At 32.5% G+C, this 60,948-nt stretch overlaps 6 protein-coding genes across 8 annotated transcripts; all 6 read right to left on the bottom strand.

Moving 5' to 3' along the window:
* Positions 1-14,233: 14,233 nt before the first annotated feature.
* Positions 14,234-16,791, bottom strand: LOC114715196 (putative disease resistance RPP13-like protein 1). Its single transcript, XM_028899992.1, has 4 exons — positions 16,619-16,791; positions 15,981-16,510; positions 15,374-15,728; positions 14,234-14,360 (listed from the first exon to the last, which is right to left on the bottom strand). The coding sequence occupies exons 1-4, from the start codon at positions 16,789-16,791 to the stop codon at positions 14,234-14,236; spliced, it is 1,185 nt and encodes a 394-aa protein (XP_028755825.1).
* Positions 16,792-22,474: 5,683 nt separating this feature from the next.
* LOC114715197 (putative disease resistance RPP13-like protein 1) lies at positions 22,475-27,273 on the bottom strand. Its single transcript, XM_028899993.1, has 2 exons — positions 23,601-27,273; positions 22,475-22,555 (listed from the first exon to the last, which is right to left on the bottom strand). Exon 1 carries the CDS (start codon positions 27,271-27,273, stop codon positions 23,623-23,625), a length of 3,651 nt encoding a protein of 1,216 aa, XP_028755826.1. The 3' UTR covers positions 22,475-22,555; positions 23,601-23,622.
* An 11,196-nt stretch (positions 27,274-38,469) lies between these two features.
* Positions 38,470-42,202, bottom strand: LOC114715179 (putative disease resistance RPP13-like protein 1). The gene has a single exon (XM_028899975.1). It carries the CDS (start codon positions 42,122-42,124, stop codon positions 38,639-38,641), a length of 3,486 nt encoding a protein of 1,161 aa, XP_028755808.1. The 5' UTR covers positions 42,125-42,202; the 3' UTR covers positions 38,470-38,638.
* A 2,140-nt stretch (positions 42,203-44,342) lies between these two features.
* Positions 44,343-46,579, bottom strand: LOC114715180 (putative disease resistance protein At3g14460). Of its 3 annotated transcripts, XR_003737532.1 has the most exons (4): positions 45,208-46,579; positions 44,843-44,963; positions 44,617-44,728; positions 44,343-44,409 (listed from the first exon to the last, which is right to left on the bottom strand). XR_003737532.1 is itself a non-coding variant. In XM_028899976.1 (2 exons), exon 1 carries the CDS (start codon positions 46,440-46,442, stop codon positions 45,231-45,233), a length of 1,212 nt encoding a protein of 403 aa, XP_028755809.1. In that variant the 5' UTR covers positions 46,443-46,579; the 3' UTR covers positions 44,816-44,963; positions 45,208-45,230. The 3 variants fall into 3 exon arrangements, 1 of the variants encoding a protein (XP_028755809.1); XR_003737531.1 differs by having other exon boundaries at positions 44,350-44,728; XM_028899976.1 differs by lacking the exons at positions 44,343-44,409; positions 44,617-44,728 and having other exon boundaries at positions 44,816-44,963.
* A 284-nt stretch (positions 46,580-46,863) lies between these two features.
* On the bottom strand, positions 46,864-48,929 carry LOC114715198 (putative disease resistance protein RGA3). Its single transcript, XM_028899994.1, has 3 exons — positions 47,718-48,929; positions 47,097-47,246; positions 46,864-46,956 (listed from the first exon to the last, which is right to left on the bottom strand). The coding sequence occupies exons 1-3, from the start codon at positions 48,927-48,929 to the stop codon at positions 46,864-46,866; spliced, it is 1,455 nt and encodes a 484-aa protein (XP_028755827.1).
* A 4,825-nt stretch (positions 48,930-53,754) lies between these two features.
* On the bottom strand, positions 53,755-57,255 carry LOC114715199 (putative disease resistance RPP13-like protein 1). The gene has a single exon (XM_028899995.1). The coding sequence runs from the start codon at positions 57,253-57,255 to the stop codon at positions 53,755-53,757; it is 3,501 nt and encodes a 1,166-aa protein (XP_028755828.1).
* Positions 57,256-60,948: the final 3,693 nt, after the last annotated feature.

Genomic DNA, 60,948 nt, shown 5'->3' on the forward strand with positions numbered 1-60,948 from the left:
AATTAAGATGTAAATTAATTTATATAATATATCAATAAAAAACATAAACTAATATGTAAGGGTAAAATGGTAAATTGATTATTACTATCCCTCCCCTCCCTCCTTAAACCAAACAAAGGATCATTAAATGCTCTCCCCTCCCCTCCTTTTTAATCAAATCAAATAAGGAGAGGATAAAACCTTCCCTCCTCTCCCCTCAAATCAAACAGGCCCTCAAGGACTTAAACGAACTGGTTGGTCCTAGTACCACCTATGTCCGTACTAGGAATTACAGACAACGGACCACCCCTTGTCATTAAACATCATCTTAATTCTCTTTTGTCCTTCCATGCACTTCAGGGAGACAGTGACTTCTACATGAGATGTAACGGGCGATAAAACCTATACCATAAAATATTTTTATGAGCTGACAAAATATACTCATCTTTTAATTTTATATAAACTTTCAGTCTGATCCCTTATTTTTTAACTCGAATTAATTAAAATTTAATTGTTGTGAAAAAATCAGTAAAAGTGAAGAGATATTTTGATGAAGACATTGGCGCGCAGAGGAAGGGAAGGACAATAATTAACCCGCCCAAGTTTGCCGCAGGCTATTCAATGACCTCCCGGTTTTCTCAGCAAAGGGGCACCAACAAAGAAGTGCTCCCGTCTACAATATGCCACAAGTCGTTTATATCAAAATAATTTGATTTAAAATATAAATCATTCTTATACTTAAAAAATAATTAATGCTTATTGATCAATTTTATTCCTATAATTAATGCTTAAAATATAAATAATTGTATTTTTCTCTTTTCTTTACAATCTCGTTGAAAAAAAATTAAATTTAAAACAGACTCAATGAGTTAATTATCATTTATTAGTTTTAATAAATTATTTAAAATGACTTATATTATGTAGGCAAGAAGTAATTGCACGTTTAAAGAATTTTCTTTTCCGAGTGAAAACTTAAATTCATTCATTAAACAGAGATCTACAAAAGATTAATACATCCAGTAGTTTTCTTTGTTACTAAATGAAAGTGTTGGGGAAGATATAAAAATACTTTTAAAAAGTATTTTTTTATAAAACGAAATAAATTTTTTTATATATTTATTTTGTATACCACAAAAATATTTTTAATTAAGGATAAGAAAAATTACTTTTCAAGAGCCAGGGAAAGATGTTGCTGTGTACCTTTCGTCATTTAGCAATTATGCAAGGATTCATTATTCAATAATGGTACCAGAAAAATGGTCAAAAAACTAACAGTAGAAGAAGCGGAGGGCCGCGCAACCGACAAGAGTTGTGGTTTTTCCTCCGATAATATAAATCACGAAGGGACTGAGAAGATTTCGGTGGATTTTTTATGCGTGAACTTTATTTTTATTTTTAAAAAAAAGAGGAAATAGTTCATGCAAATATAATGATGCACCTCCCTGGCCCTTATCTTCTCCGACCTCCGGTCTTAAAAAAAGAAGTTAAGTTAGTTATTTGTAATAAATAAATGTGGTCTTTTCTAAAATATTCTTACTAATCAAGCGTATTGGGTAGAACTATTATTGTTAGAAAGACTATTTTTAAAAAAATACATAAATATGAGAGACAGAGTGGATTGGGACATTATATTTAGGATCAAAATAAAAATCAAATAAGATCTTATATTAATGATCGGTGGTAGTATTTGATACAAGGGTATTGGAAGAAATAGGAAGACCAATTTTAATGAGTTCTATTTAAAAAATTAGAAAAATGAGATTATATAAGATTTTGACAAAGAAAAAAATATAAGATAAAAGAGTAAACAAAATTAATTTGAAGTGGAATTATAAGATTTTGACAAAAAAAAAGAGTAAACAAAATTAATTTAAAATTTTTAGCTCCACTTCTCTGATTTTTCAAATCAAGTTTATTAAAATTCTTCTTCCTCTCTCCTTCTCTCAATCATACCAAAGGAACCGCGCATGCTATATGTGAAAACAACGTATGGAAAAGCAAATACAGAATAAATAGAGAAAGAAGATTCTAATTGTATTAAAAAAAAATTGAGTGCTATATAATGTAATAAAATGATTTTTTAAGAAAATAAAAGATGAATAATGTTGGAATCTTTTTCTTTTAACGCAAGAAATTTAAGATTTCATCATTTTATCACTATGAGATACTACTAAAATAGGGATAATTAATTTGCTAATTCTTATAGGTTTAAATAACTTGTAATCAAGTCCTTCTAGCTTTTTTATCAAGTTCTTATACTATTACTTGTTTTTATTTAGATCAGTGTAAGCTTTTTTTTTTTTAAAATTAGATTCTTATAGTTTTACCTTATTTTTAATCACGCCTTTGTATTTTCTAATTTAACTTAGGAAAAATTAATCTTTTGATATTTATAGTTTTGACATGTTTGTAACTCAATCTCTAAACTTTGATTTGATGTAACTCAGTCATTATAATTTTGACTCGGTTGTAACTTAGTCCTTAAAATTTGACTTGTTGCAGCTCAGTCCATATATTTTTAACAATTTTATAATTTAGTCCATCTTTTTATTAGATATATAATTTTATTTTTAAAAATACAAAGACTAAATTATAAAATGGATAAAAGTATAGGGACTGACTTGCAGTGAGTCAAATTTCAGCGACTGAGTTATAATCAAGTCAAAACCATAGGAATTCAGTTACACCGAATCAAAGTATAAGGATTGAGTTACAAATTAGTGAAAACTACATAGACCCAAAGATTAATTTTTCCTTTAATTTATAATTTAACTTAAATTAATTACATAAATAATATTGAAATATAAAATCTTAATAGTAAATTTAGATTAATTTTTTATATAATTAAAAAATTAAATAATTAAAAGTTAATATTTAATTCAAATAATTAACTATAAATTCATTTGAATTATATTACGTTTTTAGGAAATTTTATTCTTTTAATTCGGATTTTATAATTATAAAATAAATATGAATTTATTATTATAATATAGATATAAATACTGAATTTTACTTGTTCATTCACACTTAAACCCTTACATTTACGGTTATGAACTCTCTTATGTTTCTTATTAATTGTCAAATTTGAATTGTAAATCCATGAATTTTTGTTGTAAATTTTTGAATTTTACTTGCTCATTCATACCTAGATACTTGCATTTAGAGTTATGAATTCTATTATATTACTTGTAAATTACCGAATTTTTGTTATACATTATTAAATTTCACTTGTAAATTGTTTCACTTGTTCATTTACACTTGGATATTTACAATTATTTTGTTATGCATTTTTTTTTTTTGCATCACATGATTAAAAGGCTTGGTTGATTTGGTGGTCACGTCACTTTTGATCTACCGAAGGGTCATGGGTTCAAATTCTTCCTTGACTATTTTATTTTTTAAAAAAATCCTCTTGCCACCGGAGATCTCAAAACCGGCCATTAATATTTAGGTTTTGCAAAAATAAAAATAAGCAGTATTATTGTAATTTTACGTTAAAATTTTAATTTTATTTGGTTCAAGGGAGTTTACTAAAATTTTAAAATATTTTAAATATTAACTGATATTAATTGGCTATAATAGTCCTAAAATAACATTTCCCCAAGAAATAAACAAAAGACCCGCCGGGGGGGGGGGAAGCTTTTTATTTTTGTTTAAAAAACCAATGCCATCAAATACTTTTTACAAGTTTATCACTCTGGTCAAGTCATAACTTGACCTTCCAAAATAAATAAAAAAATGTTATTTTACATTATTAGGGAGAGGAGGGGGAGGAGGACAATAATTGATCCGCATGGAGCTGCTGGGTTTTTGGAATTAAATGACCTTTGAATTTTCCTAGTAAAATGACACCAAGAAGGAAGGACAACCTAATTGCATGTGAAGAGAATCCTAGGAGGCTAAACAAGAAAGAAAATATCATATTGTTCAGTTCTAATAAAAGTTATGAGTTTTATCCTACTACTCCCTCCAATCATATTTATAAATTTTCAATTTAAGGAGTGTGATAGTTTTAATTTATATTTGTCTCAATATTTAATAAATTTTTTTAATTTTGGTTTTGATTATGATTATGTCTCCCTTGCCACACATCTCTCTTGTTACATTTTTTTACACATTATCTTTTATCATTTTTTATTTATTATAAGGACATATTTGGTTTCTTATTTATTTCGTATTTATTAAAAAAATTAGAAAAATGACAAATAAAGACTTCCGAATTATCAAAATTAAACAGAGGTTACCTAAATAAACAAAATTATCATGAAGGACCCAATCCTATATTATAAATATGAAATCTTAGCGAAATATCTGAAATGCCTCTCAGTCAAGTTGTGATTTGGTTTACTGAAGTTGTCATTCGCTAAAGTAAACTTGTTATTTGGCATATCTTTAACTAATTTGTGATTTGATCTACTAAAATTGTCATTCGATAAAGTGAACTTGTCATTTTCTATTATCAATTTGTCATTTGACTGAGGAGCATTTTAGACATTTCACCAAGATTTCATATTTGCAATATGGAATTGGGTCCCTCATAGTAATTTTGCTTATTCAGGTAACCTCTGCATAATTTTGGTAATTCGGGAATCTTTATTTGTGATTTTTTCAAAAAAAATTTCTCTATCCATAGACAGTATTTTGTTGAGACATTTTTTTAAATGTATTCCTCTCATCTTGTTTGTAAGACAGGGAGAGGAAAAATTTTTTATTCCTATTTATAGAGTCGAGAGAGAAACTCTTGATATGAATGTACAATTTTACCTTTCATTTATTGTTGTGTTGACTTGGTTCTCATGAGATATAATGTGTATTATATAGAAATAAAATTAAAAAGTTATTAAATTTTAAAGAAAAATTAATATAAAATATATTAAAAGTAATTTATAAATAAGATTAAAAGAAGTACGAGTAGTGTTCAAGAGTTAATTAAAACTTAATTGTTGGGAAACAAATTGTAAAGGAGAGGAGATATTTTGATGAAGACGCTTGAGGACTACTGGAGGGGGAGGACAATAATTGATCCGTGTGGGGACAACGGAAAAGATCAAAGACACGTGGAAAAGTGATTGAAGAAGAAACATTGAAATTAATTTAAGAATTTATTGAAAACTGCCAGAACAAAAAGGTCAGTAATATCTTTTTAAAGTAAATTATTCTAAAGTGACGTTTATTTTAGTGGTGAAGGTGGTAGTGATACGATGGAAATGCAGGTGGGCTCCATATATTTGACTTTGAAAGCGATAAATATAAAGCCAAAGGACGCAACGTGTGAGTCGCGGAGAAGTAAATAAAGGGGAAAAATCATTTAAGAATTTGAAAACTCAAAAGTTTTTTTTCCTTTTAAAACTGGAAGAAGAAAAATTTAATATAAAATCTAATTAATTAATTTAAATAGATTAAAAATATCAAGTAAATTAGTTATCATAATATACTTTTTTAAAACATTCTAATTTTTTTTTTAATTTCCTCCTTTCCTTTTTTACCTAATTATTGTTGAGAGAATATCAATAGAGTTAATTTAAAAAAATTTAATAAATATATGAAATGCGTTTTGCATGTAGGACTAATATCAACTCTTAAATTAGGTCCTTCATTAAAGATTGAAGGAGTAAAAAAAATACTTAGGTCAAGTGTTTTAATCATATATGGTCATGTGTGTCTTTTTTATAAGAATTTCTAATAAAAAAATAATATTTTTAAAATAATATATATCATCGTATGTTATTAGAAGACTTGACATATTTTTTTTTTTTGGTAGAGTAGAAGACTTGACATATTGACATAACGGATATAATAAAACTTGAGGTAAATATTGTCAAGTAAATCATTAATATCAGCGGCCGGCGAAGGTAATGAGAAGGTATTTTGACGAAAAAGGTCAGGTGATTTTTCAAATAAAAGGATTACATTGTATGTGGAAAAAAAATAAACATTTAAAAAATTCTATTATTTAGAATTATTGAAATTTGAATAACCAATTTGTCATTTTTAAATTTGAAATTATTTTTTTAGAATTTTTCCCACCATCAATACCTAACTCTTCCTTTTAGGCGGTGAAGTATTATTTACAGCTAAAGAAGGTCCCCCCAAATTGAACTCAGAAATTGTGTATCACCTTCTTCGAAAAATCACAGCTTCACAAACACAAAAAATACTACTCTTCCGATCCTTCATATAGAATCTAATTCTTAAGTTAATTTTAGTCTTAAATATAAGACCTATTTCTCATATTTATCATTTTTCTCTAAATTACCCCTATAGATACTCCCTCAACCATAATCAAGTAGAAGAGGGAGGAGGGTATTAAAAAAGATGATTATGTTATTTTAGGAAAAATGTATCACTTTTCTTATAATTAACTAACTTACCTAACTTTTTTAATCTAATCAAATTAGTTAAATAGATATTATATTAAGGACCGGAGGAGTATTATTTATAGACTAAGACAAGATGTTCCCTCCAAATTGAAATTAAACGCGCATTGGAAGACTCACTTTTTGTTTACTAGTCTTCACACGGCTTCACTTTTCTAGCTGCATCTTTATTGCTTATAGGCTCTATATATCATTACTTTTTTTTAATATGAATGTGACTATTTTCTATTGTTATTTTTCCAGAAAGTATCCAAGTGACTTTTCCCATTCATTTATTGAATAGGAGTAAAGGAGTATTTCTCTCATATTTTTTACTTTTTTTTTTCAAGTCACTTGTGATACGTTTCATCCAAATCAAAAGAAAATTTAAATCTGGTATATTAAAATTTAACAATTTTGTGATTTTTTTTCTATATTTAATATCCCCCTCCGATGTTTGATTCAAGACCTAATTAGAGAGTTAATTTTGATCTTATATATAAGACGTATTTTACATATTTATTAATTTTTTTAAATTAAACTTATTGATATTTTCTTAGCAATAATCAAATAGTAAATGAAATAAGGGAATTAAAAAAGATACTTATAGTGTTTTAGAAAAAATAAGTCAAGTTAACTAATTTAACTAATATCCTTAATGCACTCAAATTATTTAATTAAATCTTATATTGAGGTCAGAAAAAATATATACCTTCTAAGGAAACAATGGTCTATATGATAATAATCTAACTATGACAAAAGAATCATTAAAAAAATTAACATGATTAGTCTTTGTTTACTTACCTTCGGTCGTTTCAGCTTTTCTTCTTTGAAACTTCCTTAAATTATCGTTAGGAAACAAACCAGCTTGGCTGATTATATTTTAATATTTGGTCAATACTGGCAAAGATTCATTATCCTATAAGTCTGTAAATATGGCAAAAGATTTATTATTTAAATATAAAAAATAATAGATTAGTGACTAGCATGTGGACCGACCAAATCAAAATAATTATAGCAGGTATTCTAAAAGAGATATTTGGGTAGAAACAACATCATGATTTTAAAAATAGTTTTACAATATACGAATTAAATATACAGAGGAATTTGTTTCGATTTATAAAAAAGTGCTTTTGAAAATCACTTTTTCCCAAATCCAAACACCCCCTAAATATGACAAAAGAAAAATGTTAATGTGAATGCATATTTGGTGTTTTAGAATATCCTCCTCTAAGTTGAAATTTATTATAAAAAAAAGTGTCCATTTGATATAAAAATAAGTGTCATTAAAATAAGAGATTAAGAATTTTAATTATTTTCATGCGTCAAATAGAGATATTTATATATTATATCTTAGTTCAGATGGAACAGCTGATCATTTTAGAGTTCTATACAACTCTAAATTAACCATAATTTCACTTTGCACTCTTTATTCCTCTAAATGAAATACTAATGAAAAATTATTATGACTATTATAAATAATAATAATTATTGTTGTTATTGATAAAACAAAGGAAAAATCATCAAACAGCGCGAAAAATTTCTCGATCAAAGAAATAAAAAAAGAACAAACATACGGAAAGCTTCAACCTTGTGGCCCTTCATAATGGAGGTAGAATTGCTTGTTTTCAAAGAACGACCCCACGAAGTTTGGCATTTCGACATCCTCGTAAGTGGTAAAAGTAACTCAATCTATTTAAGAAAAAGTTAACGTGACGTAGTATATCAAAGTATTTTTTAAAAATATATTTAGTATTAAAGTAAAAAGAATATTTCAGAATGCTAAACGTACATAAAAAATATTTTAAGATATTGAACGTATTTAGAATATATTTTGAAATACTGAATACATTTGAAAAAATATTTTAAGATATTAGATATATCTGAAAAAAATATTTCCAATGTAAAAATACATCTTAACCTTTTAAAAAATTGTAACCTGTAAACAGATTTGGAATAAGCATATCTTTAAAAAGTTTTCTACTTTTCCATAGTTGCTGCAGGGAGAAGTTTTTTATTTTGTCCTTATTAAATGTATCCTTAAAAAATTTTATGCTTTGCCGCCTCAATATTAAACGGGGAGAAAAAGGAAAAGGTGGATAAATAATTAATAAAATGATCAATTAACCCTTCCTCCACATGCCTCACAAGAGGAAGCCAGGGAATACAAATCAAATAGTAAGCTCTTCAAAGTAAACAAAAACTTAGGCCCCATCTGGCAGTGCGTTGGAAATTCTTTATAAGCTAATTTCACGTAATCCGAGATAAAATTCTTTTTATATGTTTATTTCGTATTTTGTAAATCACTATTAAAAAACAACTTATAAGCTACCTATAAGCTGTTTCAAATGAGCAATTAATGACCAATAAGCATTAAACATCTCTAGCATACTAAACAATTATACACACACATCTTTACTGATTCTGGCCCAAAAAAAAAAAAAGAATAATCGCCATTAAATTTTCAACCTTTTCAATCTTGACTTTACATAGTCAATGAACCTAGAGGACTGTTTGGTATAAGGGATATAGTGGGGAGGAGAGAAAAATTTTGATGAGTTTTATTTAAAAAATTGAAAAAAAAAAGAGGTTTTAGAATTTTAATAAAAAAGTAATCAAATTAATTAAAAAATTTTAATCCTATTTTTTCATTTTTTTAAATCGAATTTTTAAAATTTTTTTCCCTCCCCTCTTTTTATTTTCTCTCATAATAAACTAAACGCATTCCAAATGTTATTTTCATCAGAAAAAAAATTATCATTTTCCTAAACTTAATATATTTTATTATTGTGTAGCCACTTGTTTGGTGTACAAGTCTTCGTTAATCATGAGCATGGCCATGTGAATGCGACAAATAAGAAAATGACGTGTCAAAGAATCATTGACAAACAAAAAGCGAGACAAAATGCCCGCTCCAAATTGAAATTAAACGCGCATTGGAAGACTTACTTTTTGTTCGCTAGTCTTCACACGGTTTCACTTTTCCAGCTGTATCTTTATTACTGATAAGCACTCACTATTTTCTGTTGTTATTTTTCCCAAGAAGCATCCAACTCACTTTTCTCATTCATTTACTGAATAGGACTAAAAGAATATTTCTCTCTTTTTTTCCAAATCACTTGTGATATGCTTCGTCCGAATTAAAAAAAATACATCAAATTAACTAATTTAACTAATATCCTTAATCCACTTAAATTATTTAATTAAATATTAAAGAATATATACTTTTTAAAAAACAAAAATTTATATGATAATAAATAAAAAAGTAAAATAATATATTCGTGTTAAAAATTTAATAAAATTATCTATCAAACATTCACTTCCCCTCACTACGGAGTACTTTAGTAGCCGAGCACCGAGCGAGCAGCAGCGGCTCAAGTGGGCATAAGGCGTCCTTATGATACAGACATCGAGGACTGGAACTGTGCTTGCAAACGTCTCTGCGTTTGCCTCCTCGATAAAAGTAGGACTAAGTTGGTGACAGTAATGATGAAATGAAATTAATGGCGCCAAACACTTATATGTTTATATCGTCTTGCATTTGTCTTTAATTTTTTTTGTTATTTTGTTGTGTTCACTTCCTGTGATCCAAATGAATTTTGGAGTTGAAACGATCTTGAGACCTAAAAATCATCTTATAAGGCATGATACGCTTACAGTAGTTATGTGACTGCTTACTATCCCAACTATCAGTTTATTGGTTTATATATCCTATTTTAACTATATGTTCTTTACACATTTTCGTAGTTCCCAATTCAACATGTGAATTGATTCGTCATCCTTAATTTTGCTGTTTGGATTGAACTCAAAATTACCTGGTTCTTTGCGTTCATTGCGGAGATAATGTCATGTTTGGCTTCTAAATTTTTGAGCTTAAATGATACTCCCTCCGTTTCTTATTATAAGAGACATTTGATGCTTATGGCATGTTCCTATATATAAGAGACACTTAAAAGTTGTCTCTACTTTTTTGTGTTGATTTTCTATTTTACCCATATTTATTGTCTCCAACTCACACTCTCTCTCCCTCCCACTTCTCTTTCTTTTAATAATTTAATTGTTCTCTCTCATGCTCTCTCTCCTTATTAATGAGTGCATTTTTGGAAAAAAAATTATACTTTTTACACATTAATTGTTCTTAACTAATTTTAACTATTTTTTTTATCAACGTACTTCGGTTATTTGTCTCTTATAATAAGGAACGGAGAGAGTAATTTGTTTTTCTAGTTACATGTATCATCTTATTGAATGCAATCTTTTTCAAGATATTATTGGGTTCTAAATATGAGTACTTCTTTTGATGAGGATTCAAACTGAGCATATTCTATTAAACACAATTTCTGTTGGATAAAATGACAACTCATAACAAACCAACTACTTTGTTTTTTTATCCCTTTTCTTGTCGCCTGTTCCTTCTATCGCTAAAGCCCACAAAAAAAATCAAAATGAACACTTAGCCACCAATAAAGTCCTCAGTCAAACTTAAACAAACAGCCCAAGGAAATTCAACAAAGGTGGGTCAGTCCAATAAACGAAAAAATGTTTGCCCATCTCAAACAATTAATATAAGCAATTCAAACACTTCCATCTTTCCAGTGAGATGGGCCATAATCTAGTCTGAAGCATCTCAAGGCCAAGAAGGTAAAATTAAACCTTCTTGATTGGAATACTAATGCACATTGCCGTTCTTGTCAATTAGAATCTACATCAAATTGAGAGCATCATGAATACCACTCTAGTCCTTATTATAATTGGTTACTTGTAGAGGAATATTTTTGTCCTTAAATATAAGTAACTTTTAAGGTATATGATGACTGTTTTTTATTTTTTATTTTATCCTTACTTAACTCTCACAGTCATTGGAAAGGAAAAAAGAAGAGAGTGAGACTAAAAGGAATGAATGATTTGTAAAAATAAAAAGAAAAGAAAACCTTAATAAGAGTAAATTTGAAAATTTTGATCAATTCAACGCATTCCTTAGAGTAGTATATAACACCAAGTTTTAAAGTTTTTACTTGGTCTGAGGAATTAATATGACATGTGGTCTTGATTTGAAGATAGTAATCAATGGAAAGGGATTTCTCTTTGTTTAGTTGCCTTGGTCTCCTCTGCAGCCAGAACGTCCAATGTGTTTGTCTGCAGTGGGTGATCTTATACCGCAACCAGTGACCTCGGAAAAGCAACAGCAAGGACATATTGCTTGTGCGTCACATAATACCAGAAATAGTCTGGAAAAGCAATGTTCTATGTAGGATTTAGATATTTATTTGGGAAGTTTTCGAAAAACTAGGTTGCTCTTAGAAAGTGTTTGAAGGACCATCACATGCAGGTGGCTACAAGAATCTAACTCTGAGTGGATAAGGCTAAAGCCTATCTTTTCTCAAGCTTGAAAAGCAATAGCTATCAGTTCAGACAGGAAAGCCTGCGTATTCTTATTCTAATGTCCATTGGAGCTTCTGTTTTCTTCCTGCTATCTGGCTATGCAGTTGCATACAAGAACATATGCAACAATTGTACACATGAAAGTCGATCAATATAATGGAACATCTCCCCGTGCACTATGATTTTGCAGTGAATATGCAGTTATTTTATAGCTTGGTCATTAGATTTGTCAACTAACAGTGCAGAGGAGGTAACATTTAGAAATAACTGCATTGATCATGGGAGAAAAAGGGTCATCTGCAGGTAATTTGGTAATGCTTCAAAAGTGTCAAGAGCAATAATAATCCAATGTTGCATGTTTTGCCATTACTGAGGTTTTGGAGTAGGTAATCAAGAACCTTTCATCCTATTTATCTGTTCCCCTATATATGTGTGTATGTATTGCTGGTTAGTTTTTTTTCCTTCTGTGTTTTGCAAAGGAAATGAATTTTCACCCTAAAAAATTAGAAAAGCTAGTTGTTAAATGCATTGTTCATAAAAAGAAGCTTCTTTACTATTTTAATTTTAAGCAAAAATTGGCGCAACACTCTAATTTTATCCTAATATATTAACAATTTACCCATGACTGAATATTCTACAATACTTGGACCACAATAGAATAAGCATATACTAAATATTAACTCCGTTCCTTAATATAAAAGCTAGTTGACTAATTTGAGTATATTAAAAGAATTAGTTAAATTATTTATAATAAATAGCTATTGTCTTCTCTAAAATATTCTTACTAATCATATGCATTAGCTAGAATTACTATTTGATGAAACCTTTAACATGTACAACTACTACAAGAATTAGCTTAGAAAAAATGAATAAATATGATATACAAAATAGATTAAAGTCTTATATTAGAAGCAAAATGAATATTAAACTACTGCAACGACCTAAGGTAGTAGCACAGAATACTCAGAAGCGAGGAAGGAAAAGAAAGAGGGAAATTGAAATTTTTATTACAAAAGAATTCATATTTATTATGAAAACGAGCTTTTCCGCTTGATTGAAAAAAAAGTGATATACCAAATTACTTTGCAACATATAATTCTTTTGATGCTTTGAAACTTAAAAAAATAAAATGAAATAATTAAGATGACACCATGATATATAGAGGTTCAGATTCAAAAATTGAATCCTACATCCTCTCCCCAACCATGAAGCTTGAGAATTTTATAAGTAATGAATATTCACAAGACAACATACATAATTCATCCTAATAACATTTATACACCCAACAAAGAAAACCATCATATATGTGTGTATATCACACAGATTTTGACCAAAGTATCATTGGAAGGAAAAAATAAAATAAAATAAAATTTAACGCACAGGAGTCACACAAAGAACACTTGCAGAAAATCAGAATCTTTTATCAAGAAGAGGTTGGACTTCATCAGATTTCAATGGGCTTTTCATTTATTTAGTGCAGGTTCAAGTCTGCAAATCCCTTTCTGTCCCTCTTGCTGGTGCTGCATTTTGAACATATGAAAAGAAAGTAAGTCCAGAGATGGCAAACGGATGGGAGAGAAAGGAAAAATAAAAAGAAACGGCAATCCATTACCCCCAACTAGCTTGTTACTATGATGCTAGTTAATCACAATCAAAAGCATTAATTTATAGGATAGAATAATTAAACAAACACTACGAGGGAATCAAAGGCTTTGGTTCAGTTCAAGCCTGTTTAATTAGAATCCATCGGATCTTAATTAGAACATTACACCTTCTGAAGAAGAAGCACTGTGTTGCTTTTATCAGTTAGAACGAACACCATGTTGGACTCCATCTGCAACTTTCCCATAACAAGAAAAAACTCAAAACAGAGAAGATAAAACTTACCAAAAAAAAAAATGGTACTTGTTATGTAAACAGAAAGTTGTCTAGCTGTGTACCTTCACTATGACTTTTTGTGAATAATCAATTCCTCATTGCATGATTAAATCAGAGGATTTGGTGCACAATAATTTCTGTGAAAAAAGCAATTGTTTGAATATCTCTGAAGATAAAAGTCATACTGCTTTCCTCAATGTATAAGTAGTCAATTGAATTGTAAATTACATGAATATGTAGACCGGCCTGGTGAATTTATTAAAAAAACAAAAGAAAAGAAAAGTGAAAGTAACGTAAAGAAAAAACAAGTAAAAAAGTTAAACAAGAAAAAAGAAAATAATTGGGAAAACTGAATTCTGATGCTCTATTTCTTAACATCTCGTAAGTTACCCGAAGGAAAACTGATGTAAGAAATGCTGGTATCATTATAATAAATTTAAAATTGTGAAACACTTACATGGATAAGTGTAACCATGTTAAGTAGCAAATATAGAACTTGAATCTAAATATGTAATTGGAACAAGTGAGTGACAATATGTACATTGTGAATAATTGTACCTTAATGCTTAAACAGATTGATGACTGAGATGTGGGATATTCTGCACAGAATTTGTTCATCCTTGTTGTGGTATTTTTCTTCAAGCAACGGACACTCCCAAATGTGAAGCTTTCTTAAAGAAGCAGGCAGCTTTTCTCCTGACATTTTCTCCAGCTTGGGACAATGCAAGATCTTTAGATGTTGGAGAGCGGTTGGGTGCTGCAGTCCTGTGCAATTCAATGTCTCCAAGCAATGAAAGCCATTGAGTTCTAGGGTGGTAAGAGTGGTAGGAAGAAAACACCCCTCTAGGAAACACGTAACTTCACTACACTGATAGATACGAAGGTAAGTGATATTACTTAGGAGGTGCCACTTTGCTTGATGGGATAGCTTATTACATCTTTCAATATAAAATGTCCTCAAACTTGGCACAAGGATTTCTTCTGGAAATGCCTTCATATGTTGATAACCCCGCATGTGTAGCTTTCTTAAATTTGGGAGAAGGCCTTCCATGTCATCCGACATAAACTTCACAAAATTATAGCCTTCAATGGCAATAGACTGGAGATTTTGAAGAGGAGCATTAGAACCCATCACAAAATTGACATTTTCACACCAGCGTACCTCTAAATGTCGTAATGACTGGGGCAAATGAATCATTGGAGGTGATGTATTGGAGCAACAATCGATGACTAATTGTTGCAGATGCGAGTGTTTAGAGAGTGCCTCCAGCATTGATTCCAACATTTGAGATTCTGTTATTACTAGCTTGCAAAGGGAAGGAGGTAGCTCTTGTTCTTGCCATACCATATTTCCACTTCCACAAGTGTTAAAATTCTGAAGTTTGGGACACCTCGGAATACACGAAGAAAGCATTGGACATTCTAAAATCTCTAGATTTTCTAGAACAAGCAGTTGGCAAGGTAAATTTCCAACTAATTTGTAGCAAGATGATATGCAGAGTTGTCGCAGCTCAGGGAAAGCTTTCATGTCAATGGAATGCCATTGTTGCAATGAAGTCATCAACAAAAACTGGAGATATTCAAGGGATGGAAATGGTATTATGGAAGCACAATCACTACCCTTCAGCAACTCATCTCCAATGCTTACTACACTTTCTAAACGATCAATATATAATTTCTTCAGAGCAGGGAGCTACCCAAGAGGGGATAGCACGCAACAGTTTTTGCAATTACACAATCGCAACCAAGTCATGCTGTGGTAGGAAGGACTTCCTAACCAATCTGGAAATATTGTGCCCCTATAATGATGAATTTCCAATTCTTCTAAATCGCAATAAGGTTGAAGATTGCCCAAAATATCTCTCTCAGTCCTGGTATCTTCCACATCATCATACCATGCACATGATGATGTTAAACTTTTAATGTGCTTCTTCTCCATCATTCTCGCGTCACAGGCTTCATTTCCATTCTTGACATTCTCTAATTTACTAATTTTAATTATACCCTTCAAATTTGAAATTTCTCCCAATTCTCCAATGCTAGCCTCTTGCTCTCTGCCAACAACGAAGTCACTCAGAAACTGCAAATCTTTTATATTACCCAATCCCCTCGGCATTGCTTTCAGAGGAGTGTCTGTAACATCAAGATGTCGCAAGTTTACAAGATCTTGAATATTACTTGGCAGCATCTCCAGAGAGGTACAATGTCACAACCTCAATGTTTGTAGATTGTATAATTTGCACAATGAGTCAGGCAAGCATGCAATCTTGTATGCCCGAGATAGATCCAAATAGTGAAGATTTACAAGATCTTGGATGTCACTTGGCAGAATTATGAGAGAAGCACAATGACACAATTTCAACGTCTGTAAATTATACAACTTACCAATCGAATTAGGCAAACTTTCAACACATGTCTCTGACAAATCCAAATAGTGCAAATGGATGAATTTCCCAATTGACTCAGGAAGTATTTTTAAGGCAGACAAATCCCGAAGTGACAACATCTGCAAGCACTTCAGATTTGATAATAAAATGTGAGAAGAATTTCCAATAGATCTAGGAATGTAGGAAAAATTCAATCCTATAAATGTTCGCAAGCCTTTTGACTTTTGCAAAACATCATGGTCTAAGTATGGATAATTTTGAAAGTTGCAAGATAAATGGCGTGTCTTATGACCAATTTTGTTTCCCTTCTCCCCTAATCTAAGGTAAAAGTCTCCAGCAACATGAGGTGCTAACTCATGAATGAGATCATGCATCACAAAGGGCCCATCTCTAGTTTTGTAACTAAGAAGAAAGTGCAAATCACTTATAGGTAAAGGTTGAAAGAATGATCTCAAAGTTAAATCTTCAAAGTACTCATGACCAGCATCTTCTAAAGCCATGTTCCCCTTTGATGGCTGTAGAAACCTTCTGCCATCCACATCAAGATTAATTCCTCCTTGTTAAATTGATAATCCTCTGGAAATAAAGAACGATAAGCAAAGCATTGTTTTAAATGGGGAGGAAGATAACAATAACCTGAGCACAGCTCTTGCAGCAATCAAGGATGGCTTCAAATGATGAAGTAACTTGTCATCCAGCTTCTTTCCACAAATGAAGTTGATCATGTCAGCCAGTTCTGGCGTTAACCTCTCCAAAAACACATTGAAGACAGCAGAGAGAAGAGCTCCACCTACAAGTGATGCAGCCATGATCTCTTTGGTACTCACTGATTTTGCTGGAAACAGTGAAAATGCTCGCAAACTTGCACAGCGGGGGAGATGAAGTAATACAGGTGGGCTCGTTTTATTTGATTTCATGAATTTAAATTCGATGTGAGCACGGGTTCAACTCCCAGTTCCGTCGAGGTACTAAATTATCAATTTTCCTAAGCTTTTATTCCCCCCCCCCCCCGGATTCAATTTGATCATTATGCAATTTCTGCAACATCGAGTGACGTCCTTGGAGGAACCAAATTAGGGGGGTATTTAGATGAAACCAAACCATGGTTTGGAGAATAGCTTATGGAGAATAGATTATGGAGAGAATAGATTCTGAAAGAATAGATTTTCTGAAAAAGTGATTCTGGTAAAGTGAGAGTATTTGGATAGTTGTTGTCAGAAGTGCTTTTTTATATGTAGAAATTACTAAAAAGGACATAAGTTTAAATGATAATTACATATAAGATATATTTCATAATATATGTTTATTTGAAGTAATAAATTTGTTAATAATATATATTTTGGCAATATAATAAATAAGACATAAATAATATAAATAAAAAAATTAATACGTATATATATTAATAAAATAAGTAAATATGTTTTTTTGTAAAATAATTTTGCCAACAAAAAATATGATTATTTCTTACCAGGAGCTCGGTGAAGAGTGAAGGAGGAAGCAAATAATTGACGCCTGCTCTGTGTAATATTCCCTGGACCCACCACCAACGTTTAATAATTTGAAGCAGAAGTAGCTCCTGGTAGCTTTATCCGAAACCATGGTTTTGAGGGGTAAAACCATGGTTTGAGATTTTTATAGGGTGTTTGGCAAAAAAATTTTCAAACCATGGTTTGGGGAGATAGGCAAACAGCGCCTAAAACAAGCTGATTAGAGTTATTTTATGTTTTGCCTCTTCGTTACCCTACAAGTCTTCCATGATCGTAATGAGGGCCATGTGAATGCAATGAATTAGAAAATTACGTGATTAAAAAATCATTAACAAACAAAACGTAACACAGGATGGTCCCTCCAAATTGAATTTAAGTACACATTTTTGAAGAGTCACTCTGTTTACCGGTCTTCTGTGTCCTTTCAGCATTTTGTGAAACGTCCTTAGAGGAAATTACATTTTTTGACCATGGGGCTAATTATATTTCATACTTTCGATTATTTATAACATACTCGTATATGTTATATTCAAAGACGCAGAGGGAGTAACAGCTTTCGGAATAAAAATGTATGAAATGCTCTTTCAATCATCTCATTTATATTTTAATTAATAAAAATAATAGAAAATATTTTTCCTATGTTTTCATACATCTAAATAAATTGATTTATATATAATATAAATGCATATATATATATATATATATATAGTTTGAAGTAATTTGCAGATACTTTGAGTTATACCAAAAAAAAAAATCCTACTTTCAGTATTCAATGTAAAAGTTAAATAATTAATTTGCAAATATTAAAAAAAGTAATTAAATTAATTATTTGTAATAAATAAATATTGTCTTTCTTAATATATCCTTATTATTCATGTATATTAAAATTACCCTTTGATAAAAAAATCCTTAACATATGCAATCAACATACAAATTAGTTGGGAATAAAATGAATAAATATTAAAGACAAAGTAGATTAAAGTTTTGTATTTATAATGAAATTGATAATCTAATTAATCAGCTCAAACACACGTCATTTCTAAGAAAATAATTGTGTCATGAGTTTCATTACTTAGATTTGTAATGCATCAATGCAAATTGATATGAATTTAAATTACATTTCAGGCCTATAGATGCTTTTTTTTTTTTTTCCAACCATAGCGCACGCCTCTTCTGTACCCAAACAAAACCTAGCAACTGTTTGGCAGGAAAAGGAGGCAGAAGAGAGATTTTAAAAGAGGAAATGGGAGGGAAGGGGAGAGAACACAACACCTAGACATGAGGATGTGAGTGCACTAAAGCAGGGAATTATGTCTCTAAATACTCATTCTACTCTATGATATAAAACGTTAGTTCGGCTTTCTCATATATCAATAAATACTAGCCATTAAATGTGTTTCAAATTGGTGACAGTTACCTGTTTTACTCTTATTAAAAATGTGAGAGGAAAATTCTTTCATCTCTTTTGTATTTAGAACTTTCTTTTCTCCTTATAACAAGGGATAAAAAAAAATTATCATTAACTACTCTGTCAATCTCTTATATTCTAGACCAAAATTTTCCTTTATAAGACTTCTTACATCACAGGAGGGAGTACAACAAAAGAATCATTAAAAAAAAAAAAATTATCAAGCCTAGTCTTTGTATACTAATCCTCTGTCCTTAGCGCATTTTTCTGAAACGTTCCTTGAGGAAACAAAGCAGGCTAATTATATTTTAATATGTGGTCACTAATGCTGGGTTGAATTTTGAAACAAGAGACTGCGATGGAGATTGAAATTAAATTCCATCTAAACACGGTTCCCAACTCCTAGCCCCTTTGAGGTTGTAAAGTAGTAGTATTAATCATTCACAAAGAAAGTACCTCCAAATTGAACTTAAAAATTATGCGGTCACTTTCTTCCATAAATCACAGCTAATCTGTTGAATATAAAATTTAATAGGAGAACTCCTATGAGTTACTGAAAAAAATAATTTAATTACCAAAAAGTCTTAATAATAATAAGTAGGCAGCATAAACCAGTTGTCATTTTTTATACTAGAACTTATCATTGCATGCTACTCCTCCGGTCCTAAATGTAAGACCCTTATACACACTAGTATAAGGGTCTTACATTTAGGACCGGAGGAGTATTAAGTTGTCAACGGTTTAAAGTAATTAAATCCCTTTCTTAAAATCTAATTGCAATTCCCCCAAATTTAATTTGTCTCGGCAATAAAAACATAAATTTAGTTATAAATTACATTTGAGGGAATGGCTTCTTTTTGTTTTTTTTGGTCAAGATAGTGCATGCCTCTAGTGACACAATGTCTCTAGGGGGGTTTTAACTTGTCCCATCCCGATCATCTTGTCCTGGTCTCGATCGAGATCAATTCAAAATAAGTAAGACAAAAAATATTTTGGAACAGGATGACTATAGAATGGGACAAAACAATGACTAGGATGAGATGAGGCCCAATCACAATTTTTTTTAAAAATTACTTACTAATAATTATTATTAGATTATTCAATTTATTTTTAAGAATAATTATTTTTTATAATGAATTTCCTCTCTTAAGTTGCATTATCATTTCAATGAAAATCTCATTCCTTAATAACATAATTCATAAAATTATGATATAATATTTCTTTTATGACAGTTCTTTTTCATAGTATTATTTTTACACTTTTTTAACATTATACGACAAGAGGCTCACATCATCACCCAATAGCCAATAAGATGCAAAAGAAACTACCACCTAAGACCATCATGTGGATCAATCACAAAACCGCTGCAAGGTCTAGAATATATAGATTGAGCTTTCTACATAATTATTTTTTTGAGAAAATTAATCTCTTGGTCCTTCAAGTTTTAACTCACTTATAACTCAATTCTTCAATTATGACTTGGTGCAACTTAGTCCCTGGACTTTTAACTCGTTTATAACTTAGTCCCTAATCTTTTCACATTTAATAATTTAATCCTTATCATATATAATTTATTTTGAGTCAGCAAATAATTATCCTACATGGCAAATAATATTATTTAAAACCACTAAAATTGCAAATGTGTCTTCCAAGTCAGCCCATATGTATGCTCTGCTTTCTTTCTTTTCCAATGAAGACCTCGTCCCATTTATACAAACACTGCAGTTCACAAATTGCAGGCCAGATGAGGGTGAATAAGAAGAAGAAGGAGATGTTGCCGGACGAGTCAGAGAACGTGATATAGGAGTCCGGCTGCATATGAGCAGGGTGGATAGTCAAGAAATTCAGTCCAGAATTTTTTTCTTTTCGATTTTTTATCACACATGCGAGCTGAGTTGGAAGACACATTTGCAATTTTAGTGGTTTTAAATAATATTGTTTGCCATGTAGGATAATTATTTGCTGGCTCAGAATAAATTATACATGATAAGGATTAATTATTAAATGTGAAAAGATTAGGGATTGAGTTATAAAGAGTTGAAAGTTCAAGGATTGAGTTGTACCGAATTATAGTTGAGAGATTGAGTCATAAATGAATTAAAACTTGAAGGATCAAAAGATTAATTCTCCTTTATTTTTTTAGTGTTTTATCTTCAGAAACCTAATAAAAAAACAAACATTACAACATAAAAAGCAAAATATAGGCCTAGAATTACAGTGATTTGTCCACAAAAAAAAAAAAAAGAAACTGGACATCCTGTCCTGATGTCCCCTCTCAGTCCTGTTAGCCTTGGGATGAGATGAGACCCGAGATGAAAATTCCGTCCCATCCCTGTTATTGAGACGAGCCTGCTCCAATCCTATCTCAGGCTGGGCTAGTTTCAATTTCAGCCCAATATCTTTTTGGGTTAATCTGAATTGGGCTATTACTTTTCTGTTTATTTCTAATAAAAGGACACATATATATGCCTAACAAACATAAATAAATAAATAAATATATGTCCATGTGGAATTTGTATTTTTTTTATTCTCAAAGAAATTTTTGTCAATTTTATGAAGACGTGTGAGATTGATTTGAATAATAGGTGTTTTTGTAGAATTCACTTTTAGGATACAAATTTTACTATTGATTGCAGATATTGTTATTTCGTATATACTCTCATTAAGTATTGTTTTGTTGGGGATATTGCTCTGTGGTGATTGTGTGTAAGATAAAGAGAGGGGCAAAAAAAAACAGAGAGAGAGAGAATTTTGATTATTCTTTCTTATATATATGAACTTTGTTTGTGATATCTTATACTGTGAAAACTCTATATATCAACTCAACTAGTTATTTTCTAACATACATACATACAGATAATTCCACATGCAAACATAAATTGTATCGAAAATATCTGGATATTAGCTAAAAGCTTTCTAAACATGCTTGTGCTTTGTCTGTTAAACTTGAGTGTAGGAACGCTGATTTCAAGCATGCTTGATTTCTTGAAAATATCATTTTCCTTGGATGATTTAAATATAATAAGATGACACCACGATATATAGAGGTTCGGATCCAAAAAAAAAAAGAATCCTACATCCTCTCCCCAAGCATGAAGCCTGAGAATTTTATAAGTGATGAGTATTCACAATACATTATACACATCTTCATCCCAACATTTAAGCAAGCAGAAAAAAAGCCATTATATACAGAACTACAGATTCATCACACACACTTTCACCAAAAGTTTCTTTTAAAACAACATAATAATGCACCCGAGCCACCCAAAAAAAAAAATTCCAGAAAATCAGAGAATATTCTGTCAAAGAAAGAGGATGGATTTCATCAGCACAAGTTCAAGACTTCAGGTCTGCAAATCCCTTGCTGTCATTCTTGCTGGTGCTGCATTTTAAGCATATGATAAGTCTAGAGACAGCCCAAGGAAGTGAGGGGGGGGGGGGAAGCAATGGAAATGAAGATCGTCTAGTTAATAAGAATCAAAGGAAAATATAGGGTATAGAAAAGTAAGTTAAACAAGCAGATTATGAGAGAAAGAAGAAAATCAAAGGCTTTGGTTTAGCTCAAACCTCTTTAGAATAGGAATATATGACGGGGATCTTAATTGCAGCATTACCCCTTGCAAAGAAGAAGCATTGGGTTTGCTTTTACCAATTAGAACTAACCATGTTGGACTCTATCTGCAACAACCCCATAAAAAGAAAAACTCAATCAGAGAAGATTTAAAAAAAGAAACAAGAAATGGCATTTGTTATGTAGACATAAACTTGTCTAGAAGTGTACCTTCATGATTATTTTTTGCCAATAATTCCTCATTACATGATTGGTATAAGCTTAGAGGAATCTGCACTTCTGCATAATTTTGAGACCAAGTGGATTGCTTTTGTAATCTGTGAAGTAATGGAAATGTGAGTATGATGGACTATGTATGTAAAGGTGTTAAATGGTTTATGCTTCAGGATATGTAATAAGAGTAACTAAAGTAATGAATAATAATTTAAGCCACATCAGTTGTTTATGGAAACTCATCATTCTGTCATCAAATATATCTAGAATAATTTAATACAGACATATGAGATTGCCGCCGCTATTTAGTTCATGAAGTTTTCCAAATCATAATACTTTAAGTTAATTCTAAGAGTCACCCTTATAGTCATATAAATTTGGAAAGGAAAATAACAAAAACAAAGTATAAAGTCATTGAATATACGCAACATATTAAATTATAGGAAGAAAAACTAAACTAAACACAAGTAATACAGTGGACAACTAGAATTGTCATTCATTTTTATCAATGAGCACTTTCGCGTGATTGTTCTGAAAAAATAATTGTTTTCTTATCTCCAAAGATAATAATCATGCTTTTTGTCTCAGTATATAAGCAGCCAGTTAAATGGTCATTTACAATAATATATAGACCTGATGAGCTTATGCAAGAGGGGGGGAGAGATGAAAAAAGAAGGTAAAGAAAAATAGCTAAGGTAGGTTTATAGAAACAGAGAGCGAGCTGGAATCCAGAGCGTACCGGGAAACAAATGATTTTGTAAGTATCATATAAATGATCAAAAGATTAACCTATGCAAGTAGTGATTCCAACAATGCAAGTAAATTAACACCATTGAGGAAAATTTAATTATATGGAAGCATAATGGTCTGTGAATGCATGTATGAAGTAGTAGAAAATAAAATGCAATAGTTGGGAACATGAGTGTGGACGATAAATACCTGATCCATAATTAATTGTATCTCATACCGTGAATAGATTGATGTTTGGGATGTGAGATATCTGGCGGAAAAATTGTTCATCCTTGCTGTGGTATTTTTCTTCAAGCAACGGACATCCCCAGATGTGAAGCTTTCTTAAAGAAGCAGGCAGCTTTTCTCCTGACATTTTCTCCAGCTTGGGACACCACATGATCTTTAGACGTTGGAGAGAGGTTAGGTGTTGAAGTCCTGTGCAATGCAATGTCTCCAAGCAATCAAAGCCATTGAGTTCTAGGGTGGTTAGAGTGGCAGGAAGAAAACACCCCTCTGGGAAACACTTCACTTTACTATAGCGATACATACGAAGGTAAGTGATATTACTTGGGAGGTGCCACTCTGCTTGACGGGATAATAGCTTACTACTCCCTACAATAATAAGTTCCCTCAAACTTGCCACAAGGATCCCTTCTGGAAATGCTTCCATCTCGTCACAATGCTCAATGCTTAGCTTTCTTAAATTCGGGAGAAGGCCTTCCATGTCATCCCACATAAATTTCACAAAATTACACAATGCAATACTGATAGACTGGAGATTTTGAAGAGGAGCAGTTGAACTCATCACAAAATCAACATTTTCACACAATCGTACCCGTAAATATTGTAATGACTGGGGCAAATGAATAATTGGAGGTGATATATTAGAGCAACCAGTGATAGTTAATTGTCGTAAATGCGAATGTTTGGAGAGTGGCTCTGCCATTGATTCCAACATCCGACATCCTGCAATCTCTCGCTCGCAAAGGCATGAAGGTAACTCTTGCTCTTGCCACCCCACATTTTCACTTCCATCTATCGCTAGTTTCTGAAGTTTGGGACACCTCGGAATACTAGAACAAAAAAATGGACAACGATCAATCTCCAGAGTTTCTAAAGAAAGCAACTGGCGAGGTAAATTTCCAATTAACTTGGGGCAATCGTATATTCTGAGTATTTGGAGCTTAGGGAAAGCTTCCATGTTAATGGAATGCCATTGTTCCCATGAACTCATCGAAGAAAAATCGAGAACTTCAAGGGATGGAAATGGTATTATGGAAGCACAATCATCTCCCTTCAACAACTCATCACCAATTCTTTTTACCCCATTTAATCCATTAATTCTTAATTCCTTTAGAGCGGGGAGCCGTCCAAGGGTTGGAAGCATGCAACAGTTTTTGCACCCTACCAATTGCAACATAGTCATGTTCCAGTAGTGATGGCTTCCTAACCAATCCGGAAATATTGTGCCCCTATAATTTCTAATTTCCAAATCTTCTAAATTCCAATAAGGTTGAAGATTTCCCAAAATATCTCTCTCAATTCGTGTGTCTTCCACGTCACCATCTCTAGACCATGATAATGTTAACCCTTTAATGTGCTTCTTCTCCGTCATCCTCGCCTCGTACGCTTCTTTTCCATTCTTGACAATCTCCAATTTACTAATTTCAATCCAACCCTTCAAATTTGACATTCCTCCCAATTCTCCAATTCTGGTCCCTTGGTCTTCGCCCACAACATATTTACTCAAAATTTTCAAATCTTTTAAGCTACCCAATCCCCTCGGCATTTCTTTCAAGTTAGTGCCTCTTACATCAAGATGTTGCAAGTTTACAAGATCTTGCATATCTCTTGGCAGCATCTTCAAAGAATCACAACATGGCAACTGCAATGTTTGTAGATTGTATAATTCGCACAATGAGTCAGGCAAACTTACGATCTTCTTTGAGAAAGATAGATCCAAATAACGAAGATTTACAAGATCTTTCATGTCACTTGGTAGCATCTCAAGATATGAACATCCACGCAACTTCAACATCTGTAAATTAAACAACTTGCAGATTGAATTAGGCAAACTTCTAATACTTGTAAATGATAGATTCAAATAGCGCAAATGGATAAATTCCCCGATTAAGTAAGGAACTATCTTTAAGGACCGCAAACCCTCAAGTGACAGCATCCGCAAGTGCTTCAAATTTGATGATACAATATGAGAAGCATTTCCAATAGACCTAGGGACATTGAAAAAATCCAATCCTATAAATGTTCGTAAGCCTTTTGATTTTTGAAAAACTTCACGACTTAAGCATGGATAATATTGAAAGTTGCAAGATAAATGACGTGTCTTATTACCAATTTTGTTTCCATTCTCCCCTAATCTAAAGTAAAAGTCTCCAGCAACATGAGTTGCTAACTCATGAATGAGATCATGCATCCCAAAGGACATATCATTTTTAGGCAATAAGGGTTGAAAGAATGATCTTGAAGTTAAATCATCAAAGTACTCTTGACCAACTTCTTCTAAAGTCATGTTTTGCTTTGACGGTTGCAAGAAACCTTCTGCCATCCACATCAACATTAATTCTTCCTTATCAAATTGATAATCCTCCGAGAATAAAGAACAAAAAGCAAAGCATTGTTTTAAATTGGGAGGGAGATAATAATAACTGACTCTCAGAGCTGGAATGATCTTATCGTCCAATGAATCCCACATCGATTCTTTTAATATATTATTCCAGTCTTCAAAGTGAGGCTTTGATCGAAAAAGTCCCCCAAGCACTTTTGCAGCCAAAGGCAATCCTTTACACTTACTAGCAACATCACTTTCAATTTTTTCTAAGCATGAATTCACAGTTGAATCTTTACAATAGAAAGCATGTGTAGCAAAAATTGACAAACAATCTTTGTCGGACATGATATCTAGGCAATAAAATGATGAGATTGTTTTGACCATCAAGGCAACACGTTCTAGGCGAGTTGTAACAAGAATTTTACATCCTTCCAGTCCATTGTGAAGCAAAGTCTTCAAAGTATGCCAATCATTGTAGTTGTCATTCCAAAAATCATCAAGAACAACTAAAAAAGTTTTCCTTTCTAACTTCTCCGCCAGATGAAGCTGAAGAAGATTCAAATCCAAGTTATCACAGACAAAATCAGGACTGATAGATTTTATTATGGTCTGTGCTATTTTCAAAAGATCAAATGTTTCAGAAACACAAACCCATGCAGTAAGATCAAATTTTTGCTTGACATCATTATAAACTAAATTAACTAAGGTGGTCTTTCCTACCCCGCCCATGCCCACAATGGGAATTACAGACAACGGACCACCCTCACCACTAAACATCAGCCTAATTATATCTTCTTTTTCTTTCGTCCTCCCATACACTTCAAAGACTTCCACATGAGATGTAACTGGAGACCTCCAGGACAGAGTTTCCGGACCCGTTCCAGTTGTCTTCTTCAAATCAAGAGCATCTTTTTGCCCCACAATATATTCAATTCTATCGCTGATAACTTCTAACTTATTTGCCATGCTTGTATCTCCCAAACTAAGAGGCGCAAAGGAGAAATAGCTCACCTTTTTCTGAGTGGCAGCTCGGGTGGAAATCTCATCCATCAAGTCTTCCAAGTCATAAACAGCATCTTTGAGTTCATCTAGCCAATCTTTCACAGCAGGATCCGTGAATTGTTTGAGTTCTGCATCGTTGAGCACAGCTCTTGCAGCAATCAAGGATGGCTTCAAATGATTAAGCAACTTGTGATCCCGCTTCTTTCCTCCGATTTTGTTGATCAAATCTGTCAGCTCAAGCGTTAATCTCTCCAAAAGCACATTGAAGGCAGCAGAGAGAAGAGCTCCACCTACAAATGACGCAGCCATGATCTCTTTGGGAATGACTGATATTTCTGAAAACAGTTGAGAATGCTCCCAGACTTACCGGAGGGAAAATGAATTAATACAGACACGAGACTCAATTTATTTGATTTCATTGCATATCCATAACGCAATTCCGTGTGCTAAATATTTCTCAGCAAAACGACACCAACAGGGAAGTATTCCCATCTACTACAAGTGGCTAGAAATTCTTAGGTGCTCTTAGACCACCACGTCGCTTGAATGTTGTTCAATAAAAACACACCAACTCAATCAATATGCCAGTCCACGGGACTCATTTTCATATGAGCGACTTGTAGCAGAATTCAGGCAAAAAAAAAAAAAAAGACTTGTGGGCCTCCAATTAATTGAGATGGTACGTTTTTATTGGACAATGTCCAAGTGACGTGGTCCTCTTAAAAATAATTTGATTTAAAGTATAAAGAATTAATATTTATTGATTAATTTTATCCCTGTGCTTAAAATGTAGCAAATTATTGTATCTTTCTCTTTCCTTTACAATCTCACTTAATATGGGTAAAATTTAAAAAAAAATTAAAAAAGATTTAATGAGTTAATTATCATTGATTATTTTTGATAAATTATTTAAAATGAGTCATGTTATGTACGCATGGAGTAATTGCATGTTTAGAGAATTTTCTTTTCTCAGTGAAAACTGAAACTCATTCACAAGACAGAGATTTACAAGAGATTAATAAATGCAGTAGTTTTCTTCGTCACTTTAGAATAAGAGGTGGTCGTTGATTAACGATAAGAAAATTACTTTTCAAGAGCTAGGGAAAGAGGAAATAGTTCTTTTTATCATATCCTTATAATTTTACATGATTTTTAATCACGTCACCTCTCTGTATTTTTTAATTTTATTTAGAGTTAAGGTACATCTAGCACCTTGAAATATTTTTTCAGGTACATCCCGTGCCTTAAAGTATTTTGTGGTGCATCCAGCACTCCGAAGTATTTTCTCAGGTGCATCTAACACTCTAAAATATTTTGTGGTGCATCCAGTACTTTGCAATATTTTTTTATGTGTGTCCAGCACGTAAAAATATTCTTTGGCGCATTCAGCACTAAGACAAAAAAAATACTTCAGGGTGCAGGGTGCCCCTATAAAATACTTCGGGGTGTTGAATGCACCACAAAATATTTTAGGATGCTGGATGCACCTGAGAAAATACTTCAGGGTGCTGGATGCACCTTAACACTTTTATTTATAATATAACTTAAATTAATTAAATAAATGATACTGAAATATAAAATATTGATTGTAAATTTAAATTAATTTTTATATAATTATGAAATAATTAAATATTTAATAGTTGGTTCAAATAAAATTAATTTCAATTATATTACGTTTTTAGGAAATTTTATTCTTTTAATTCGGATTTTAAAATTATAAAAATAAATATGCATTTATTATAATATAAATATAAATATATGTTTAATTCAAAAATTTTAAAGAGCACTAAAATAAAATTATGATAAATTTATTATTAGAATAAAAAACTTGAAGAATAAAGATATTTTAAGAAAGCAAGTTTCACTTTTTATGTATTAATTGTCTTTAATAAATTTTAATTAATCTTTTGAGGTGTATAATTCAGTTATTTGACAACAAAATTTTGAACAGGAGGAAGTAATAATTATGCATGTTTCTGAATTCTGAAATTTTTTTTCGAGGAAGGTGGTTGAATAGGAACTGGTAAATGCTTTTGGGGAAATGATGAAATGTTCTTTATGTCATCTAATATTTTTACCTGAAATAATACTCCCTCATGTCATAAATATAAAACTTATTTTATATTAAAATTTATATTAATGAATGACTGTTATATTTATGATTGGAAGGGTATTTTATTTAGATGTTTTTAAATTCTGAATGTAAAAAGGAATGCAAAAGGGGGAGATTGTATTTAGAGTATAATTTTTTACATTTAAATTAGTGTCTTTTATAGATATTTCTCTACCGAGGAGTTAATTAAAATTTAGTTGTTGGAAAACAAATAATATTAAGGACAGAAGGTTTGAGCAAAAGTGGAGTGATATTACTAACTCTTGTCCTAAATATAAGAGCTAATTTATAATATAAGTTACATAACAAACTAGTTGTTATATTTATTATTTAGGACAAAGGATAGTACCACTATGTTCCTATTTATAAGTCACTTAGATCACAAACTCATAAATCAATAAATGTATTAAATTGATAATTTTTTTTCATATTTGTTCTTATAAAAAGGTTAATGAGCATTTAGTACCTCCAAGTATTTTCTCAGGAACATCAAGTACCTTAAAATATTTTATGGTGTATCTAGTACTCTGAAGTATCTTTTTAAATACACCCAACATGATGAAGTATTTTTTGATACATCCAATACTCTAAAATATTTTTTTTTAATGTATGTCTAGCTTCTTAAAATAGTTTTTGGTGCATTCTGTAACATCCCAAATTTTGGCTCATAGATACAAGTAATAGCACAAGGAAAGGATGATTACTAAGTCCAATGCAACGAAAGTCCCGGAGATTCTTGGAAGGAAAAAGAGATTTTCCAAGGGCAAAGTGTAAAACAATAGTGTTTAGAGACTAAAGAATGACGAACTGGAAACAACTAAGGGCCAGAGGTTATACCAGAAACTTGCAAGAGATGGTTCTGAATGTTAGGCCTAAGGAGGGACCAAACTGCAAAGAAAAAATTCCTAGGCCAAGTAAGGACCTAGTTGTAAATAATAAAAGTTCTGGTTGGCCAATGCTCAAAGTTAGCAAAAAGGGCCCAAATGACTTAGAAAAATTCCAAAAAAATGGGAATAGGATCCCGAAGTCGATATAAGACTAGAAATGACGGAAATGCCCTGAAGTCATTCCAGGGTTTTAGATAATTTGAGATAGTAACTTAAATTGAATTATTTAAGCCATGGGACAGCCTCAATTAATCAGGAAAAACTGAAAAACAGTAGTTGGGGAATTTACACAGATTGTAAAATTAATTCCGTCCACAAAAACTGACAAAGTTAGCTTTAATTAAATTTAAAGCCTATTTATACCCTATTCGGGAAAAGTCAAAATAGCTGTCTAGAGTTTGACTTTTGACCCGAAAAAAATTAGAGGAATTTCCCGTGATGAAAGGGAAAGAATGAAACCTATAGACAGATCAACGGAGTTACGAGCCGATAGAAAGAATTCAGAAAAGGTAACCCCGATTAAGTATTATTTAATAAGATTTATGAGAAAAAGGGAAAGAAAATATCTAAAGACTATCATGACGGTGCTGAGTCAGCATGCTGAGTCACCAAATGCAATCATGACACCTACGAGTCATCATGCTGAGTCACCAAATGTAATCACGACCCCTACGAGTCATCATGCTGAGTTAGCAGAAGATATTTATGGACAGCATAAAATTCAAAACGCAATACGGGAATATTTTAGATAGTCCTTTGTCCACTCATTATAGTGAAATCTCCACTGCGTGATTTGTAAGGTTAAGTAGCCTGTCAGTAGAGCTAATTATTTTCATCTATGCTCCTCTAAGATGGCACCATATATGTACTTAATTAAGATGAGAAAATGGCACCAGAACATGTCCCAGTGGTACTGGGTCAGTCAAGACTCAAAAAAGTACCCGATACGGTGCTGAATGTCAAAATAGGTAGAGGAATACCTAAGGGCTATATTTTGCACGAATTTTATATTAATTTCTTTCCTATTTTAATGCCAAAATAATGAAAGAATATGGAAGAGACAAGTGTACAGTTAGATCGGAAAAGAAGGTATTACGTGTATGGTTGGATGCAAGACACGTGTACAGTCAGATGCAAGACACGTGTGCGGTTGGATTAAAGACATGTAGCTTGATGATGTAAGCATGATGTCATCAAGATGAGGTAAGCATAATGTCATAGGACACGTGTCATCACAAGATAAAAAGAGAAAATGGACGGTCCAGATCAAGTCACGTATTTTTAAGATCAACGGTCGAGATTCGGTCTTGTTTTCTATAAATACCCCTCCCCTCCCTCTCATTTCGTCCTAACCATGGAAACCTTGGGGAAGCTCTTGCAAAATGGTTTCTAGAGAGAGAAAGAAGAGGGAGAAAGAAAGGCCAAGTGGTTCCAAGCCAGATCAAGCTCTAAAACAAGGTATGTGTGCTGTTTTTCATGTAATTTCTACCTCCCTTGTTATTTTTCAGCTAGTGGTTGGTTTGATTGGATTTTTGATGATTGAAATCTTATGGGGAAGTGCTGCACGAAATTTATTAGAATAGGAGAAGATGATATGGATGTTAAACGCATGTTTAAAGGCTTGGAAACAACAAGAATCAAGTGGTTCTGTGTTGATTTTGCAAAAAAGTCCAACTTTCCTTTATTTTGTGATTCTGTTCGGCCTTGACTATTCTAAATAGTTAGGATTGGATTTTGATTGTTTTGAGCTTGGAAATGGATTCTACATGCAAAATTATGTGGGGATAGTATGTAGAAATAATTTTAGGAAGATTGGAATTGAAATTCAAAAGTTAGAGTTCAAGTATGTTCAAGAAAGAATCAAGTAAAGATAAGTTGATGACTTGATTCTAATAATTGTTTTGCATCATGTATTGATGTGTTTAGGACCTTGGAACATCCAAAAGGATGTTTAATGGTGTTGATTGAAAATCCATAGGGTTGGAAAGACAAGGGAATCAAAGGAAAAGCAAGAGGAAAGCTATGTTACAAAGTAGTGAACTTACCTATATTGTATGCTTGATATGTATGCTTGCATGATGTGGTTGTGTTGCCATGATGTAATTAAGCTATGATGAAATGTTTGCAAAGTTATGTTTGCAAGTTCATGTTATGTTTTGCCTTGGCAATATGTTATGAAAGCATAAAATGCTTTAGCTTACTTTCCATGGCATTCATGTGTTAATATTATAACATGTCATGCATGTGCATTATGTCTTACATGCTTATGGGTAGTGTTTGCTACTGAGATTCTCCCGAATCTCACCCCTCTCTAACCAACTATTTAGGTCAATCAATGGTGGACAATAATGGCATGAAAGGCAAGGAGAAGAAAGTGGAGAATTATTGACGTTAATGAATGATGTTATTATTCAATGTGTAATTCTCTTATTATGTAATTTATGTTATGAATACCAATAATGTCATGTATTTAATTACAATGTTTATGGGAAGAATAGAAATGTATGAGGATGATTAGAAAAGTATAAACCCAATTTATGTATGTCAAAGAAATAGAAAGAATTAAAGTAAAAAGAGGTTAAGAGATAAAACGTAGGTCATGGAGTAGTGAATTTATAACTTCAGTTCGACCTATCAAATGAATGAGTTAAGCCATAAAATTTGGCAGATTCATAGTACACATCCCAAGCTTTAAAAGGAGAGGTAGCTCTCCTCAATCAGATGTCTACACAAGGAGATATGATTTTTATGGAATTAGTTATGATTTTTCAAAATTAGACATGAAATATGAATTTGAATAGTGAATAGTAACTCGAGTAATTATGTTGAAATTTTAAATCCACGGGCTTGTATCATGATCTGCTTGAACCATAATACTTACTAATGCGCACTATGAGGGGTTAAAGGTAGGATGTTTCACATTCAACACTAAGACTTTATGGTATTTGACGCACATGAAAAATATTTTGAGATGTTGAATGTGTCTTAACCCTTTTTTTTATATTTTCTTTTACCTATTTACGTTATTTTTCTTTACATTTATTAAGCTGATAAGGATAAAATCATAAAAAGCTTATTAAATACCTCACAGACAATTTATATTTAGAAAAAAAAAGCGTTTGAACTTTGAAGACATTATTAAGGAAGAGGAGGAGAAGGACAATAATTGACTAGTGTAGGGCCCGCGCGTAAGCGGAGCGGGAGAAATTCTTGTGTGCAATGAGAGTATCATGTAATTTGTGATCTGTCCAATTAAATGAAACCAACTCAGGTAGGTTCAGTCTTACCTGGCATTATTGGTCAGAGCAACAAAAGATTGTGGGTCTCACAAAAATTAATACCAAACAATTTCTCTCTCTTCCTCCCATTTTCACTGTCGACATTGCCCTTCTTTCTTTTCAACCAATCCGCTAAAGACCATCCCAAAAAACCCTTCATTCATTAAACCCCATTTCAACAACGTGCCCATCCCGCTGCGTTTACTTTTTTGACACGGAGTCCCCGCAATACATTAAAAATATTTTCCTTATATATACTTATAACATTTATATTAATTAAGTTCATCTCATAAAATGAGCCAAAGAATCTCATAAAATAATAAATACATAGTCATATATATTTTTTGAGTTGAAAAATGATCTCATTACTTAAAATATGTACAGAGAATTAAACTTTAAATGATTGAAAATAATTGTTGAATTTTGAGTCACATTTACTCATTTAGATAAACTTTCTCATTTTTTTTTAATTGAATTCACAAACACACATAATATCGTTAGTTTTTAATATAATATAAAATTTAAATAACTAATTTGTAAATGTTAAGAGAATTAGTTAAGTCAATTGTTTATAATAAATATGTATTAATTTTTAAAAATATGTTTTAATCCATGCCTTATAACTATTCCTTCATGAAAATATTCTTATTACATGCAATTAATAAAAATACATTAAAAAACTATAAATTTTTTAAAAAATAAATTAAGATTACTAAATTAAATTTCTTATCTAACTCATATTTAGAATTAAAGGTAGTATTTTTGTTTCAAAGATAAACATACACAAAATTATTTATATTTATTAGTTCATTTTTCTTACTTTAGTTGCAGTATTAAATATATAAATTCTTATTATCATGCTTTTTCACTTTCTCTCATCCAGCAACCACAGATTTCGTTTCCTTCAGTTTCAGATCAACACAGTAGCCACACCTTGAAATTTCAACTATTAATTTAAGAGGTTAAAGCAATGTGACGCGTGGAAAAGTAAATAAAGAAGAAAAACAATTTAAGGATTTGAGAACTCACAAGTGTTTTCCCTTGAAAACTGCAAGGAAAAAAGAAAATTGAAAACGCTCAGGTCAATTTTCCTTGGAGTGAGTGCGTGAAAGTACTTTTTTTTAAGTGTTTTTAAGGTTTCCAAACTTCTTCAATGACACATAGTCATGTGTGCTAATTTTTCTATTAGGATTTATAATTAAATGATAACTTTTTAAAAATAATATACATGACCATATGTAATAGGAGAACTTGACATAATGTAGATAAAGAATTTGAGACAAGTATTGTCAGAAAAAATCATTAATATTTTTTTAAAGTTAATTACTATGAAGTTATAACATAATCTTCTCCATATTTAGAATTTTTCCTAAGAAAAATTACAAAGTTAAATTGATGTAAAAAAATGTAAAAGTGGAGATGAAGACGATTAGTTTTTTTTTTTTTTGGGGTGTTTTCAAAACTAATTGATCAAACTTCAAGAGTTTATCGCATCCTTATCATATGTGCGTCAACATATTAATTAATCAATTACAAAATAATTAATCTCCGTTTAAAATGACTCCACCCAAAGGAAAGTCATGAACAACATTGTTACAGATTTTCCGAAAGAGTTCAAAAAAATAGTGTTATCCCTTTCATAATAGAGTTCTTTTGATGACTTAAACTTTTAAAAAATAAAAAGCTAAAATAAGATAAGGACACCACAATGTATAGAGATTCGGATTCAGATATGGAACTCTACCTGCTTTCCCCAAGTATGAAACTTCAGAATTTTATGTAGTTGGTCATTGTCATACAATACGCATCCACCCCAACATTTACCAATCCAATATAAAGACAGCAATCAAATTTATTTTTATTTTGGTTTTGATCCCTCAAACTATAGGTTTGATTCTTCAAGAACAAAATTGTCTAGGTTTATATTAAATTATATGGATTAATATTTTAAATTAAAAAAAACATGAGGAACCATGAATTATATTAACTCACATTAAAATAACCTATTTATCATTTTGAAATTTTATTGATATTTTATGGTCATTTTTCCAAAAGAAAATTCCGTTTTTGGACTAATCAAATTATATACATACATGAATTAAATAAACTTTCGAAGGGGATTGCATGAAGAAGTTTTCGTTTTTTTTTTCCTTAATGTTTTTCATAAACCTGTTTTTGCCATTGCGTTGCCCTGAGTCATGTGAGTATGTAAATAGTCTTTTGAACTTTTTAATTCGTTCGTTACTTAAATTTCATGATGCTTTATTTTTTTTAATTATTTTCTATTTCATGTATATCAATCGATCATGGAGAAAATTGCTTTTTGTTGGATAGAAAAGAAAAGGAATGAAAATGGGGAAAATGACACAAAAAGATATGGGAAATTACAATATTTCAATTCAAGTACCTAAAAAGTTAAAATTTTAGGAAGGCTTAAACTGGTATTTTACAAATGTAATCAAATGACTAAAATATCCTTATATCATATTCTTTCTTAAAAAAGTATTAAACTTGTCATTGTCTATACATTTTTTATTATTAGTTGTTCAATACTTATCATTACTAATTTATAATTTGTTAATAAATAATTTTTCATTACTGGTAAGTTTCTTGTCATTTGTTATTTAATACTTATCATTACCGGTTTATAACTTGTTAATAAAATTTTTGATTTAATGGCATTTTTGCCATTTAACTACATTTATAAAATATCAAATCAGGCATCACTTTTTTTTAAAAAAAATTTTGATTTCTTAAATGTTTGAATTAGAATATTACAATTTTTAACTGCTTTTTATGTCCTTTTTTTCCAAGAAAATTTTGCCGGAAAAATTTGACCTTTGAAACAATTTCAACATGATATGCATGTGTCGGTGGGTAAACAGGTCAATAATTGAGGCCTGCTGAGTGAACGATCCTACGCTCTACACGGACGCACGTTCGCGGGGTTGGGGGAGCTGAATACTTGAATACTTCTTCGATTTTATTTATAAGTCCCAGCATATTACATTACAACCAAGAAAAAAAATTTAAAATTTCATTAACCATGTCTTAAAATCTACACGCATGTTTTTTCAAAAGGAAAATAAAAAAGAAATGAAAGATAAAATGTATGAAACATGCACCAAATCAAACAATAAGCAACAGCAGTAGTAGTGCTTTTAAAATATTATTTTATGAGCAACTTTAACTTCATCATTAATTCTCAAAATATCCATTAAATGAATGCATATAAGATATTATAAAATATTTTTCAGTATTTTTTGTGGATTGTATGTACATGAAAAAATAATTCAGGGTGTGAGACACACATTAAAATAATTTAGGATATTGAATATACTTAACAAAGTATGTTAAGATGTTGGACGTTTTTTTTTTTTTTACAGAGTTGGACGTATTTTAACCATACTTGTTATTAGGTTGTTATAATTTCACTTGATTTTTAATTAAGTCTTTGTAGTTTGAAATTCCTGAGAAAAAAAACTATAAGAACAAATGACCTGATTTTTTTTTTTAAAAAAAACACCGGATAGACTCAATTAAAATTATGGTGAAACCAGAAGAACCGGCAAATTAATTTTCCTGGCAAAATTAAAGCATGACACGCTTTCAGCAACTCCAAAAAACAAAAAGGCAAGATGCTCTTGGAAGTATTAACAGAAACTTGATCCCTGATCTATATTGCATCTGAAGGCTTTCTATTTCTTCAGTCAGTAGGAAAAGAAGAGGTGCGTTAAAAACCAGAATTCTCACACTTTATACAATGTCTGGAAATTGCAGCTAAATTGTGGAGAATCCAAAAGCCGTGTGAAATACACAAATGAAAGAAATGAGTTAACCTGTTGCTTATAAAAATTGGGATTCAAGGGAGTTAGCCTTCTTTCAAACTTGTACAATAATCACTTAGTGCCATCTCATTCACCGTTTAAAGTTGAGGTTTCTGCCTTTTTCAAAGGTACAATAAGGTCAGTTGAAGGTAGATGTGATGCACATCTTAAATTGGTATAATATGATTTGTGAAAAAAAAATCATAGATATTACCCAAAAGAAAACTAAATAAATATAAAATTTATGATTTAAGCAAAAAACATAAAAGGCCAGCAATGAACACAGGAGGTGACATGCTGCTTTATAAGAACATGCACCCAAAAAAAATCATGTTTTCAAGAGGAAGAAAACTCCGAATCAACAAAAAGAACAAATTTGGTAAACGAAATTAATTGAAAGGGAAGATTTAAAAACTCTATAAAAAAGAAGATTTCTGAGTAATGGAGTCAAATTCAATGAAATGCACATCTGAGTGTAAATTGACACTTTTACAGTGTAAAAGCGGGAGAATGGGAGTGATATGGGCAAAGAGTAGTATAGACGACACTACATGCAACAGATAGCACCTCTTATTTAAGATTTGTTTAAGAAATGCATACGTCAGAACAAAACAGGGGAATGAAAAGAGCCATTACTCATTGTTTCGCTTGAACTTTTAGAAATTATAAATTTCTTCTTTCCTTGGAATAGATGGAATCATCCCAATCAAAACACTTTTTTAAGCACATCATTTGTTAGGAATGACTTCAGTAAAATGACATCTCACTTGCAAGGAAAGTTGGTAAGATTGAATAACACAATTTATATCCTTTACATTCATGCATTCAGAGATAATTACACAAGAATGAAACTATGTTTGCAACTTGTACACTTATTTTTGTGAACATAGAAAAATTGAATTATGGAATACTTCTTGACTCCGTTAGTAGTAAGAGTCCACATCAGTTTACTGAATAAATCTTGCACTTTATAATTTGAAGTACTAATGAATTATGAAAACAAAAGCCTACAGAACTACAGAAGACACTACGGAGATATTGTTCGTCACAAACACTACTCCCACAACTAGGCTAAGTAAATAATTGAGCAATTATCTGAATACCTCAGCTTATCATTACTGTTAGAGCCACCAAAAGCAAGGGTTCTGGCCACATCTGTTTGCTCTTAATCTAACCCGCTTGACACCAAATTGATGTGAGTAGAACACTACCGTCAGAAATCGATTTAACGGAGCATAAAAATGTGGATAAAAGGAAGCTATATAATATCAAACTAAGTCTGAAATCAGTCATGAAGAAATAGATAAGTTGCAGGTGAAAATGGCATGCAATACACATATTTCATCATGAATGGGAATAGAAAGAACAAAATAAAAAATCACAATATGTCATATAGTTGATGAGTGTCTTTCCCACCGCAAAACACAGGGCTTCATTTTTGTTAAGAAATTCTTACAATTTTTCCCCAGAAAAAGAGAGAAAGCCAATTCAAAGGAAAGAAATAATAACTTTGTGAAAGGGACTTATATCATATGAAATGCATATTACATGCTAAAAATTCATCCCAGGTCACAAAACCCGATTATTGTCAATGGAAATATTTGGAATGTGGGAAATTTTGGGCCAAATTTCCCCATTCTTTGCATGGCACAATTCTCCAAGTAAAGAACACCGATAGATATTGAGATGTGTGAGAGAGGCAGGCAGCATTTGTCCTATTATTCTTTGTAGCTTGGGGCATTGTCTGATCCTTAATTCTTGAAGAGACTTTAGATTAACAAATCCCCTGCAGTTCAATGTTTCCAGACTTGGATAGTTGCTAATGGACAAAATGGCAAGAGAGGAAGGCAACAAGCACTCCTCTGGGAACGATTGTACACCATCATCATATTTACCAGTTACTGAGAGAGTAGTGAGACTGCGTAAAGACTGCCACTCCATAGAACCACACAGGCATGAAAACGCCCAATGATCAATATAAAGAGACATCAAATTAGGTGGCAGACTCCTCCCAGGAACCCACTCAATGCCTGGACAACCGCTTAATGATATATGTTGTAACATTAGAAGATTCATCCTGAGATCAAGCAATGACTTAAAGTTACAGCATCTTTCTAACTCCAAATGAGTCATGTTGGGTGCAAACAAACTCTGCAGTGAGAAAGATTCAAGACTGGGGCAATCAATCAGCTTAATTTGCTTAAGATGCAAACAAGCAACCCTTGTAAATGCAACAGATTTGAGATTCTTACAGCCGGTCATTATGAGTTGTTGGAGATTAGGAATGTTATTTAATGACAAGCAAGAAAGTGTCTCACAGCTATTAGTTATAATGATGGACTCCGCAAGTTCAAAATGATGATGCCCCCAAAAATCCATATCTTTACAACCACTGATATATATTGATCGAGCCCTTGGGATAGAAGCTGCCAAGTGATCACATCCATCAATGCGGAGTGTTACCAAATCAGGAAGGTAACTAGGCAAATGATCACTTAATCTAGGACAATCCTTTAATGTGAGATGTTTTAGTTTAGGAAAAGCATTTATGGGACATAAGCTCCCCCATTCCTGCAAGACAGGCATCTTTCTAAATTCCAGAATTTCAAGGGATGGAAAGGGCGTTGCCAAAAAAGTATCATCATTTCTCTTGTAGAACTCAGTACTGATCTTCATCAATGCATCAAATCCTTCAATCTGTAGCATCCGAAGAGAAGGTAGTTGCCCAAGTGGCGGCAGTAGGCTGCAATTGAAGCAATCATAAAGGATCAGTTGAACCATTTTGCAGTACAATGGGCATCCTAACCAATTTGAGAAAGCAGTTGCATTATATCCATAAATATCGAGAAATTTCAGGTTCACATGAGGCTGTAGATTGTCAAGTATGTCTCTTGAGTTGACAATATCACCAGCATCATTCCATGTCAGAGATAAAGTTTCAATTGACCGCTTATCTGCCAATCTTGTCTCTGAGGCTTCCCCGCCATTGGATACATGCTGCAAGTTCTTTATTGTTAAAGATGAGCTGAGATTTTGAAGTCCACCCAATTCTCTAATACTAGCCCCTTCAACTCTGTTCAATACAAAGTCACTCAGAAAGTGCAATTTTTTCAATTCACCAATTCCTTTCGGCATCGCTTGTAATCGAGAATGAGAAGCATCAAGATATCGCAAGCTCACAAGCTTCTTCATGTCATTGGGCAGCTTGGTTAGACCATCACAATCTCTCACTATCAGCATTTGTAGATTGTACAAGAGGCATAAATTGTCCGGCAACTTTTTGATACTAGTTCGAGAGAGATTTAAATAGCGCAAATGGATCAATTTGTCTATTGAATCTGGCAATGCCCCAGACAAGACATTGTAGAGTGATAATACACGCAAGCACTTAAGCTTTGAAAATCTGTTTGATGGCAAAAACCCACCACACTCTTTCCTGACAAGAATTGTCCGCAAAGATTTTGCTTTGCTTATAGAGCTAAAGTCTCCGTCTCCACAAAACACATGGCGCGCCATGTCAGTAATTTCATTTCCCTTGCTAGATCTGCAGCTGTAGCTGTAGAATTTTCTTGCTTCAGATGTTGCTAGGTCATGGATAAGGTCATGCATAACAAAAAATCTATTAGACTTATACATGACCAAGGGCTGAAAAAACGACCTTGAAACTAAATCATGCAAATACTCTTCCCCCACTTCTTCTAAAGTCTTTCCTTTCATTGATGTCTCTAAGAAACCTTCAGCCATCCACAACAAGATTAATTCCTCTTTCTCAAATTCATAATCTCTTGGAAACATGGAACAATAGACAAAGCATTGTTTTAATTGTGGAGAGAGATAATGATAACTGATTCTTAAAGCTGGTAGAATTTCGCTCTCCTCCTCTGACAAGTCCCACATTTCACTCTTTAATATTATATTCCAATCCCTAATATCACGTTTGAAGCGCAAAAGGCCGCCCAGAGTTTTGGAAACTAAAGGGAGCCCCTTACATTTGTTAACAATATCCCTACCAAGGCTTTCTAGATTTGAATCCGCCACAGAATCCATGTAGAGACATGCATGTTTTGCAAATATCAACCAACAATCATCATCAGATAATTGGCCTACATGATAGGATGAAAGAGTTCGGACAACTGAAGCAACCTTTTCACTACGAGTTGTTACGAGGATTTTACTCCCTTTGGTCCCAGATAGAAAAGGTCTTCTTAAAAGATCCCAATCAAGGTAATTTTCATTCCAAATATCATCTAAAACAATCAAGAATTTCTTCCCAGATAACTTCTCCTTCAGATCAAGTTGAAGTAAATTTAGATCTTGCATATCACAAGCATGAGACGTGACAGACTCTATTATATTATTGGTGATCTTAGGGACATCAAATTCCTCGGAAACACAAACCCACACTCTAAGATCAAATTTTTGCTTCACTTGATCATTATTATACACTACTTGGGCCAGTGTGGTTTTCCCTATCCCACCCATACCCACAATGGGCAAGACAGATATCTTGTTATCATCGATGTCATCAGAAAGCAACAACTCAAGTATGGCATCTCTTTCATTATCTCTGCCAAACACATCAAATTCATCAACGAGGGATGTTGACTGATGCCTCCATGACAAGTTCTCCCTTTCCACACGATCTCTCAAACCAAGAATATCTTTGTGCTTCAAAATTGATTCGAGTCTGTCAACTACGTCATCGATCTTGAAATTTATCTTTCGAGCATTCAGGTCAAAAGAGCAATAAAAGCATTTTTCTACCTCAACTAGAGTTGCGGCCTGAGTGGAAATCTCGTCTATCAAGTCATCGGCGTGATAAATCGCATCTCTGAGATCATCCAGCCAACTCTTCACAGCTGAATCAGTGATCTGCTTTTGATCAGCGTCATGGAGCACGGCACCAGCAGCATATAACGTTGTCTTCAACCTTTGGAGTGACTTTTCAGTAGACTTTTTCCCACGTAAGAAGGCCACAACGTTTGGAGAGGCAATCCGATCAAAAATAACCTGAAGAAATGCAGAGAGAAGAGGTCCACCCACAAGTTCAGCCATGAGTGAGTAGCTTGTCTGTAAGAACTATAGAAAAAACATGGGGGCTTAATTTGTTGGTTTAAATTCGATGCAAAATTTCCAGAAGGAAAGATAAAATGCGTTGACTCACGGACCAAAGGGGCCCACGCGACGTCTGTTGAAACTTGAAAGTAGAAACAGTCCTTCTCCCGGATCACTTAAGACTTAGTATCATCGTTAATAATTATAAAATCTTATTTATAAATTACAAATAAAATATAAAGAAAATTTTATAATTAGAATTGGAGGTAATAAACCCCTTTCTCGTCTTTCTCTTCTCAAGTGCAGACTTGCCTTTCAATTTGAAAAAAAGAAAAACAAAGAAACTACGAGGAGAATTTCTGTGCAAAAAAAAATAAAATAGCACGCATGAAATTAGAAATGAAAAAAATAAGAATAAATGTTTCACATTATTTATATGAAACATATGGTTGAGTTTGCTACTGTGGATGTTATAAACTTATAATTGAAGCTGTCATTATGCAACATTGATCTTCCTACCTTAATTGATTCCTTGCAATTTGGATTGGCTCTTGATGAATTCAATGAAAGTGTAAGTTTGAAATAACAGTAGGATTGCTTTAATTTTCAATTGTAATTTATGAAATACGAGGTAATTATACGATGAGAGTTTTGTGTCAATTTATGTAAACATGATTATAAACACTTAATAAAAACAGCTCCAAGAAAACTTTCAAATGGATGGGTTCTATTGCAGCATCCCAAAAATATTTCTTCAGTTTGCCCACTGGGGGCACGATCTATCTCTCCAAAATCTTGAGAACGAAGGTTCATCCATGTCTTAAAGAAGCTTACTTCACTTCAAATCATGAAACAATAAAACATCCTTGCTCACTTTTTATCATATATCCCCATCATGCCTTACATCTGTGGCATTATTTATGCACTTATATTTTTTTATTTATTTCCACAATGGGCACCTCGGTCCTTGCTACTTGTTGGCAATGATGATGTTTAAGTTGACCTAAATTTTCTGAATTTTCATGCTACAAGTTTTACCGAGGCTCTCGGGATTTTTGCTATATTATTTGCTACATTCTTGAAGATGAATGATAGCCGAAGTGTACTTAAGATAACCAATATTTTCCCACAAGAAGTTAGTACAATATAACTCTATGATACCAACAAGAATTGGTTTAGTTAATGAGGAGTTGTTTTATAACCCACAAGGTCGTAAGTTTGAATCCCACTACTGATATGAGGACCTTGTTGGTAAGTAATCTGTAAGTACCTCTATAAGTACTCTTTGAACTTAGAGGCATGCCCTGACCCTGATAAGCTCCTGGGACCCAACTCACATAAACTTTTGTATACCCAAAGGGAAAAAAACTCATATGATTGTCTGCTGCAACTTCTTTCATTCCTTCTGCAATTTTGGGGCTGCCCCTTCCTCTATGTTTGTAACTTTCCTTTTATCTTGTTTTGAGACTGTCAAGTAAGTATGTTTTTAGGAGTTTTTTTTCCCTCCAAAAAAGATCATTACAAGTTGCAGATGGAGAGGTATTTTTGTAATTAAAGATGATGATCTTATACTGCATAATCAAGAAGCATGTAAATTGAATATTTGAGAATCATTTACTCAAGTCAATATCAGTGAATGAGATTTTAAATATGCCTTTGGTACCAAAAGCAACGCAAAGTTTGTGTCTGGGACAAATCCCTCCTTTTCCATGTTGTTAAGAATGCCCCAAGGAATTTACTTGCTTTTATGGGCACTTTATCAATGAGATTCTCTGATTCTTCGGATAGGTCTGATCTGGGCAACAAATTAACAACACATGCAGAGTGATTTGTTGTGTATGCTTCAGTCCATGGTTCTCTTTTATGGAATGGAAATATAATCCTTTTGATGATTTTAAATTAAATTAAAATAAAATAAGATGAGATGACGATGTATAGAGGTTCAAATTCAAAGAATTGAATCCTACATCATCTCCCAAAGCATGAAGTATGAGAATTTTTATAAGTAATGAGAGTATTCATAATACATTATGCTTAATTCATCATATCATTTACACACCAAACCCAAAAAAAATAGAAAATCAGTATACAAATGTAATGCATACTGCCACCAAAGTATCTGTGAAAGAAAGGAAAAAAAAAAAAAAAACTAATGCGCATGAGTCACACATATTAAAGGACACTCCCAGCAAATTAAAGGACACTCCCAGCAAATAAGAGAATCCTTGTCAAGAAAATGATGAGCGTTTCTTCTCGGTTCAGGTTCAAGTTTGCAAATTTCCTTCCTGTCCTTGTTGATATGCTGTATTTTAAGCATACAAAAGGGAAGTCAAGAGACAATATAAGGAAGGGAGAGGGGGGAAAACAGAAATGGCAATCCATCATCCTCAAGTAACTTGCTAAGTTGATCACAATCAAAGTTATAAGGTAGATTAACGAAACAAGCAATTAAGAGAGAAAGAAGAAATCAAAAGCTTTAGTTCACTTCAAACCTCTAGAGAATAGGAATATATGAAGGATCTTGATTTGAGCATTATACTTTCTGAAGAAGAAGCACTGTATTTCCTTTATAAATTAGAACAAGCAAACCATGTTGGATTCTCCCTGCAACAACCCCATAATAAGAAAAACTCAAACAGCCAAGACCAAAAAAAAATCGCTTAAAGAAACAAAGAAATGGCATTTGTAATAGAGACAGAAACTTGTCCAGAAGTGTACCTTTACGGTTACAATTTGCAAATATTTTCTCATTACATGATTGAATATTGTATGAGCCACAAAACATTTTGAAGAAGGTCTTAGAAGAGCTATTGATATAAGCTTCGTGGGGTCTACATCTCTGCATAAATTTGAAACCAAATGGATTACTTCACTAATCTTTGCTTGAGCGTAGGATATGTAATTAAATTAGCCACAGTAACAAATTAATGCTTTGAACCATCATCAATTGTTTATCAAAATGCATCATTCTGTCATCAAATATTTGTAATAATTTAACATAAACAAACGAGATTGCTACCACCATTTAATTCATGAAGTAGCAAAACGTAATACTTGGGAACAAGAGTGTGGACAATAAATACCTCGTGGATGATTATATTGCATCTCATATCTCAGATGAATTGATCAGTGGGATGTGGGATATCTGACGCAAAAGCTGTTCATCCTTGTTGCGGTATTTTTCTTCAAGCAACAAACAATCCTGAATGTGAAGCTTTTTTAAAGAAACAGGTAGCTTTTCTCCTAACATTTTCTCCAGCTTGGGACAAGATTTGATATTTAGACATTGCAAAGAGGTTAGGTGCTGAAGTCCTGTGCAATTCAATGTCTCCAAGTTACCAAAGGAATTGAGTTCCAAAGTGGTAAGAGTAGAAGGAAGAGAACACCCCTCTGGAAAACAATTGACATGGCTATCATGTGGGAAAAAAATACGAAGGTAAGTGATATTACTGAGGAGGTGCCATGCTGCTTGATGGGATAATATGAACTCCATATTACACCATTCAATGTGAAGTTCTCTCAAACTCGGCACAAGAATCCCTTCTGGAAATTCTTCCATCTTGTCAACACCACATATGCTTAGCTTTCTTAAACTTGGGAGGAGACTTTTCATGTCATCTGATATAAACTTCAGAAAAACACAACCCCCAATATGAATAGACTGGAGATTTTGAAGAGGAGCAGTTGGACTCATCACAAAGTCAACATTTTTACACCACTGTACATTTAATTCTTGTAATAAAGGGGGCAAATGAATCATTGAAGAAGGTGATATGTTGGAGCAATCACTGATAGTTAATTGTTGCAGATGCGAACGTTTAGCAAATGAGTCCAACATTGATTCCAACATCCAACATCCTGAAATATCTAGAGTGCAAAGTAAAGGAGGTAATTCTTGCTCTTGCCATACCATATTTCCACTTTTAAATGCATGTAAATTCTGAAGTTTGGGACACTTTGGAATACAAGAAGAAAACAATGAACAGAATTTAATCTCCAGAGTTTCTAAAGAAAGCAGCTGGAGAGGTAGACTTCCAGCTAATTTGTTGCAAAATGATACTGTGAGTAGCTGGAGTTTAGGGAAAGCTTCGGTGTTAATGGAATGCCATTGTTCCCAAGAAGCCATCCTTGAAAAGTGAAGATATTCAAGGGATGGAAATGGTATCATGGAAGCACAATTATCACCCTTCAAAAACTCATCACCAACGCTCACTACACTTTCTAATCTAATAATGTATAATTTCTTCAGAGCAGGGAGTTGCCCAAGGGAAGGAAGCATGCAACAATTTGTGCAATTCTCTAGCCGCAAAGAAGTCATTTTGTGGTAAGAAGGACTTCCCAACCAATCAGAAAATATGGTGCCCCTATAACAAATGATTTCCAGTTCTTCTAAATCCCAATGAGGCTGAAGATGGGCCAAAACATCTTTCTCAGTTCTTGTATCTTCCACATCGCCCAAATCGGACCATGATAATGTTAAATTTTTAATTTGCTTCTTCTCCATCATTCTCGCGTCAGAGGCTTCATTTTCATTCTTGACATTCTCTAAATTGCTAACTGCAATCCAACCCTTCAATTTTGAAATTCCTCCTAATTCACCAATCCCAGTTTCTTGTTCTTTGCCGACAATGAAGTCACTTAGAAATTGCAAATCTTTTAATTTACCCAATCCCCTTGGCATTTCTTTTAGTTTAGTGTTTCTAACATCAAGATGCCGCAAGGTTACAAGATATTGCATATCACTTGGTAGCATCTCTAAAGACCTGCAATGATTCAACCTCAACGTTTGTAGATTGTATAATTTGCATAGTGAGTGGGGCAAACCTGCAATACTGCTTGACGAAGACAAATCCAAATAGCGAAGATTTACAAGATCTTGCATGTCACTTGGTAGAATCATGAGAAAAGAACAATAGCACAACTTCAAGGTTTGTAAATTATATAATCTACAGATTGAATTGGGCAAATTTACAATGCTTGTGCCAGATAGATCTAAATAGCGCAAGTGGACAAATTTCCCAATTGACTCAGGAACTGTCTTTAAAGTAGATAGTTCTCTAAGTGACAACGTTCGCAGGTGCTTCAGATTCGATGAAAGAATATGAGAAGCATTTTCAACAGTCTTAAAGATATAGGAAAAATTCAATCCTATAAATGTTCGCAAGCCTTTTGATTTCTGGAAAACCCCCCGATCTAAGCAATGACAATTTTGAAAGTCGCAAGACAAATGACGAGTCATTGTGCCAATTTCATTTCTGTTCTCCCCTAATCTAAAGTAGAAGTCTCCAGCAACATGAGTTGCTAATGCATGAATGAGATCATGCATGACAAAGCACCTATCACTTTTATTACACCCGTGTGCAACGTATACATAACTTTCAGGTAAGGATTGAAAGAATGATCTTGAAGTTAAATCATCAAGATACCCATAACCAACTTCTTCTAGAGTTATGTTCCTTTTTGACGGTTGCAAAAAACCTTCTGCCATCCACATCAAGATTAGTTCCTCCTTGTCAAATACATAACCCTCTGGAAATAAAGAACAATAAGCGAAGCATTGTTTTAAATGGGGAGGGAGATAATAATAACTAACTTTTAAAGCTGGAATGATCTCATTGTCCAATGAATCCCACATGGCATCTTCTAATATATTATTCCAGTCATCAAAGTCACACTTTGATCGAAAAAGCCCCCCAAGTACTTTTGCTGCTAAAGGTAATCCTTTACACTTGGTAACAACATCTTTTCCAATTTTTTCTAAGCATGATTTCACGACAGAATCTCTAAAACTGAAAGCATGTGCAGCAAAAATTGACAAACAATCTTTGTCAGACAAGGCATTTAGGTGGTAAAATGATGAGATAGTTTTAACCATCAAAGCCACATGCTCTATGCGAGTTGTGACAAGAATTGTACATCCTTCCACTCCATTGTGAAGCAAATTTTTCAAATTAACCCAATCAGTATAGTTTTCGTTCCAGTAGTCGTCCAGAACAACTAAAAACCTCTTTCTTTCTAACTTCTCTGCCAAATGACGTTGAAGAAGATGTAAATCCATATTATCACAGACAAAAGTAGGACTGATAAATTTTATTATAGTCTGTCCTATTCTCAAAAGATCAAATGTCTCAGAAACGCATACCCAAGCAGTATAATCAAATTTTTGCCGTACATAATTATCCTTATATAGTAAGTAAACTAAGGTGGTCTTTCCAACTCCGCCCATGCCCACAATTGGGATTACAGACAATTGATCACCATCCTCATCAAACATAAGCTTAATTATGTCTTGTTTTTCTTTCTTCCTTCCATACACTTTAGAGACTTCCGCTTCACGATATGGAACTTGACGCCTCATTGACATGGTCTCTGTTCCACTACTTTTCTCCAATTTAAGGTAATCTCTTTGTCTCACAATATGTTCAATTCTGTCAGTGATCGCTTCTAACTTATTTGCCATGCTTGTATCACGCAAATTAAGAGAAGCAAAAGAGAAATAGCGCACCTTTTTCTGAGCAGCAGCTTTGGTGAAAAGTTCATCCATCAAGTCTTCCAGGTCATAAACAACATCTTTGAGTTCGTTTAGCCAATCTTTCACATCAAGATCCGTAAATTGTTTCAATTCTGCGTCATTGAGCACAGCTCTTGCAGCAATCAAGGATGGCTTCAAATGATGAAGTAACTTGCTATCGAGCTTCTTTCCACAAATGAAGTTGATCAAGTCAGCCTGTTTAGGGGTTAACCTGTCCAACAGCACATTGAAGACACCAGAGAGAAGAGCTTCACCCACAAGTGATCCAGCCATAATCTCTTCGGGATGAGTGATATTTCTGAAAATAGTGAAAATGCTCGCGAACTTTGCACAAAAAGGGAGATGAAATAATATACAGGCCAGGGCTCGATTTATTTGACTTCAAAAGCCATAATTGTTGTATTAAAGGGGGGAAAAAGCTTTAGCTGTCCAATCATGTCGAATTTCCTTCAACGCGGGGCAGTTAGCCATCTACCTCAAGCACTTGGATATACATTTTTCTTTTGACCTGAAAGCACTTAGAATTTAAAGCATTGCTTCTCGGGGAGCATAGAAATTTTTTTTATTAAATAAATAATTTTTCTTTTTTTAATCTACAAAAATTTCTTTTTGAGAAAATGACCCCAAAAAATAAAAATTTGTAAATGCCAAATAAAAAATATCAACAAAACTTTATTGTCATTTATAAATTTATTGTTGTCAACACCAAATAAAGTATTATTATAAACCATATTTTTGGATTTAGTAATTTTTAACTTCTTTTTTTACTATTGTTTTCTTTATTTTTTGGAATGGATATTAATTTCTTTATTGCATAATGAGGAATTCAACAATATTATACTTCTGTCCCTATTCCATCATATCCTTGTGTGCCATTAGTCAAGCTGGCTTTATATTGCTGATATATTTTTTAGTAAATATTTTCATTTTGTATATCCGTTAAATCTTTTTTCCCTCGAAGAGATTATTATATAGACGAACATTGCATATATAATAATTTCTGCTCTCGAAAGACCCAGAAATAGAATAATATTGTTGTTGTGATGCCCAACTGCAAATTAAAGCTAGATAGTCTAAATTTAAAAATTTTCTATTTATGATTTTTTTTTTAAAATTGAAAGTTCATTCTGTTACACGATAACAACAATTAGAAGCATACTTTTATTTAAGATTTATATTTATGAAAACAAAAAATTATTAAAAAATTGAAATAAAATAACTTAGATTTGGTGCGAAACTAATCCTTGAATGATAGGTTGGACTTTAGCAACAACGAAAAACGAATGGTGGGTTGGACCGTGACAAAACTAGGGCCATGAAATAATGCAGCGCAAAAGTCAGACGTCCGGAAAAGTGGCCTGGAAAAAGGAAGTAAAACCTTCCAAAATAATACTCCCTCCGTTCCTTATTATAAAAGACATTTGATGCTTATGATATGTTCTTATATATAAGAGACACTTAAAAGTTGTCTCTACTTTTTTGTATTGATTTCCTATTTTACCCATATTTATTGTCTCCAACTCACACTCTCTCTCCTTCCCACTTCTCTTTCTTTTAATAATTTACCATTGTTCTCTCTCATACCGTCTCTCCTTATTAATGAGGGTATTTTTGAAAAAAAAATTATACTTTTTACACATTGATTGTTCTTAACTAATTTTAACTGTTTTTTTTATCAACGTAATTTGATTATTCGTCTCTTATAATAAAGAACGGAAGGAGTACCATTGAATCTTTTTTTTTTTTGTCAACATTGAATCTGCCCCCAACTTTATCACTCTGGTCATGACTTAAAACCTTCCAAAATAATAAAATGTTATTTTAAATTTATTTACATATATTTATTTTTTTAAAAAAATAAAAGTAATGCGAAAAAGCGGGATTGTATTTAAATTAGTTTTTTTTTAATGATATTTCTTCAAAAGAACGTGACGAAGGGTTAATTAAAGTTAAATTGATGGGAGAATCAACTGCAGTAAAACTGTAAAAGTGAAGAGATATTTTGATGCAGACACTTATGTTGGGCAAGAGCAGGCAATAATTGATCTCTGTGAGAGCCACGTTGCCTTTTGAGAAATGGGTTAATGTCTCGATTGCATAGCAAAAGATCTAAATCTAATGGTGAAATTACTACTAAGCGCCTCAATTTTTGTCATATGAGCCTTTCATCTTCGAATATGGGCAACAATATTGCCACAGCGTTGGGTGTGCTGCGTTATATATTTGTGTTTGTTTATGGGAGTTTAGTTTTGCTTCATATTACTGTCTCCGGTACCTAATACTACCTCCGGTCCTAATTATAAGACACAGTTGACTTATTTGAGGAGATTAAGGAATCAAGTTAAGTTAGTTATTTGTAATAAATAAGTGTTGTCATTTCTAAAATATCCTTGCAAATTAAGTATATTGGCTAGAACTATCATTATTAGAAGGATTATCTTGGAAAAAAATATATAAATATGAGAGACAAAATGGATTGGGGTCTTATAATTAGGACCAAACAAAAAGTCAAACAGGGTCTTATAATAAGGACCGGAGGTAGTATAAAAATTAGTGAGAAATTATAAGATCTCAATTTGTTTTATTTCTTATTTTTTAAAAATATCTCTATTGATTATAAGAAATTATCTCCAAAGGATAATTACAAATAATTTAATATATATGATTAAAGATGATAATTTTCAAAAAATTTAACACTAATAATTAATTAACTTGACTAATTTCTTTTATATCCTCATATCTAGTTTCTATATTAATAAATAGTATACCCCAAAGGCGTGGTGCATACAACTATTTTGAGCCCAATAAACTTTTGACTAATCTAGATTCTAGAGGTTTGCCTTGCACGCTTTTGGCACTGAAAACTTCTTTAGAACTTAGGCATGGCTGCTCCATGTCAGATACTACTTCTGGTCCTTAATATAAGATTCTGTTTGACTTTTTATTTGGTCATAATTATAAGACTTCAATCCATTTTATCTCTCATATTTATATATTTTTTTCCCAAAATATTCCTTCTAATAATAATAGTTATAACCAATACACTTAATTAGTAAGGATATTTTAAGAATGACAACACTTATTTATTACAAATAACTAACTTAACTTACTTTCTTAATCTCCTCAAATAAGTTAATTGGGTCTTATAATTAGAACTGGAGGTAGTATTTTTCAACATGACAGGCTTGTCCACTTCATTGAACAAAGTGATATACGTAGTTACTTGCTTTTCAACATATGATCTTTTTAATGATTCAAAATTATAAAAAGAAAATAAAATAAGATGACACCACGGTATATAGAGGTTCAGATTCAAAAAAATTGAATCCTACATCCTCTCCCCAAGCATAAAGCTTGAGAATTTTCATAAGTAATAAATATTCACAATACAATATACATAACTCATCCTCCTATCATTTGCACACCAAACCCAAAAGGAAAAAATAAAAGAAAAGAAAAGAAAAGAAAACAATATACAGATGTATGGCACACGGTCACCCAACAAGTACCTTCAAAAGTGAAAAAACAATTAATGCAGATGAATCACACAGAGGACAGTCCCAGCAGATCAGAGAATTTTTTGTCAAGATGCTGGCTAAGATGATGGACTTCATCAGATTTTAATGAGCTACTCTTCTTAGTCCAGTTTCAAGTCTGCAAATCCCTTTCCATCCCTCTTACTGGTGCTGCATTTTAAGCATACGAAAGGGAAGTTCAGAGACAGCACAAGAGATTAAAAAAAATGGAAATGGCAATCCATTATCCTCAAGTAACTTGCTAATAATAAGTTAATCAAAACCAAAGAAAATATATGATAGAATAAGTGAACAAGCAGATTACCAGAGAAAGAAGAAATCAAAAGGCTCTGGTTCAGTTTAAACCTCTTCAGAGCAGGAATGAATATATGAAGGATCTTAATTAGAGCACTACACTTTGAGAAGAAGTAAGAAGCACTCTTTGTTTCCTTTATCAGTTAGAACTAACTGACCGTTTTGGACTCTACCTGCAACAATCCCATAAGAAGAAAAACTCAATCAAACTAAGATTAATTATCAAAAAAAAAAAAAAAGATAAAGAAATGGTATCTGTTATATAGATGGAAACTTGTCAAGAAGGGTACCTTCATGATTACTATTTGTGAATAATTTCTCATTACATGATTGAATAACGTGTGAGCCACAAAACACAAAACTTTGAAGCCTCGTCCCTGCATAAATTTGAGGCCAAGTGGATTACTAAACTAATATTTGGAGTAATGAAATTGTAAATATATTGGACAGCGTTGAGATCGTTAATGGTTCAGTGTAGGATATGTAATTAAAGTAGGTACCGTAATCAATTAATGCTCTGAAGCACATCAAATGTTTTCTAGAATTGCATCATTATATTCTGTCATCAAATATTCATAATAATTTAATTTAATATAAACACATGAGATTGCTACCTCATTTTAATTCATGAAGTTGCAAATTACAGTGATCTAAATTTCATTAGGAAACTAACACAAACAGAATATAAAATTACTAATTCACTCTATATACAACATATTATATTACAGAAACATAAACTGAACACAAGTAATGCCAATTGTAATTGTTGTTCATTTTCATCATTCGAGCTCATAAAAATGATTTTGTCCGGATGCAAATCAGCAAGGAGCATTTTCAGTTCTGGTTTTGAAAAAATCGCACATAATTGGTGAGCAATAATTTCTTTAAAAAAAATTATTTAAATATATCTAAAGATAGTAATCATACTGTTTTTCGCAATATATTTGTATTAATATATAGACACGATGAAAAAGAAACCAAGAAACAAGGTAAATAAAAATAGCTAAAGCAGGTTTAAAAAAACAGAGAGGGGAAGAGAGCGTGCTGGAATCCAAAGAACAACAAAATGAATAATTTTGTTAATATCATATAAAATTGCCAAGAGGTTAACCAATGTAAGAAGTGGTTCCAAAAATGTAAGAAAATTAATATTGAGAAACATTTATATGTAGGCATAATGGTCTCTGGATGCATTTATATGAACAAGCAAAACATAGTACTTGGGAACAATATTGTGGACATATAAATACCTCGTGGATGATTGTACCTCAATATATGTTGATGAGTGGGATGTGGGATATTTGGCGCAAAAGTTGTTCATCCTTGTTGTGGTATTTTTCATCAAGCAATGGACAATACCCAAAGTGAAGCTCTCTTAAAGAAGCAGGCAGCTTTTCCCCTGACATTTTCTCCAGCTTCAAACAAGAATGGATATCTAGTTTTTGGAGAGAGGTTAGGTGCTGAAGTCCCGTGCAATTCAATGTCTCCAAGTCACTAAAGCCAGTGAGTTCCAAAGTGGTGAGAGTGGTAGGAAGAAAACACACCTCTGGAAAACAGTTGACATAACTTCCATCAATTGGATAAAAAATATGAAGGCAAGTGATATTTCTTAGGAGGTGCCATGCTTGATGGGATGTTATGAACTCTATGTTACACGAAAGAATATGAAGTTCTCTCAAACTCGGCACAAGAGCCCCTTCTGGAAATCCTTCTATCCCTTTAACATTCGATATGCTTAGCTTTATTAAATTTGGGAGGACACCTTCTATGTCATCCGATATAAACTTCACAAAACTACAACTCTGAATATAAATAGACCAGAGACTTTGAAGAGGAGCGGTTGAACTCATCACAAAATCAATATTTTTACTACAGGATACGTTTAATTCTTGTAATGACTGGGGCAAATGAATCATTAAAGTTGATATATTGGAGCAACCACGGATACATAATTTTTGCAGATGTGAAGGTTTAGCGAGTGCCTCCAACACTGATTCCAACATCCGACATTCTGAAATATCTAGAGTGCAAAGGGCCCGAGGTAACTCTGGCTCTTGCCATACCCCATTTCCACTTCCATATGTGTCAAAATTCTGAAGTTTGGGACACCTCGGAATACTAGAAGAAAACAATGGACAATATCTAATAACCAAAGTTTCTAAAGAAAGCAACCGGGAAGGTAGACTTCCAACTAACTTGGGGCAAGATTCTATTCTGAGTTTTCGAAGCTTAGGGAAAGCTTCCATATCAGTGGAAAGCCATTGTTCCCAGGATAACATGATTGAAAAGCTAAGATATTCAAGGGATGGAAATGGTATCATGGAAGAACAATCATCAGCCTTCAAAAACTCATCACCAATGCTTTTGACACGTTTTAATCCATAAATATCTAATGTCTTCAGAGCGGGGAGCTGTCCCAAAGGGGGAAGCATGCAACAATTTTCACAATCTGTCAGGCCCAACGAGGTCATGTTATAGTAGGAAGGACTTCCCAACCAATCTGGAAATATTGTGCCCTTATAACAGTAAACTTCCAATTGTTTCAAATCCCAATGGGGTCGAAGCTTAGCCAAAATATTTCTCTCCCTGCTTGTATCTTCCGCATCACCAAAATCCGACCAATATAATGTTAAACTTTCAATTCGCTTCTTCTCCATCATTCTCGCACCATCTGCTTCATCTTCATTCTTGACATTCTCTAACCGACTAACTTCAATGCAACCCTTCAAATTTGAGATTCCTCCCAATTCTGTAATCCCGGTCTCCTGCTCTTTCCCAACAATAAAGTCACTTAAAAATTGCAAATCTTTTAATTTACCCAGCCCCCTCGGCATTTCTTTCAACGTAGTGTTTGTGACGTCAAGATGTCGCAAATTTTTAAGTTCCTGCATGTCACTTGGTAGAATCAGGAGAGAACAACATTCACGCAGCTTCAATGTCTGTAAATTATACAATTTACAGATTGAATCAGGCAAACTTGCAATGTTTGTGTAAGATAGATCCAAATAGCGTAGATGGATGAAATTTCCGATTGACCCGGGAACCATCTTTAAATTAGGCAGTCCTGCTAGTGACAATGTTCGTAGGTACTTCAGGTTTGATGATAGAATATGAGAAGCATTTTCAAAAGGCGATTCCAATCCTATAAATGTTCGCAAGCCTTTTAATTTTTGGAAAACCTCATGATCTAAGCCTAGATAATTTTGAAAGTTGCATGACAAATGGCGAGTCATGGGGCCAATTTTGTTTCTATTCTCCCTTAATCTAAAATAGAAGTCCCCGGCAACATGAGTTGCTAACTCATGAATGAGATCATGCATCACAAAATGCCTATCTCTTATGATGTATTCATGATTTTCGGGTAAGGGTTGAAAGAATGATCTTGAAGTTAAATCATCAATATACCCCTCACCAACTTCTTCTAAAGTCATTTTCCTTTTTGTGGTCCCCAAAAAACCTTCTGCCATCCACATCATGATTAATTCATCCTTATCAAATGTATAATCCTCAGGAAATAAAGAACAGTAAGCAAAGCATTGTTTTAAATGGGGAGGAAGATAATAATAACTGACTCCTAAAGCTGGAATAATCTTGTCATCGAATGAATCCCACATGGATTCTTTTAATATATTATTCCAGTCTTCAATGCGAGACTTTGATCGAAAAAGGCCCCCAAGCACTTTTGCTGCTAAAGGCAATCCTCTGCACTTGCTAGCAACATCGCTTCCGATTTTTTCTAAGCATGAATTCACATTTGAATCTTTAAAATGGAAAGCATGTGCAGCAAAAACTAACAAACAATCTTCATCAGACAACAAATCTAGGCGATAAGATGATGAGATAGTTGTAACCATCAAAGCAACGTCCTCTTCACGAGTTGTAACAAGGATTTTACATCCTTCCACCCCATTGTGAAGCAAACTCTTCAAAACATCCCAATCAGTGTAGTCGTGATTCCATAAATCATCAAGAATAACTAAAAACTTTTTCCCTTCTATCTTCTCTGCTAGACGATCGCGAAGAAGATTCAAATCCATGTTATCACAGGCAGAATCTTGATCAATAGATTTTATTATAGTCTGTGCTATTTTCAAAAGATCAAATGTTTCAGAAACACAAACCCATGCAGTGAGATCAAATTTTTGCTTCACATCTTTATAAACTAAATTAACTAAGGTGGTTTTCCCAACCCCGCCCATGCCCCAGATGGGGATTACGGACAACGGACCACCCTCACCATCCAACATAAGCTTAATTATATCTTCTTTTGCTTTATTCCTTCCGTACACTTGAGAGACCTCCACATGAGATGTAACTGGAGGCCTCCAGGACAAAGTTTCCGGACACGTTTCAGTGCCCTTCTTCAGTTCAAGGGCGTCTTTTTGTCGCACAATATATTCAATTCTATCACTTATAGCTTCTAACTTATTTGCCATGCTTGTATCACGCAAAGTAAGGGAAGCAAAGGAGAAAGAGGGAACCTGTTTCTGAGTGGCAGCTCGGGTGGAAATTTCATCCATCAAGTCTTCCAGGTCATAAACAGCATCCTTGAGTTCATTCAGCCACTCTTTCACGGCTAGATCCTTCTTGAATTGTCTGAGTTCAGCGTTATTGAGCACAGCTCTTGCAGCAATCAAGGATGGCCTCAAATGATTAAGTAACTTGTCATCCAGCTTCTTTCCTACAATTTTGTTGATCAAATCTGTGATCTCAGGCGTTAATCTCTCCAAAAGCACATTGAAGACAGCAGAGAGAAGAGCTTCGGCCATGATCTCTTTGGGAATGAGTGATATTTCTGAAAACAGTGAAAATGCTCGCAAACTTGCACAGCAAGTGAGATGAAATAGAAGGGGCGACCTCGATTTATACGATTTCAGAAGCTAGTGAAAGATGATACTACTGTCTCTTTTGTCATGTTGCAATAATAGCAGGACAAGGAAAGGAGGCTAACGCAAACCTGTCATTGTGAACGCACTAAAGTAGAAAATTATCTATAAATATGACAAAAGAATCATTAACATATTGCCAGAAAATACATCATTTATAAGTTTAAAAAAAATCAACATGCCTTGTCTTTCTTTACTAGTCTTCAGTCCTTGCTCCTTGGATAATTTTTTAAAACGTCCTTTGCCGAAATAAACAAGGCTAATTATATTTTACTATGTGGCTACTACTATCAAAAGATTTATCCACTATGACCATGTTTTATATGCTGGATCGAATTTTAAAAGAAGAGACTGTTATTGGGATTGAATAAGTTTTAAATTTATGTTTAGCATATTATGAAAATTTGAGGGGGGAAAAAGAAAAAGAAAAAACAAGACTCAAATTCAAACAAAAATGAGATCAAAGACACATTTATCCTCATCTTCCATTCTTGCTGCCAAGAAAAGTGGTAGAAAGAACAACAATGGAGGAAGACGGTTGAAGTTGACGGTGAAGTGAAATTTTAGTTCCAATTAATTACGTGTCTTTTATTTTTTCCTCACTTTCTCTCGTGTTTATTTCCAATTATTCTCTGGAAGCAAGTTTGACTGCTTATGTGTTATCGAATCTTGTTAATATTCCCTAGCAGTTTTTTTTTTGGAGCCAACCCTAGCAGTGAATATGCTGTATAAGAGAGACGCGTCGAAAAGGATAAACAGGAAACAAGAAGGGGCTTGTTTGGAACTCTGTTTAAAATAAACTTTTAAACAAGTTCACGTAAATCGGGATAAAACTTTCTTCACATGCTTATTTCGTATTTCGTAAATCATATTTAAAAAGATACTTATAAGTTAATCCAAACAAACTCAAAGTCATCAAAAAAAGAAATGCTAGGAATAATAAAAGGTATTATGACATAATAAAAACATTGAAATATACTCTCGAGGAGCAATCAACGTGCCCATAAAATTATAATATTTTTTGTATATAATGTTAGATTGAAGCTGTGTTGACAAAAAAAAGTTGCAAATATTATTAGTATAAAATACGTTGACACCATGCTTTCTAGACTAACTATGAAAGATAAGGTTTAAAAAATAATGTAAAACATCTTTTTTCGTATCATTTTAATTAGATCCATTTATATATAATTTTCTTACCAAAATTTACTTAATATATAAAAGGTTAAGATGCATCTAGCATTTCGGATTATTCTTTCATATGCATCTAGCAATCTAAAGCATTTTGTAATATATCTAATATTTTGAAGTATTTTTAGATACATTTAACATCTTAAAATATATATTTTTACCTTAGTCGTGGATGCACCAAAAAATATTTTAGGATATTAAATGCAACAAAAAATATTTTAAGGTCTTGGATGCACTAAAAAATACTTTAAGATATTGAATACAAATAAAAAATATTTTATGATGCAAACCACAAAATACTTTAAATTACTAGATTGGATACACCAACAAAAATATTTTGGGATGTGGATACACTTTAATCCTAATATAAAAAGTATGAGTTATTTTGAAATTTCATGTTAACACCAGTCCTAACACCTAGCCCGTTTTAGGTATTAATTTTTTTTTTTTTTTAAACCTTGTCCGCCAATTTTAGGTTGCAAACTGTTACTTACTGAAGAAGGTCCCAAACTATTTTCACCAAAAAATAAAAAATAAAAAGAAGGTCCCAAGCTATTAGTTATTGAAGAAGGTCCCCTCCAAATTGAACTTTGTGGTCACCTTCTTCCATAAATCGCAGCTAATCTACTAAAACAAAGGGGACACAACCCTTGTGCTTGTGAACGCACTGACGTAGAAAATTATCACTAACTATGACAAAAGAATCATTAAAAAAGTTAACATGCTTAGTCTTTTTTTTTAATTTAAGGTTGATCTTATATATAAGTAACATTTTGTATTTGCCTAAAAATTTAATGTATTCTTTATTTTTAGTCCCAATTAATTATATGTCTCTTTTTTTTTGCTCGCTTTCTCTCGTGTTTATTTCCAATTACTCTCTCTCTCTCACTTATCATTATCATATATACATAAAGGTTTAATATTAATTATTTAATATTTATAATGATTTTTATATTTACATTGAATATTCATAAAAGTAAGAATGTAAGATGTAGTAGACATTTACATGCACGCGGAGTTGGCCGGTGGGTTTTGGGAATTAAATGACTTCCGCACTTTCTCAGCAAAAAGATGCGTGGAAAAGTAACTGAGGAAGAAACACTAAAATTAATCTAAGAATTTATTTTTAAAAAAAAATTCCTCAAAAAAATTAAAAAAAATAATTCGCATCTTTTTTAAAGTTAACTAATCTTAAATTATAGCTTATTCTTCTTCCTAATACAATGATATTTTAAATGGTAGTGATAAGGAAAAAAGAACAAAGAAAGAAAAGATCATAAAAAAGAACAAAGATGTGTGGAGAAGTGAACCCAAAAAAAAAAAGCATTGAAGCTGATTTAAGAATTAAAAAGTTTTTCCCTTGAAAACAGTAAGAAAGAAGTCATTAGTATTGTTTTTAAAGTTAATTACTCTAAGAAGAAAAAGAAAAGAAAAGAAAATATCATGAAATGATGTCCAAACTAAAGAAAGAAAAAACGGGTGGAAAAGTAAATAAAAGGGGGGGGGAAGGCATGGTAGGTTGGACGCTGACCAAACAAGGGCAGATAGAGAGAACAAAGCCTCTTGAATGTACGAAAAAGAAATAAGGGAAAATTTTATTTTAGAACCACGGGGTAGGTAATTAATTAATATCAGTGACCTTTGAAACATTTTAAAATTTCGGTTAAACCCCTAAACAAAATGAAATTAAATTTAAAAATAAAATTACAATAATACCCCTTTTATTTTTCTAAAAATAAATATTAATGGTTAGTGGAACTCCAACCACCAATGCTTAGGTGGCTGAAATCATAACCCCTTAGCACATGAAAAGAAATGTGACCACCTAAGTAACCAAGTCTTTTAGTTATATGATGCAAAGAAAAATATATATAACAAAACAAATGCAAATGTCCAAATATAAATAAACAAGTAAAATTTGACAATTTATAAGTGAAATTTAACAATTTATAACAAAAATTCATCAATTTACAAATAACATAATGAAATTCACAACCCTAGATACAAGTATTGACGTGTAAATGAGAAAATAAAATTTGAAAATTTACAACAAAAATTCACAGATTTACATCCCAAATTCAGCGATTAACAATAACCATAAGAGAGTTCACAACTCCAAATATAAGTATTTAAGTGTAAATGAACAAGTAAAATTCAGCGATTTACAACATAAATTCCTTGATTTACAACCCAATTTAGTGATTCACAAGAAACATAAACACTTGTATTTAAGATTGTGAATTTTCTTATAAGTTTTGTAATGTTTATGCTCCTTGTGAATCATCGAATTTGGATTGTAAATCGTTGAATTTTACTTGTTCATTTACACTTAAACAATTAAACTTGGGGTTATAAATTTTCTTATATTTCTTATGAATCATCAAG

Source organism: Neltuma alba, unplaced genomic scaffold (genome assembly GCF_004799145.2).
Source record: "Neltuma alba isolate B1F8T4 unplaced genomic scaffold, ASM479914v2 tig00011578_pilon, whole genome shotgun sequence".
In the NCBI taxonomy this organism is placed as follows: domain Eukaryota; kingdom Viridiplantae; phylum Streptophyta; class Magnoliopsida; order Fabales; family Fabaceae; genus Neltuma; species Neltuma alba.

Coding starts and splice junctions, on each gene's coding strand:
- LOC114715196 (XM_028899992.1), bottom strand. CDS start 16,791: ATGGCTGCATCACTTGTAGGTGGAGCTCTTCTCTCTGCTGTCTTCAAT. Junction 16,511..16,618: donor GCTGCAAGAGCTGTGCTCAG/GTTATTGTTATC, acceptor TGTGGATGGCAG/AAGGTTTCTACAGCCATCAA. Junction 15,729..15,980: donor AAGTTTGCCTAATTCGATTG/GTAAGTTGTATA, acceptor TTGATGTTACAG/ACACTCCTCTGAAAGCAATG.
- LOC114715197 (XM_028899993.1), bottom strand. CDS start 27,273: ATGGCTGCGTCATTTGTAGGTGGAGCTCTTCTCTCTGCTGCCTTCAAT.
- LOC114715179 (XM_028899975.1), bottom strand. CDS start 42,124: ATGGCTGAACTTGTGGGTGGACCTCTTCTCTCTGCATTTCTTCAGGTT.
- LOC114715180 (XM_028899976.1), bottom strand. CDS start 46,442: ATGACTTCTTTGCGGCTAGAGAATTGCACAAATTGTTGCATGCTTCCT.
- LOC114715198 (XM_028899994.1), bottom strand. CDS start 48,929: ATGGCTGGATCACTTGTGGGTGAAGCTCTTCTCTCTGGTGTCTTCAAT. Junction 47,247..47,717: donor AGATCATTCCAGCTTTAAAA/GTTAGTTATTAT, acceptor TATATCTTTAAG/ACTGTTGAAAATGCTTCTCA. Junction 46,957..47,096: donor ATCTATCTGGCACAAGCATT/GTAAATTTGCCC, acceptor TTCGTCAAGCAG/TATTGCAGGTTTGCCCCACT.
- LOC114715199 (XM_028899995.1), bottom strand. CDS start 57,255: ATGGCCGAAGCTCTTCTCTCTGCTGTCTTCAATGTGCTTTTGGAGAGA.